General features: G+C 30.9%; 5 protein-coding genes and 1 long non-coding RNA gene across 6 annotated transcripts in view; 2 read left to right on the top strand and 4 right to left on the bottom strand.

Annotated features, from left to right (window-relative positions):
* Positions 1–78: 78 nt before the first annotated feature.
* Positions 79–3,612, bottom strand: LOC100817513 ((-)-isopiperitenol/(-)-carveol dehydrogenase, mitochondrial). Its single transcript, XM_003522994.5, has 2 exons — positions 3,363–3,612; positions 79–825 (listed from the first exon to the last, which is right to left on the bottom strand). The coding sequence occupies exons 1-2, from the start codon at positions 3,560–3,562 to the stop codon at positions 219–221; spliced, it is 807 nt and encodes a 268-aa protein (XP_003523042.1). The 5' UTR covers positions 3,563–3,612; the 3' UTR covers positions 79–218.
* A 9,028-nt stretch (positions 3,613–12,640) lies between these two features.
* LOC100805042 (LRR receptor-like serine/threonine-protein kinase FEI 1) lies at positions 12,641–17,589 on the bottom strand. Its single transcript, XM_041014904.1, has 13 exons — positions 17,205–17,589; positions 16,755–16,890; positions 16,506–16,577; positions 16,342–16,413; positions 16,167–16,238; positions 15,919–15,990; positions 15,759–15,830; positions 15,275–15,381; positions 14,783–14,971; positions 14,354–14,686; positions 13,780–14,028; positions 13,256–13,389; positions 12,641–13,157 (listed from the first exon to the last, which is right to left on the bottom strand). Exons 1-13 carry the CDS (start codon positions 17,284–17,286, stop codon positions 12,933–12,935), a joined length of 1,815 nt encoding a protein of 604 aa, XP_040870838.1. The 5' UTR covers positions 17,287–17,589; the 3' UTR covers positions 12,641–12,932.
* A 4,747-nt stretch (positions 17,590–22,336) lies between these two features.
* Positions 22,337–28,941, bottom strand: LOC100818043 (ATPase 11, plasma membrane-type). Its single transcript, XM_003522995.5, is given in 23 exon segments — positions 22,337–22,813; positions 23,088–23,266; positions 23,355–23,537; positions 23,620–23,704; positions 23,706–23,803; positions 24,049–24,209; positions 24,295–24,376; positions 24,488–24,520; positions 24,692–24,930; positions 25,066–25,230; positions 25,813–25,957; positions 26,062–26,166; positions 26,252–26,374; positions 26,522–26,641; positions 26,734–26,853; positions 26,934–27,140; positions 27,242–27,421; positions 27,545–27,679; positions 27,786–27,923; positions 28,010–28,108; positions 28,243–28,362; positions 28,449–28,544; positions 28,688–28,941. Coding segments are annotated over 22 exon segments (2,868 nt in total). The 5' UTR covers positions 28,503–28,544; positions 28,688–28,941; the 3' UTR covers positions 22,337–22,716.
* A 25,564-nt stretch (positions 28,942–54,505) lies between these two features.
* Positions 54,506–55,126, top strand: LOC106798596 (zinc finger BED domain-containing protein DAYSLEEPER-like). Its single transcript, XM_014775197.1, has one exon. It carries the CDS (start codon positions 54,506–54,508, stop codon positions 55,124–55,126), a length of 621 nt encoding a protein of 206 aa, XP_014630683.1.
* An 11,915-nt stretch (positions 55,127–67,041) lies between these two features.
* LOC121174785 (protein VAPYRIN-LIKE-like) lies at positions 67,042–67,632 on the bottom strand. The gene has a single exon (XM_041014905.1). It carries the CDS (start codon positions 67,481–67,483, stop codon positions 67,181–67,183), a length of 303 nt encoding a protein of 100 aa, XP_040870839.1. The 5' UTR covers positions 67,484–67,632; the 3' UTR covers positions 67,042–67,180.
* Positions 67,633–69,378: 1,746 nt separating this feature from the next.
* LOC102661705 (uncharacterized) overlaps positions 69,379–72,089 on the top strand; it is a 4,289-nt gene continuing 1,578 nt past the window's right edge. The window contains exons 1-4 of the long non-coding RNA XR_005891158.1: positions 69,379–69,675; positions 70,484–70,628; positions 71,114–71,290; positions 71,869–71,939. This is a non-coding gene — a long non-coding RNA (uncharacterized lncRNA). The remainder of the gene's footprint in view (positions 69,676–70,483; positions 70,629–71,113; positions 71,291–71,868; positions 71,940–72,089) is intronic.

Genomic DNA, 72,089 nt, shown 5'->3' on the forward strand with positions numbered 1-72,089 from the left:
AATTCCTTATTTCTTTTCACTTCCTTTCTCTCTTAAAAGGTATCTAAAAAACACTTTTCTTATCTGAAAGAAACAGCAGAAGAAAAAAAGATGGTAAACACTAATAAAAAAACTAAATACTTGTTTATTTTACCGTTTCAGATCGTTGGCACTAAATTATTAGTTCTCCTTATCCTTGAACGTACATTTGAAGCTTTTCAACTAAAACCAAACACACTCTAAACACCGTCAAAACAACCGTCCACCACAAGATCGTGTCCGGTTACAAACTCGGAGTCACCGCACGCAAGAAACAGCACCGCATCCGCGACATGCTTCGGCGTCAAAAAGACACCTTTCAACCTAGAGCTCTGCGCGTACTGCTTCTGCAACTCCTTCGTCTCCATCGCGGCATGCGCGGCACGTGTCAGCGGCGTGGTCAACCCACTCGGCGAGACGCAGTTCACCCTAACACCATGCGCTCCAAGCTGCGCGCTGGCCGCGCGCATGAGCCCCTTCACCGCGTGCTTCGACATCACGTAGTCGGTTCGCCGCAGGCCGCCGTGCGACGCTGACACGCTCGCCGTGCACACAATGCTGCCCCTCACGCGCCGCTCCACCATCGACCGCGCTGCGTGCTTCACGCACGCTGCCGTGCCCCGCGCGTTCACGGCGAGGAGACGGTCGTACGCGGAGAAGTCGAGGTCGAGGATTGTCTGGTCGGAGGGACTGAGGATGCCCGCGTTGCTGAACATGATGTCCAGCTGGCCGTGAGCGTTGACCGTGGAATCCACGAGGTTTTTGACTTGGTCTTCGTCTGTCACGTCACAACGGACATAGCTGCACCTGAAGTATACACAAATACAAATACTGAAATACTTATCTTTCTAAACTATATTTTCACTATTTTTATGGTAGTGACCAAGATTATTAAACTTGAGAGTTTAGGTAGATTTGTCAAAGTTTGATAGACTCGACTCATAGATTCAACTCATAAATTCATAAGAGTCTATTTTGTATAAAAATAATAATAAAATATATATAAATAATATATTAATTAAAAATTTCAACAATATAATAAAGCAAAACAATAAATTATAAAGTTTAGAATATTTAAATAAACAAGTCTAGTAATAATACATCACTACGAGGTTATAGTAGTGGTAGATCATTCTCATCGAGGGTTTGATGTTATTAGAAAACAAGGATTTGACATTATTAAAGGTGAAAATTTGTATTTGAGAATAACACACTAAATAAAAGTATGTTGAATGCTAAACAGATAGAAAACAATAAAAAATAACTTACATTTTGATCTAATTTGTTTAACTTGCTAACTCGTTGACTAGGTGGTAAACTCGAGAGTTTATTGAGTTTACTCAGAATTTATAGAGTTTACCCAGAGTCTACTAAAAAAAGAGTTTACTCAAGAGTCAACTCACAGACTACAAATGAGCTCGTAAACCTGTAAGAATTAACGAATTAACTCGAGAGTTTGATAACCATAATAGTGACTATTAAACTTAGGATAATCATATATTATCATTTATTTTTAATACTCTATTAATATATTTTTTTTATCATATTATAAATCTTATTATAATTATATTTTTCTTTTTTTTTTCTCTTTTTAGATAATTAGATAGATTATTGAAATTTTATCAAACATTATTCTTAACGGTCTACTTTTCACTATTCACCATTTGAAACAAAATAATCGTTGTCTTTCAAGTTATTTTACACATATTAAGAAAATAATAATAATAATAATAATAATAATAAATAAATAAAAAAGAATAATTATTTTACTAAATTAATTTTATATCATCATTAATTTATATATAAATTTTATTATTCATCATTAATATTATTAGAAATTTTTAAAAAGATAATTAAAGTTATATAAAAAAAAACTAAAATCATAATTATTTTGAAATAATTTTTTTCTCTTACGCACTAATTATTATAAGACAGACAGAGTATTATAATTTGTAAAAGTGTAGAAGATTAGTCAATATATTAGGGGTATTTAAACCTAAATCGATTTAAATAAAAATCAAAAATTACTAAAAAAATCCTAAAATCAAACCAAATTGATCTTTTTATTTGTTTAGATGTTTTTTTTATAATTTATCGGTTTAGTTCAGATTATAATTTGTGTTTTTAAAACTAAATCAAACCAAAAACACTTATATTAATACTTATATAATGTATACCATTTTATTTTTTCAAACAACTTTTTGAAGATATATTTAGTTTAAAATAAATAAAAATTTGATAAATTTTTATTATAAAAGAATTAAGATTCGTAGATTATTATTAGCAATTTTTTAATGTAACTTAATTTAAAAGATGAAAAGAAACTATATTAATTTTAATAAAATAGTATTTTAGTAAAAATCACAAAAATCAAACCAAATTAAATTGTAAAATATTGGTTTGGATTTTTTAAAAATGAAAATTGAACCGCATATGTTTTATAAATTTGGTTTGATTAACTTTTAAATGAAAAATCAAAGCAAAACAAGCTACCAACATTCCTTTAATATATAGCTCAAATTTAGAATTATTCAATTTGTAAATTACTACCCTCCGGCCTCATATATATGTAAAAAAATTGATTTTTATCTTGGACTAAAATATAATTAAATCTAACTAATTTTATCCCTATTTAATGATATTATTTTTAAATATTTTTTCATTTAATTACAATTCTATTTTTAAGAACTCTATTTTATTCCTATATGAAATTTTAATGAAGGACATTTTAAAATTACTTGACATTTTGTTTATACATAAGTAAAGTTGAATTTCTATCATTTTTTTTTGTTACACTCATCTAAATTGTAAACTAACATTTGACCAAACGTATATTTTATAATTTTCACTCAAATTATATATGATTTAGATAGTATTTCACCCAATGTTTCCTTTTCTTTTTCTACTCTTTTAAGTAAAAGTTAAATTAAGCATACATTAACAAATAACTTTAATAAAGAAAAATGAAGAAATATAACTTCAAAAAAGAAAATGACTAAAATAATTTTAAAAATAGTTAATGCAACAAAACTTTTAAAATGAAATATTGTCGAATAACTTGTATTTTACTTTTATAGTTTTTATTTTAAAATTTATCTTTATAACTATTTTTTTTAAAAGGTTGGGTCAATATAAAATTATGTCCAAGCATAATTTAATCATAACTTTATTAAACATACTATTATTATCAACCTAGCCAACAGTGAAGAGTTTGAGTAATTTTACATTAAAAGTTTTAGTCCAAACCATTATGTGAAATGTGTAAATTACAAAGCCAAACATGAACTTAGTAATAGTAGTAATTTTTTGTTTCCACAGTAAGATTATGCAAGAATATCTTGTACCTGTGAGAGCCAATGGATGCTGCTACTTGGATACCCAGGTCATCTTGGATGTCTGCAATCACAACCATTCGTGCACCATGGTGAGCAAACAGACGCGCCGTCTCTTCGCCGATGCCGCTGGCTCCGCCGGTGATTATGGCAACTTTGCCGGCTAACTTTTTCTGGCCACTGTTGTGGATTGAGTTTGCTGATTCAGCCATTCTATATTATCTTCTCAGTAATGTGAGGCTCTATGGATAGAGAGGACCAAGCCTAATTAATCTCATGTGCTCATATATATATACTCTAGTTATGTCAAGCTTTCTCACAAACAATCACATTAATTATTTCACCTACTACAACCACTGACGTCACAGTACACTCCCACACTCATATTGATTTTAGGAAATAAATAAGTTTTTTTTTAGTCAAAGATTATGTATTGGTGTCTTCTAATCCAGAGAGACTAATTTTACTCCATGATTGTTACTTGTCCCGAAAAATCTCCTACCAGATCTTATATCACTATATATGGATCCTATTAATTTGTAAATAAGTTTTCATAAAGATTAATAATACGTTCTTATCCATTATTGAAATTTATTAATGATTGCAAATGTTAGTGGATTTTACTTCCTTTTAAGGAATAAGTTAATTGACACCTAAACTTATTATAGCCTCATTATCTTAGCAAAGGAATAAAGAAAAAAGAAAAAAGTTTTATATTATTTAAAGGTCGAATATATGTTAAGTTTATCGTTATTTCTCGTTTTAATCTTATATTCCTTTCGAATACTACCACAGAATTATCGTACAAAAGAAACACTACTCAAAATGAAATTCGAAGTTTGATACAGAAAAGTTTTTTTTATCGGCCTATTTTTTTTCTATTATATTATTTATGCACAGAATTTAAGGGGAAAAAATTCTTGTTGGTACATAATACATTGTGTTTAATTTTCCTACATTATCGCTGTAAATATTTGTATACTTTAATTGATAAAAAAACCATTTAAAATATATTTTAAATAATTATTGTAAAGTCTACAAATTTAATACACACAATAATTTTTTTTAAGAATACACATAATAATTAATTATTAGATGATAGTATAAAAACATATTTATACCATGAATTATGTAACAAAAAAATTTATAGCATGAACGTTTTTTTAATTAAATTCATACTTCTATTAGAATTTAATATACACATCTTTAAATACACACACAAAACAACAATCTAATTTAAGGTCGTGATAAATTTTTTTTTTTGAGATAAAAGGTCGTGATAAATAAAGTTATAAAAAAAAGGTCATGATAAATAACAATAAATATGCATGTGCAAATACTGACATGCAGTGTACTAAATTAAATATGCTTTTTGGCACTGGTCTACATTGACATACTGCAAAATAAAAATATTTTAACGTATAAAAAAGTGAACACTCAAACAATGCAATATTTACTATTAATTTGTAGGGTATTAACCGTTGAGTTTAACTGGTGCATGAGTTAATACTTGATATTGAGTTTGAGTCTCGATTATATTAGGTCAATTATATTAGGGATGTTTGGTTTGATTGTTTTTTGTTTTCATTTTTTTAATTGAAAATATAAAATAGTGATGAAAATGTGTTTGGTTGAATTTCTGAAAATATTTTCAGTAAAATTAAAAATAGGAAATGATCAGAAAATAAAAATAATAAATTCTTATTTTTAATTAAGAACAGAAATCTCATTTCGGATAAAATGAAATTGCGGTGATAATAAATGTAATTTTAAGCAAATCTAAAAATACAAAAAGATAAGAAGTTAATATATCATAAATTTTCAGTATTTTTATTTCATAAAAATAAAAAATAAAAAGTCAAACCAAACATATTTTTAAAATTTTAATATTTTAAAAATAAAAACAGTTTTCAAAAAATGAAACAAAAAATAAAATTCAAACATACCCTTAAATATTCTGAGAGAAAGTACTATTAATTATTACTACCGTAGTATTTTTTATTTTTTTTTAGTGTTTATATGCCACTTTATTGCATGTAGATGACACATGAATCAAAGAGCAAAAGGGCAGACCTCTAGCTAAAACCTTACAATCCTCTACCACGAAACCCCAAAAGAAGTAACTATTACCAATTATTTTCGCCATCTACCAAGCAAGAAACAAAATGATAAGCAGATTTAACTCTATATGTTTCCAAATCAGAACATCTTCCATGTCATTCCTCTATGTTGGAATCTCAATGTGCGAAGGAAAAAGAGAATTAATCAAATTAATGTCCCAAAGATAAGTGCCCTTCTAGAAAAGGTCATGAACCAAAAGATGTTGCATATCCGAATCTGGAGCAGGAATGTGAATTTTATGTTCTGGCATAATTGACACCCATTTATCTCCCCATACCTTGTAATTTTACGATCATCCTCCATTAATTCTCCAAAAAGTTCCTTGGTCAATGTATATTAAATATTTGGCTTGCAGTGATAAGATGACTTGCTTGCTTGCAGTGACTCACATTGGGGATCGATAATATTTAGCTTAATTTAGTTCTATTTTTGAATCAACATCTGATGTATAAAAAGTTACGTTGTTCAGAGATTACAACTATTTTATTTATGAGCCAAAATTTTGTTCAAACTAAATATATATATTATTATTGTTACCATTGTGTGCAGCATGATTTTTTTTCAGAATACTTAACATAATAATAATAAATAAATAAACAAACATGTCCCACGAACCACTAGTACCATACTATTACCTTGTCCTCTTATAATTGTTATTTTAAATTATTTGAAAATGATCAAGAAAAATTAATAAATACATAATAATTTTACAAAGTTAATTTTATCATATTAGTATTTTTTTTCTCCTTTTTAGCCAATATCATTAATATTATAAGGCCCGGAAATAAGTGAAAAATAATTAATATGTATTATAATAAAAAATTAAAATAATAATTATTTTAAAATAATTTTTTTCTTCTTACAGTATAATTATTATAGGATGAACGGAGTACGATATAACTTCCCTGATTATATAACGGAAAAATCAGATACAGAATTGTGTTAGAGAATTGCATTTTGCATGTGGTATAAAATCTGGTCCAAGTGGCCAACTGAAATGAATGAAAAACACGTTTTGTCAGTTTTGCTTTTATTTGACAGCTCAATACAACTCAATATGTGTCCTTTTTCTTTTAGTTTTTAATATAAAAATTATATATAATGTTTTTCTTTTTATTCTTATACTGACTTTCTTAATTATTTTTTACGTATTTCAATAAAAAAATTACTATAAATTTTAAACAAAAAATAAAAAGACTTATATACAATCTCAAAAAATTTCAAGTTGCATGGTGTAATTCACTGCTTTTATTTTATTTTATTCCTTTAAAAAAATTATATTATTTCAATAATACTTTTCTTAAAATATTTTTATTTCTCTTTATTGCATTAATTATTTTATTTTACATTTTTATTTTCACCTTCTCTTTCTCCATTATTGAAAAAAATATAAAAAAATTGTTCCAATTGAATTTCTACAAGTTAAATGGTTAATGTAAAATATTTATTAATTTTATTAATAATTTTTTTTTGTTAAATAATATCACTTGGATCAATAATTTGTGAGTAACTAAACAAATGTATAATTTATTAATTTTTTTTCTGCTCATTTTTTTTATATCACCTTTTCCTTGACAAAGTGCATATTTCCCACACGATAACATTAAAAAGTCAATACCAAATAATTGATAATTTACTTTAAACTCTGATAGTTGGGAGTGACTTTTGTACTTTAGTTTGAATGTGAAAAACGTGTTCTTAAATGTTTCATGTCTAATTGTGATATGTTATAATAATTGGACAAAAACGTTAAATATAAATCTGTATTTTTATTTTTATTTTCAAAATCAAAGAGTAATTATTTGATAAATTAAAACCTTAGAGATTACTTTTCCCTGAGAAAGCTAATTCGAAGTAACGTATTGGTATTTGCGGACTGAACTAGTTTTAATTTGAAGGATATAATTATAAAGTTTAAATATTTTTTTAGTTTTTCTAATTTAATATTTTTTGGCTTTTTATACCGCATAAAAAATTATTTTAGTTCTTGTAATTTTTTTGTCCTTTAAACGGTTAAGAATTTTTTTTTACTATTTAAAGTGTTATCTAAATCACTTTAGGATGAAAAATAAAACAAATATTATTTGTAAGGATTAAAATAAATAAATAAAAAATTATAAGAAAAAAAATACTAAATTAGAAGGACTAATAAAAAGTATTTGAGCCATTCTATTAATTATTTTACTTTTATCATTCAACTTTTTTAAAATCAAGTTTAATATATTTAAAGCATACTTAAATTGAACAAGATCTTTTTTTTCTTTTCACTCGTTTGAGAATATTAAATTTACTTTTTAATAAAAGACTAAAAAGATATAGAATAAAAGAAAACAAGAGACACGAACAAAATTGATTCAGTAGCCAAACGAACAAACTTAAAATTAACTCAGAATTTAAATTATTCACAAATATATCAATATATAAGATGCAATTTAAGGAATAAGATTTTAGAAAATATTACTATGATAATACTAATATGTTAATTTTATCAATATATTTTATATATACAAATAGGTTTAGTTTGAATTGAATTAGATCATTGTTTAGAATAGGATCGAAAATCCAATCTAATATGTAATTTATTCTTCTATTAAAATAGGAAATCGTGTTATTGAGAAACAACACTTTCTTGATTAAGGCAAGGAGGCAAGGGTTCTGGTGATAGGCTGGGATGAAGTCCAAGTCTAAAGAACACAAAAAAACAACAAAGTGCTACAAATGCAACTAAAAAGGACATTTCAAGAAAGATTGCTCAAAGTTGAAGAAATCTGGTGAATGGACATCCCGCTTAGCAAATGTGTCAAAGATTAATGATTTAGATTACTACAGTGAGGGAGATGTCTACTATAGCGAAGGAGATGTTTTATCTGGTTCATGCAGTCAACTGACAGATGCATGAATTCTTGATTTTAGATGTTCTTACAATATGACTCCTAATAGGGAGTGATTCACCACATACAAGTCAGGTAATTTTGGCAATGTCTATATGGGTAACAACAAAGCATGTGTTGTTGTTGGAAGGGGACAGGTGCATATTGCTATGGATGATGGTGGATTAAGAACGTTATGTTATGTATGATATATCCTTGAGTTGAGGAATAATTTGATCTTACATGGTACCTTGCAGGCCAATGGTTTTAACTATAGAACTGATGGAGATCGAGATACCCTCAGAGTGTGTAATGGGGTGTTGACTATGATGAAAGCACAATGAATTTTAGGAAATATTTATAGGCTACTGAGGAGTACAATTATAGGCTGAATTGCATCTATTGAGTCTAATGATGATGCTACCATATTATGGCACCAGCGTTTGGGTCATCTCAATGAGTGTGAGATGCCAGAGCTTCATAAGAGAGGACTTTTGAAAGGAGTTAAGAGTTGAAAGTTAGACTTGTATGAGTATTGTGTGCTTGGGAAACAAAGACTAGAGAGCGGTTTAAAGCTGTGAAACACACCACCAAGTGGATTCTAGATAATGTGCATATTGATGTGTGACATCCTACTAAAGATTCGTCCTTGGGTGGTTCTCACTATTTTGTGACCTTCATTAATGATTTTTCCCGCAAGGTCTGGGTGTACTTCATGAAACAGAAATCTAAAGTCTTTGAGAAGTTCAAGTTGTGGAAGGCTGAGGTGGAGAACCAAACATGTAGAAAGATTAGGTACTTGAGATCCGATAATGACAAGGAATACACAAACTCACAGTTTTAGAAATTCTATAAGGAACATGGCATTCAGAGGCATTTCTCAGTGCGAAAAACACCACAATAGAATGATGTTGCAGAAAGAATGAATAGGTCCCTTAACAAAAGGGCCTGGTGTCTAAGGTTGCAAGTTGTCCTTTCTAAAGGTTTTTGGGCAGATACGGTGAATATAGCATGTTATTTGCTCCATTGATCACCATGAACATCATTGGATGGGAAAGTTGCACAGGATGTTTAGACTGGTAACCCTGTTGATTTTAATAACTTGAGATTATTTGGGTGTTCGGATTTTGTGTATATATCTAGTGATGAGAGATCTAAACTTGATCCAAAGTCCAAAAAATGTGTTTTCGTAGGTTATTCCAAATGTGTGAAAGGGTTCAAGTTTTGGGATCCAATTTCCAAGAAGATGGTGATCAACAAGGATGCAGTGTTTGATGAGCAATTCATATTACTAGAGATAGTCAAGACAAATATGCCAATGTTTGATGGAGCTTCCCCCAACTCCGTGGAGGTTCAAGTGGACTTTGAGCAACTGTTAGTGATTCCTGAGAGGGTAAAACCATGTAGACCAAGACCTGAGGCCACGACCCCACACCTAAGCCTAGATTGGTAAGACTAGGTGAACCACATTAAGAGTGCAATCTTGTCAAAGATAGAGATCGGCACACCATTAAACCCGTTACCCAATATGGGTTTGAAGAATTGGATAAGTTGGTTGCTTTTGCACTTCTCAATAGTCTTGGAGATCCTTATACTTTTCAAGACGCTATGAATAGCCTGGAGAAAAATAGATGAACGATGGGTGCTATGGTGGAGAAGATGGAGTCTTTGTAGAAGAATCATACATGTGAGCTAGTTGAGCTTCCTATGGGCAAGAGAATCATAGGATACAAATGGGTGTACAAGAGGAAACCTCTAGTATCAAAAAAAGAAGGGAAAAAGTTCAAGGCTCGCCTAGTAACAAAAGGATATGCACAACAAAAAAGGGTTGATTATGATGAGATTTTCTCCCCAGTCATAAGACGCACTTCTATCAAGGCAGTGCTAGCCTTGGTAGCTAGTCATGACATGCACTTAGAGCAAATGGATGTGAAGACAACCTTTCTTCACGGTGATCTAAATGAGAAAATTCACATGGAGCAGCCAGATGGGTCCAGTAAAGATGGACCAGGTCAGTTGGTTTGTAAGTGGAAGAAGTCTTTGTATAGATTGAAGGAGTCTTTAAGGCAATGGTACAAGTGGTTTGATTCCTATATGCTTCAGATTGGCTATAAATGATGTGAGTATGACTGTTGTGTTTTCATGAGGATCCTTGATGATGGCTCTTTTATTATTCTGCTACTATATGTTGATGATATGTTGATTGTTGGTTATCATTTGTGTGATGTGAATGAGTTTAAATCAATGTTGAGCAAGGAGTTTGACATGAAGGACTTGGGTTCTGCCAAAAAGATTCTTGGGATGGAGATTCACATGGACATGAAATCCAGACGACAATGGCTCTCACAACAAGGCTATGTTGAGAAGGTGCTAGACAAGTTCAACATGAGCAATGCAAAGCTTGTGTTACTCCATTGACAAAATACTTAAGCTTTTTGTAGACCAATGTCTGAAGAGAGATGCTGAGGTGGACTACATGTCAAAGGTTCTTTATGCCAGTGCAGTTGGTTGCTTGATGTATGCTATATATGCACTAGACCAAATGTGGTCCTATTTGTTGAAAGTCCATAATTCAGTCTCTTTTGGCAATGTCAATAACTAAAATAGAGTATATGGCAGTAGTAGAGGCTAGCAAAGAAGTTGTGTGGTTAGTGGGGTTAGTGAAGGAGTTGGACATTGAACAAGGTGGAGTTCAATTGTATTGTGATAGTCATAGTGCTATTGATTTGGCAAAGAATCAAAGATATCATGCTAGAACCAAACATATTAATGTGAGGTTCCGATGGATTAGGGAATTGATGACATTTGGTCTGGCTTTGCTTAGGAAGGTCCACACTTAAGAGAATGCAACTGATATGTTTACCAAGGCGATCACAACCGACAAGTTCAAGTGTTGTTTGAACTTGTTGAATGCTGCTTAGTGCTAGACATTACAGGACCCCCAACTTAGAACACTATGAAGTGTACTTGTTATTTGGAGTGGAGTGTAAAGGCCACATGTTGTTGGGTTACGAAGCAAGTTGGGGGTGCAGGGGCAAAGTCCCCGTAGAACATGTAATATTGTGCGCGGATTAAAATAAGATAATGTATGCAATTTTAAGATCATGTACATGTATATTATATAGTATATCATGATATAACCCCATTGTTCAATGAACAAGAAAGAAATCGCTATGCTGTCGAGGACGTAGGCACACTTGTCAAACCTCGTTAAATCTTTTGTGTTTGCGTGTGTGTGCGATTTCTATCATTCTCTTTAAAATTTTGGGTGCTATTGCTAATAATTGGTATCAGAGTCGATGGTTCAACTTGGTGATCGACTCGGATGAGTAAAATAGAGGCAGTGGATCCACGAATATTGGGATCCTGTGTATCAAAAGTCTACCTAGCAGGTGAGTCCATGCATGGAGGTCATACAACGGGTCACGCAGGTGTTGCAGCAGTACAAGGTACTAGAACATGTTGGTGGTAATGGCTAGGTAAGCCGGGACAACCACGATTAAGCTCTAAGAACCACCATTAGATACTCATGGGTTAAAAATGGCTTCCACTCAAGGGGAAGGCTACCATGTGAAAAGGACTCGTATTTGAGGAGGAAATTGTTAAAGTATAAATGTGAGGTGAAATCCCACATCGGGTAAAAATAGAAAAGTTAACTATCATATAAGTGAAGACAAAATCCTTAAAGTTGAGTCTTATGATTTTGGATTAAAATTTGGTGTCAAGTTCATTTATACCTTTAAATTCCAAACATGTTTCATCAATTTCGAGATTTGGGTACCAACCATTCCTTTACATTTTCTCTCACATTCAAGGTATGAAAAATCACAACCTTATGTATCTTAGTTCTATAAAATACAAGGTCATGTCAAGCATAAGGTGGTCCAAACCTAATGTGGTCCAAGCCTAGCCCTTCTCCCCCTGCCGTTGCAGTACAATTGATTTTTAAGGTAAAAAATTGATTCTTTAGACAAAAAAAAAATCAATTTTCTTTTACATAAAAGAAATGTTATTTTTCACTTATTTCTTTTAAACCAAACAATATAATATATCATTTTATTTCTATTTTATTTTATTTTTTAAATTATCTCTCTTGTATTTCTATCTATTTTATTTCTTTTCTCCTCTAAACCAAACATTACATAAAGTGTTATGTATTACTTTCATGTGAGCTAATTTCAACTGGAAAAAAATTGGCACTCTGAGAAAATGCTTTTGCAGTGACAAAAGAGAAACATGAAATTGAACTTAACCCTTGCTTGTTAAACATGAAATTCCAAGTAGCTAGAAGATATTACGTCGTTCCATAAATTCATTTCTGGTTCATTAAATAATCATGCAGAATGCTAAAAGAAATAAACAAAATAATTAACTGCTCCGTTTGTAATCAACAAATACAGGTTGGCTAACCAAAATGATCTCAATGGAGGTCATTCATTCCAAATACCAGACCATTGCAATGTTGAACTACTACTGAGGTTGTCACATTTGCCATTTGCTACAACAAAAAATTTACAGACCCGCAAGAATGGGGCAAAAGAACACTTGCCAAAAGTTGTTAGCATAGCCATCTTGGAATTGCTGGAGTCATTTAACAGTGATCTGAATGTGACTCATAAAAATCACTTGGGCATGGAGACATAACCTCTTGTTCCAGTATCTGTAACACTTGGTTCATCGATGGACGTTCATCCGCGTTTGCATCAGTGCAACTTGCTGCTAGTTCAAGGATTACTTCAACAGATTCCAAATCTGCATCAGTGCATCTTTTGTCTACTACGTCTTCCAGTCTATTTTCTCTCAGGAATGTGTTCATCTGCAAAATATTATCCTCAGTTTATTAGCTAGGAGTGAAAAAAGAGGAGAAAACAAAAGTTCATGTGACTCTTGTGCATTCAATGAGTTAAAGCTTACCCAACCAACAACATTTACACCTCTCCTTGCAAAGGAAGGATCTGTTGGTCTCTTTCCAGTTACAAGTTCTAGCAATAGCACTCCAAAACTATACACATCTGATTTCTCAGTGGCTCTCCCACTTTGTAGATACTCTGATGTTGACATATAAGAAAAAAATCATCAACTATAAGTTATTTCTCATGAGATTAGTTACTACAATTTAGAATAGTATAAAGTATATAACACTGCATAAAAACATGTTACATTTACAAAAGGAAAGTTAGTAGCTACATTCAAGATGTTTAACCAGATATGAATGGATATTATTTAGAATGCTACTTAATGAATAATTGGGTGAAGTATTTTACATGATTATTTATCTACAAATTTATACCTAGGTAATTTATCTCTCAAAGACACATCAAATATCTAAGTTCAAACAATGACACACTTATAGAAAATTTCAGTGTCCTAATGATTGTACACCCTGAAAAGAGAGATCAGAATCCAGATGCCAGTGGTGTGCAGAACTAAATACATACCTGGAGCTAGATAACCAAATGTGCCAGCAACCACTGTTGTAACATGGGCATCTTCATCTACCAAAAGTTTTGCAAGACCAAAATCAGAGACACGGGGCTCCATGTTCTCATCAAGAAGGATGTTGCTGGATTTTATGTCGCGATGCACAACTTTTGGGCAGCAGTCATGGTGCAAGTAAGCCAATCCCCTGGCAGAACCGAGAGCTATCTTTAGGCGAGTACTCCAATTCAGTGATTGCTCAGTATTTTCTAAAGCAGAAAGGATTCATGAAAAGGTTAGCAAATGAAGAACTGAAGAGTTTGTCATCATGAAACCCCCACACCCTTCTCCTAGACCTCATTCCAAACAAAATTCATAGATCACGAATAATGCTGTCCCACCAAGAAATTTTTTATAGGATTCAACTAGACTTTTGACAAGATTCAAAGGTGGTAGCTAGATAAGTCAAATAAGTAAGGACCACTCTGCCATGTAAGAGTCTAACAATGCCAACTCATTCCCACCAAATTTTGCATTCTTATGTAATGGCACAAAAAGATAGATGGTACATAATACATACATAATGAATCATACCATGCAAGAGATCATCTAAGCTTCCCATGGCTAAATAATCATATATTAGAAGCTTAGTAGAAGGTAGGCTGCAGTAACCACGCAGGTTAACTAGATTAATGTGCTTGATGCTACCCAATATTTCTAGTTCCCTTTCAAACCCCTGATCAGAACCTTCACGGCTTCTATCAATCCTCTTTACAGCAAATGTACCACAATCATTCATCACCATTCGGTAAACGGTACCAAATCCTCCAGACCCTACCACATCATCTTCATCAACAGACTCCAACTTTTCTATGATCTCCAACGATGTGTATGGCATATCACCATGGAAGGTGATGAGTTTTGTACCTGTTACAAGACCATTTTAGTATTTACAAAGAAGAAAAGGACAAAAATTTGTTATGTTCTTTTCTGTGCTGAATAGGAGTGTTAAATTTGAAATACCATCATCCTTCCTACTTGATTCTGGATTGACTTGATCCTTCACTTCTATATATCTCCTGGCAGCTCTTTCCTTCTTTGATAGCAAACAAATCCATAGTAATGAAAGTGTTATAACAAGTGCAAGGCCCATTAGTGTTATTGCACCAACTAGCACCCACTTCACATAATGTGAAGATCTTTTGTCAGGGACTGCATCATACAAATTCAAACAGTGATTACTCTATGTAAATTTGATTATAAGATCTACCAAGCCAAAGTGTACTTAAAAGTAGAATATTTCCAACTCTTAATACAACAATACAACATCTTCCTGCTTACTAAATGAAGAAAATATTGAATTGAATGTTTTTATATTTTCAAAGATATTAAATGCATTTGCTTTTTATATTTAACATGGCTGATTAAAAATTGGGAGAATCAATATTAATATGAAGATATTGTAGGAGGATATAGCATTATTGCTGAAAATACAAAGCACTGGATTCGACTTGCCTGCAGCTTCATCACTTTCAGCATGTGGTAGCACCACTGGGAAACCAAGTGATGTCCTACATGGTTTCTGAACTTGCCTCCCACAAAGATCTAAATTCCCAATAAACCTATTCATATGCAATGAATTTATAAATAGAAGCATATACACAGACAACAAAGCCAACCTTCCACCACTTAGTGCGAGGACCAAATAGGTTAGCAACATAACAAGAACTGATTTAAAAGAAAGTTAACCAAAAATGAATGTTATCTCTAAGAAATTAAAAGAGGAAAGTTATTATTAGAAAGTGTAGCATTTAATGTTATCAAAACATCCCTACTCCAATTGTAATAAAAGCTTTCTATTTATTCATTCATTAATCATTGCCCTAAGGGCAATGCATAACAAAGCCTTCATTACATTATGTAACAGTTTAAATATTACTTGGTCGAAAGGGTAAAACGTATCAGCCTAGACACAACATCATTGGGCAAGAGTGCTTACGCATTGCTCCCAAAGGTGCTCAGTACTCCAATGTCGGGGATTTCACCGGAAAAGAAATTGGTTGACAAGTTCCTAAGACAAGCAGAATAGCACATACTGAATCCCAAAGCTATGGTTATCAATATCATTATCCCAAAGCTATAGGTTGAAATAAACTTACAGAACTCGCAACTGTGTAAGACGGCCAATAGAAGAAGGAATAGCACCCTTCAATGAGTTGCTTGATAAATCCCTGTATTTGAACTTTCCGTTAAAATCTTTAAATTGAGAGTTAAAATGCAGTTGAAATATAAAACCATGTTAAGAGCCCAAACACAGACAGTTCCATAAGAAAGATAAACACCAATTAAAATCATTGCAAACAAATAGGACAAAATAATGGGGAAGAAATAAAAGATAGGGCCTTACAATACATGTAAAAAGGAAAGATTTCCAATATTTGATGGGATGCCTCCTTGTAAATAATTAGCTCTCAAGTACCTATCATTAGAATCAGATGAAGTATGTCCACAAATTACAACAAAAGGAAAATTCACATATAAACATAAATTTCTAACAAAGCACTGAAGTAATTTTCACTTACAGTGCTCTAAGCTCAGTACAATTGCTAATTTCATTAGGAATAACTCCATGTAAGCCATTTTGATGAAGTGCCCTGATTCATTGCAAACACAAATCAAAGATGTTACATTTTTCAACTTTGGGCAGTGAATGAATTGGAAAGGACAATGTTATACTACTACTTACAGTCTATGCAGTCTACTGAGTTTGCCAATGCTGGGAGATATAATCCCCCCCAGTTGCATATAAGGTAAATTTCTGAACCACACAAGAAAAAAACAAGTGTCACACACTCAAACTCAGGAGGAAAATGAGAAAATTAAGTGTCCTTTAGTTTGAGAAATCATTAATTAATGATGAAAAAAATCTTTTTTTTTTCTTCTCAAACCAAGTATAGATATCAGAGAATTTGTACAGTGTGTGCTGCTTACATACATTGATCGAACTCGTTGTTCCCCAAGATGACAAGTGATACCAGTCCATGTACAGTGAGACTCATCAGACTTTCTCCAGTTGCTGAGAAAATTCCTTGTGTCATTCAAAGTGCTTTTGACCTCCAACAATGCCAATCCTAATAGATGAATAAAAAAATCAGAAGTTTGAAAATTTAAATCTGCATTGTTAATTTTATCCCATCTTTGAATAACAAAAGAAGTTAGAGAAAGGTGACAACTGAAAACTACCCAAAATGCAATAATCATTCATCATAAACAATTAAAAAAAATGAAAAACAATACTATTATTAATGCCTTGTTTATTTAGTGACTCAATGGCAACCAAAGCCAGAATATGTATTAGGAAAGAAAAAAAAAAGTGAAGCACCAATAGAAAAGGGTTTAACTTCAACCCAGAAAGAGACAAAAGGGGTTCATATATAGTTCTTACCATCTAGCGTCAGAGCAAGAGAAGAAGGGCACAAAACAGTGGTGGAAATCACCACCATCAACATCAACACTACAAGACCCATTTCAAATCCAGCCTTCAAGATGGACTCTTTTGCTCACAACTTATTTGGGTGGTGGAATTGAAGTGGAATCACTCAGTGAGAAAGTGTCAACAGTGATGATGATTCCAGTTGGTGGAGTTGTGATGGCAAAATGGACCTCAAAGGGTCACCACCATGATTAAAACTTTAAACTAGCCAAAGCTAATAATTTGAACTTTTGAAGCATGGAGAGAGAGAGAAAGCACAGGGAATGCTTCTTTTTCACTCCAATAAATAATTGTTACTAAATTAATATTAATATTTACGTGAAAACTGAAAAAATTGAAACTAAAATGCAGTTTTTTGCGAAAGGTGGCATAAAAAGTGATGCAGTGTGAACTGTGAAGTAGCCGTTTCAACAGTGCAAAATTCAAACATGAAAGTTTTTTCTGGTTTGTATCGTAGTCTCGCGTAAGTGGTGAAGTACTGTACGCGCCAGTAATTCTCAATCTCTGTTACACGTGTCTAGTAAAAGGTGGAGAGTATATTGAAATTAAAAACATGAGCGCGTGGTCTCATGTGGTTGGAATTTTCATACTACTAACTAGCTCCGTATTATTGGGGCAACGGCGTACAATGTTCGAAATACGCCAAACATTTTACGGAGATGCTTATGCTGTTATAAAGTTACTGTATGCCAATGACAGCCTCAAACATGGAGCATCGTTTTGGTGATACCCACACCAAAGATGTGACTCGTCAATATGAATACAAGTTTTTAAAGATGTGAATATTAATGATTCAACGGTAAACAGGTGAGTGCCACATGATTAAAATTTGATTTGAAATTAATAGTGATAAATTACATGTCAATTTCTATTTTGTTTTTATTTTGTGGGTCACAAATTGCAGATTTAAGAACTCACATCTTTTTTTCTCCAATCTTAGAACCCATTTTAATTTCTTAATTTACTTTTTAGTAGATCCTACATACTCATTATTTTTAGTCAAAATTATTTTTAATGTAAATTGAAAATTTTATTTATATAAATTACTAATGAAACAACAAACTCGTAAAAATTATAAAAATAATATGATTTTTTTTTATTTATCACTAAAAGTTAAATTCATGAGGAATACATGTATAACAATGGAATTGAGATTAAAAAAAATCATTATTCTCATTCTAAAACTTTCTAGATATGTTCCGTCAAGTTTGACTTAAAATTATTGATAAATCTTTCCCAAATATAAGCTTCTGTTTATAGGTATGGAGCATAATCCTGATCACCATTTGATAATTCTTCGATTGAGATTTCGTTATTTATATAAGCATAATAAAAATTATTATTGTATGTATTTTGTTTATTTTCACATTACGTAATATAATATATGTTAATATTATATGTTTCATTATATTCATGTGTCAATTATGTGATGGACAACGCATAATTATAAATCATAGTTCAAGTACATCAAATATTCATTTCACATCATTGATCTTGAGTTGGTCTTAATAAATGTGACATATTTTGAATAAATATCATCTACAAAATAATATTATCGCATTATATGAAATTCTTTTAATGATAAATTATACATCAAAAGTTTATCCTTTTAAAATATCAATTAACACATTAGATTAATTTATCACATTGTTTAAATCCACAACTCCAAAAAAATATAAGTTAAATTCATAAGTCTTGATACGTAACTTTGTCAAGCATGATCCTGGGTTTAATATGACCATGTGGACAAAATTGGTTTTTTCACGTAACTAAATAATTTTTTTATTCTTAATGCATAATATCAATAGAATCCAAAATATTTGATAAATCATCTGTCTCCTCCAATTTGTATAGTAGACAATCAATGTCACTGTTAAGTCTTCTCTGTTATGTCTTCTCAAGTACTCAACCGAAAACATCTCTTTTGCACCCTTTATAAATAGTGTTTTTATTAATTCTAATGTGCTGATTTCATATACATTGTCAATGGGTAATCCTTATAGCAACAATGTAGTTTTGTAACGGTAAAAGACTCATTATACCAACTATACCCGCTTTCTTTAAAAAAAATATTCATCATGATTGTTAAGAGAATCTACTATTTAAAGGAATGCAGGCCTTCACATTTGATGCATTTTTATTTATCTTAAAAATATTTTAGATTAAATTATAAAAAAATATCAATTTAAACCAATTCTCTGCACCGATTTCACTAGTTTGACATATTCCCATTGATTCTAAAATGTCTTGATTTTTTATTGTCTAATGGGTCACTATACGAGTGCCTGATTGAACCGGTTCTGTTCCATACAAGATCAAAATTGGAGTGAGCACGGGTCACGTGAGTAAGTTTAATGATTTTATCAGGAATGTTAGATTACAATAAAATGAATGGTTAAGGTTCAGTATTACATTGAGATAATTTAATTCCTCATCTTCTAAATTTTAATAATTACTTAGAAAGTGAAACTTTTATTTTAATTACTTTTTTCCATTTTTTATATTCTCTTTGTTTCCCTTCGTTACATAATGATCTCCCAAAACTTATGGGAATAGAATTAGTTTTTTTTTTAAAAAGATTTTGCTATTTTAAAAAAAAATTCAGTTATTTCTAAATTAATTATTTTTATTATAATTATATTCCTATTTTTAAATTTAAAATAAATCTTATTTTATTTTATATTCTAACAATTTCTATTATCTTTTTCCTTCAAAAAAAGTTCTATTATCTTTGAAATATTTTTTATAATTATATTATTATCATCAAATTAAATTTTTTATATTAATTTGGTTTATCGAAAAAATATAATAAAATATTTTAATTTTATATATAATAAATTATTGTTTAAAAATTATGAACGCCACTGTCAAAATAGAATTTAGATCAAACAACACTTTCATGGTAAACTAAAGAGTGTGTCTGTAAATTATTATAAATTTTTTATATCTTATTTCAATTCCTACAGAGTTAATAAAAATTAAATAAAAAAAAGGAAAGAAAAGCTCTTCCATAGTCACTTTTCTGCACCAACAATTAATTCGGAAGGATGATTGTCTTAAAATTATCTATGTAGCTTTTAAGTTTTAACACGAAAAGGACGAGAGCTGACAATAGTGTCAAATTTGCATGCTAAATATCAAATGTCCCTGGAAATAAATGAAACCTGGATTGAACATTGACCACGCTTACCTTTAGTTTCACTCCTTTCAAATTTCTTGCCACGCAATGACATACGAACCAACCTTTGTTTTAAATACCTCCCTAATATATATATATTTTTTAGATCTTTCTTTCTTTTAAGTCACAAATTCTATTATATTTATATTTTTTTTCTTTTCTTTTTCAAGTGTTAAATAAGATACGACGTGTCTATCAATTATTTTCCTTTCTCCCCTGCTTGGTCTTTCATTGCAACAAATTGCAGTGGTTGCTTTCCCATATATTATGCATTTGGGTCAGCCATTGATTCTGACTGATTACCTATTTATTCTGGCATTTGCCAAAAAGGCTTAAAAGTCATGACCATTACCTAATCACGTACTTGCACATGATAAAAAGAAAAACTTATTAAATGAATATGTGCACGTTTAAGAATAATTAATACCTATGATCAACCCTCCCTAAGAGTAAGAAAAATAAAACTTTTTAACAAAAGTAATTAGAGTCTTTAGTTTAATGACAAGACTCTAAAATATCTTCATAAATTTCGATCTTTTCAACCCCTAAAAATTAGTACGAAGTTTCATACTAAAAATTATATACGTATAAAACTCTCATAACTCTGTTGCACTATAGAGATTATGTAATGTTCCTAGATTCTAATTTAGGTAACAGCCAAAAAATTAATTTTCATCTAATCTCTTTTGTCTCTTAACCTTCCATTTGTCCTTTTCAATTTTTGGGTAAATTTAGAATATTTCTCAGTCTAAATAGGAAACTTAGCATTAATGAGTCTCTGTAGTGCAAAAATTAGACTTATTCTTAGTATTAATAGTTTCAAAAGAATTATACATTTAGAAAACTATACGACGTTTGACATATTCAAATATTATAAGATGATTTGATTATTTTATAAGTAAATATATTGGTTATAGAAATATTAAAAATTAATGTGATTTTTGACTATTATATTTTTTAATTATTTCGCTTTGGTACATTAAATTTTAAAAGTTTTGTTTTGGTTATTTATATTTTTTAAATGAATCATTTTAAAATGATTCATTTAAAAAATATAAATAACCAAAACAAAACTTTTAAAATTTAATGTACTAAAGCGAAACATCCAACCGTAAAACATGATAATTTCATTTAGTTCATAACCAACTTACTTTAGTCGAATATGATTATCTCTTTAAAAAGTACGCGTTGTTTATACCAGCATGTAATTTCATTTGGTTATTGTTAAAAAAATTAAAATTAAGATTAATAAAATGTTACCTACAATTGATGAAAATGAATTGATAAATATATTATGATAGTCACAAAGTTTCACGTGGCTTAAAAGTTAAAGTTAAGGGTAATTTATATATGTCTTCCTCCCTTAACCCACACAGGTCCATTTTACAAAAAACAATCATGACGATAATACAAAGACCTTAACAATGTCACTAAATTTGAGGTCGGAATAGAATAAAATTTGATTATATAAAATAGAAAGAATGTGTCTACACTAGGTCTCCTATCCCTAAGAACAATCTAAGCAAGAACAGATATAATGAAATATTTACTATTTTTGTAAAATGACTGGAAATGAAATAAATTGTTCTTGCTAAAATGTGAAACAAAATAGGACGTTAAAAGTATATCGAATTCCCAATTTTATTTGTAAATCTTATTTATTTTCCGATTCCACTCTAGATTGATTCCTCTTGTATTTATTTAGAATTTTGTTTACGATCTACAAAAATAAGGCTTTCTTTAGATGAGTTTTTTTGACCGTCTTTCAAATACGTATCAAACTCTTGCATTACTCACGCACACGCAGGGACACAGTATACCCACATGCATAATAGTATAGGCAGACTACCTTTTAATCAAAACTGAATTCTCAACAAAGTACGCATCTCCTCCTAAACAAACACCATAAAATAACGTGATTTTCTTATATTCAGAACTTCAAAGTTTGAACTCTAAAGGGTTTGAGAGTAAAGTACAAGGGAAAATGGGTTTAGAAACATAGAAGATGAACGCCTCTCCCCGTTGCAGTATAAACAATGAAACTTTAGAAAAAAAAGTGACAGCTATAGTGACCACAGGAAACAAGAAGCATATGTAAATAGACCTTACAAAGCACTCCTTTTAAGTGCTCAAAACGGTGAGAGGACATTGAACTCAACTCGAGTGTAAACATCATTAGGTTCTATTCCTCTCAGAAGTCGTCAGCACCATTGGATTGTGCCCCCACCCTTTACAGTATCAGTATGCAAATATATATATAAAAAAAAAAAAAAAAAAAAAACATATTCAGACTGTGTATGCCTGCTGAATTGTGTCTACATCAATCCCCTTCAATTTCAAAACTGATTCTACGTGCCCCTTTAGTGTATGCAGTTCTCGCAGCCTGAAATCGATTAGGAAACAAATAAGAATTTAATTAGAATGCACTTACAAAATATTATTGACTTCTGTAATAATTACTTTAAAAAATCATATCTTAAATGATTTCTAATCGATTAAACTGAACAAATAAATACAGTTATTTGCGGCTTATATCCTACTGGTAAGGAATGAATTGAAAACTCAACCTTCCATGTATGCATTAAGGAAAATTGTGTGTGTTTATCTCTAACTTATTTCCTTATCACACAAATAATTAATTAAATAGCGATGTCTACCTTGCAATTTCGGCTCTCCTTTTAGCTTCTTCAGCCATTTGATTGAGTTCATTGAAATGTGTGCGCTCGGTGAACATCTTGGTGTCAGGTGGCTGAAGTCCATGCAATGTTCTTTGTGCATGGGCCCATTGAAGTTCCCTTTGTTCCTTTCCAAAGTCCTTTTGCCTTGTGAATGCAATCTACATGACAATGAAATCTATGAGCATGGAGCCAAAGGTACTGAATGCCCTCCTAGGATACAATTAACCACAACAAAGCTCTACTTACCCTTTGCTCGATGACAAGCTCCCAAGCCCTCCCGCTCAAAGCATATCGAATTAAAAACTTGATGGGGTCAAGTGGAATGTAGAATATTATGTTATATAACCATATTACACCAGCCCAACCCCAACCTATGCCTTCAATTGCAGCAAAGCTCCAATTGGCATATACTGCAATCAAAGTGGCAATCTGCAAAAAACAGATTGATCAACAAAGTGATCCTTGATGTAATTGGAAAAATTGTAACAGAACAAGTGCTTAATTATGTTACCAGCTGAGCAATCACAAAAGCTGTCACTAGCAAAATACCAGGACGTTCAACATAAGACCAACCCCGCGACCGAGTCACAATATTAGGGCTGACTAATAGTGCTCACTTGAAGATAGATTGCAGAGGCCAGTTTTCGGAAATCATCATGAGCAGTTTTCTCAAGAGTAGAAACTCCAAATACTCGCTGCACAAGTAGCAGGTAATGAATGAACCATCCAAAATAATCAATTGTAGCGGGCATAAATTGACATTGACTAACAATTAATTAGGAATCCTTAAATTGTAACAGTTGGCAAATCATAGGACTCATGGTATAAAGGATCAAGTTACTTCACATGCATGAATGTCGCACAATAAACTCTAATTATGACCAAATTTAATTAAACTAAAGAATATTTTGGGATTGAATGAAATCATCAAAAGATATACCGGGAAGAAATTGGTTTTGTATGCTGCCCAAAAGAATATGACTGTCATCATTGCCAAGTAACTTCCAAGCACAACACCAGTTGTAAATATCTCAGCTAGCTTCCAGCTATCCGGCAGAGGTGATGGTTTTACTCGATCTTTTGAAATAGTCATGATAGTACCTAAAATTCATAGATGTCATAATATTAGCTGCAAATAAAACTCAGGATCACAAAGGCAAGCTGAGGGAGAAAAGAAACAACTAACCGTCATTTAGAATGGCGATAATAAGCACCATAAAAGGTGGAAAATCAAACTTCCATATGAGAGCCAGTAACATGAAACCAAGCTGCAAGCATGTCAAAGATGTAAAATATAGTAAGAATAATATTAGACCTATTTCATCAATGATGATGACATCTAAGGTAGAAATATATTCCAGAGCTGCAAGTTCACTTACTACTATACGAATTGTAATCGAGACAGCATAAATCTGCATTAAAATAAACAAATGGGTCAAAAATTGGTTCTAAGGTACGAGTACAAGGCCAAGTGCATCAGGCCTAAACAAAACAAGTTTCCTCAAAATCAATAGAAAATATGATGAATTACTATAATGGCATAAGTAAAAAGTGATTAAAAACTGCAAAGTTTAATTGCTCACTGTATAATTTTTCATTCTCTGGAAGATAGCTCGGCTTGTCAACACTGCACTAATAATAACACTAAGACCAGGTTCTGTTAAAACAATATCAGATGCACTCCGAGCTGCATCAGTTGCATCAGCAACAGCTATACCAATGTCTGCCTTCTTGAGTGCAGGCGCATCATTCACTCCATCACCGGTCATTCCACAAATATGTTTCCTAGCTTGCAGGCGTTTCACAATCTCATACTTGTGTTCTGTCAAAATATAAACCAATATCCAAAAATAAGCATATACTGCTCAATTACCCCAACTGATGATTAATCTTTCTTCCAATATATGCTCAAAAGCTTTCAAAACAATCAATTGCAATTATCATCATAAAAACATACCAGGAAAAACACCAGCAAATCCATCAGCCTTTTCAATTAGTTCATCAATGGGTAAAGCAGATATGGATTCATCCTTATCCTGCCCAAGCAATGCAGATGAAGGATACATATTGGTACCCATTCCCAAGCGACGGCCGGTTTCCTTTCCTATAGCTAGCTGATCCCCTGAGAAGAAAAAGGAAGACATATAAATGACATCATGAGGAGGATATGGTGTTAACAAGATTAGAAAAATAAATTATGATGTGCCCTTGTTGGAAATCAGATCCATTGCTCTAAACGCAGAAGTTAGAATGAACCAGGAGAATAGATAAATGAAACTTGGAAAGGTGTACAGTATGTTGGAAATAATCCATTACTCTAAGCACAAGAAATGCCAGTTTCTCAGGGATCATTCTTCCACTACAGGATGTTCATGATAACATGGTTATGAAGTTATTTCCCCAAGTCACCCCATGCAAATCAAAATTGTTCATCTACTAGCATGTTGGCTTTGAATCAATCAAATCTAGTTCAATCATGACTCTTGACCTATATACATGATAACTTTACTTCCCCAACAACATGTTCCGACTTCTGAATCACAAAATAACAAGAATGGGACTCAGAAATCACAGGACTGGGATTGCTTGCTTAATACAACTACTTGCTCCAAAGCTTTTAAGAAATTAACTAGCTATAAAGAAAAGTGATTCCAGTGCCACAATACAAGAAACTCAAGGGCTTTCATCATTATATGTAATATACCTGTAATCATTTTGACATTCACTCCAAGGTTTAGTGCCCTGCGTATTGTTTCTGCACTGTCATGCCTAGGTGGGTCGAACAGAGGCAAAAGACCAATAAACTGCCATGGGCCACCTGTACTCTCTTTCCTTCCATCAGGAACATCCTGTGTATAAAATGCAAAAGACCAAGTAAATATCTTTAGCATAAAGTTTAGATATATAAATTCATCAAATGATTGTGCAAGAGAATATGAAACAAATCAATTACCTGGAATGCTACTGCAAGGGATCGTAAACCACGCTCTGCAAACTTATCTATAACTGCATGAACTCTACGTTCAATGTCCGATTTATTGTGTGCAAGATTAAGGATCTAGCAATCACAACATAATTGTACAAATCAGAATGAGAATATGAGAATTTAACAGAAATTTATGAGAACAACATCAACAAGTTACCTGTTCTGGAGCACCTTTGCTTACTCTATGCATTTTCCCATTACGATCAATATAAGTCAATGCTGTCCTCTTATCAGTGGGATTGAAAGGAAGAAAATGTACTTCTTGGATACCAAGACGAGCCTTTGTAGCAGTAAGTTAGACAAGAAAATTAAAACGCAAACTAAAATACAGTAACAATTATGATGATCTGCAGATTACAGTTAGAGGCTTGCAGCTAATAAATATGTCATCAAAAGAATCGCGGTGAATAATATATCAATGACTAACCTCTTTTGGATCAGCCAACATTCCAACTATGGCAGTGTCTATTGCATCTTGATTCTCAAGTCTTGAAGCTTGAGCTGCCATCAAAACCACAGTATCCGCATCCACTCCTTTTGTAAAAACCTTATTGGTTTAAACAAAAATAATTAGAAAATGTGCATATAAGTAAAAAGTTAAGGCCTTATCACTGCAAGTAAAACCATTAAGTATCCAACCTCAATAAGATTTTTGTCAACAGTAAGCTTATTTAGTGTTAGGGTCCCAGTCTTATCACTGCAAAGCACATCCATGCCTGCCATCTCTTCAATAGCTGTCATTCTCTTTGTGATAGCCCCCTACAAAAATCATTATTGATTAACCATTAATTCTTGTTAACATCCACCAAACCAAACATACGCAACTGAACCTAACTGACCTGCTGTGATAGCCTATGAGAACCAATGGCCATAGTCACTGAGAGGACAGTGGGCATGGCAATTGGAATTCCACCAATAAGAAGCACAAGAAGGTTATCAATTCCAGGGCGATATTCTCGATCTTGGATGGGATACATAACGATAATCTCAATAACCATCCCCACAGCAATTGAACAAATGCAGAAGTTCCCAATTGCAGTCAACACCTAAATAAAACAGCAGCAGAAAATAGAGCAAATGAAATCTAAAGCACAAAAACAACATTTAGGGTGCCAAAAAAAAAGGTTCCTGCTTACATGTTAGTTACCTTTTGAAAGTGCCCCACTTGATTAGTGGTATCAACAAGGTGAGCAGCTTTCCCAAAGAAGGTATGGACGCCGGTGGCAATGACCACAGCTTCAATCTCTCCTTGCTTGCAGGTAGAACCAGAATATACTCCATCGCCAGGGCCCTTTGTCACCGGAAGGGACTCACCAGTAAGAGCAGACTGAAAAGGTACATAGCAAAGCAGAAAGCTGAGTGTAATTAAACCATTTGGCATATAATGGACAAAACAACAAATTTATATGATTCAGAAGGAAAACAAAAAAGACATAAATATTAGACACACCTGATCAATTTTCAAAGGATCCCCTTCAAGAAGACGAGCATCAGCCGGTATAATATCACCAAGTTTAATGCTAACTATGTCACCAGGAACCAGGACCGAGGCATCTTGCTCATTCCATCTACCATCGCGGAGGACCTTTACAACAAAAGACACCAAAAGTTATATCTTTTTCAAAGAAAAGATTCTACAACATTTATCAAAAGGCACCAAGTATTAAATTGAAAGAAGTCAAAATTGACACCTTTGCTTTCGGAGCAAGCCGAGCCATGAGAGCCGCCGCAGCATTACCTGCATTGTTCTCCTCAATGAAACTGATAGTTGAATTGATGAGAAGCAAGGTGATGATACCAACAAAATCTTGCCAATCAGGGGGCTTCCCCTGCATAAAAAAAAAATTAAAAAAAAATCTATTGAGCAACAACCATAGTGATTAAAAACTCCCAAAACTGAATTTGCTCAACTCACCCCTCCATTGGCAAGTGCAATTGCCATTATAGCAGCAGCCTCCATAACCCAAGACAGAGGATTCCACATAAACCCCAAGAACTTCAAGAACTTGCTCTCCTGAAAAACACCCAGAAAGATAATTCACCTCAAAATTCAAACTTTTTAAGTGGGGCTCATTCAACAAGTGACAAAGAGAAGTTTCATGGACAGAAGAAGAAAAAGAGAGAAAAAAACAAAGTGAAACTTTGAACCTTTTTCTCTTCAAGCTTGTTGTGGCCAAAAATGACCAGCCTCTCCTCAGCAGCCTCACTGCTGAGACCCTCTTTGCTACATCTCAGATTCTCAAAAACCTCCTCAATGGGAATGTTCTCCTGCATTAAAAAAAAAAAAAAACCATCAATGAAACCAAAAAAGGCACAGCAAGGAAGAGGCTTATAGAGTGGTTCAGATCTGTTACCAAATCTACAGCTTCCTTCAACACAGCCTCCAATACTTGAGACTTGTCACCCATGCTGGACCACTTCCTCTACCTCTCTCTCCCAACTTTGTCTCACTAAAACAAATATAATAAAAACAGCTAAGAAATCAACACAAGGCGTGCACAGCACAAACAGTGAGAGCTGAGACCACAGGCGCAACAGCTAAGGAATATTATTATAGTATCCAAAGAAAGATAAAAGAATGAAGTTGGACAACCTTAATGGTTCTGACCCCAAAATTTTTGGGATCCTGGAATGAAGGGATGTTGAAACTGCAAGTGATTTTCACAACAACAAGAAAGAACTACTCTGCAGAAAGAACAGAAGCAAAGATGGCACGAGAAGAAACGAGACTATGCAAATGCATATGGAAATGGAAATGCAAGCAAGCATGTAGGAGGAGCAAGAGAGCAAGTCAGTAGCTGTAACCACTCACAACTCATTCACCCCTTTTTAACTTCGCTTTCTCTCAAAAAAAAATAATAATTTCTTTTTATGTTTATGCTATTGCTCTTATTATTTATATTTATTTGCGGCATCAGAAAAGACTCCTGAATCAGAAAGAATGTCACCTCTTTTTGTTAATTAAACCGGGTTACTGTTTAATCACGGTTAGTCGGTTACTATTTTTTGTTAGCGTTGCGTCTTCTTGCATCATATTTTTAAGGATTAATTGCCCGTTTGATTTTTTCTTTCAATTTTATGAATTTATTTTTCTAATAGCTTTGGTCTTTATTATTTTGATTCTATAAATTTAATCTATCTATTAATTTGATATCTAATATTTAATAAAAAAATTATTGATATGATTTTTTTTAAAATCAAAAGTTTAAATAAATTAGATTTGAGGAACTCATGATTGTAAAAACATATATGAAGACTTATTAAACGCTTACATAAATAGTTACATATTATTCATTAATAAAATTATTTATATGAGATTTTATTATATTGTGACATCAACACATCATATTGACAGTTTACTATACTGCTTCATCAACATTTTAATGTTTTTTTATTAAATATTAGATATACTTAATTATACATTTTATTACCCCAAATTTTACTTTTATATATTTTATTATCATTTTTTTAATTTTTGAACATTTTACATATTTATTAAATGTGTAACAAAATAATGACTTGTTCCTTAAAAATAATGTTATTTTGTTATCAATTTTTGTAAAAATCATAACATGATAGTAAAATGCATAAAAATTAAAAAATATATATATAATAGTAAAATTTACCAAAAAAACTTAGATTGTAAAATACACAAAAATTAAAAATGTCATAAACTGCGCAAAAGAAAAATATATTTATCTTAAATATGATATTAAAATATTTTATAAACTTCACTCGCTTTAAAATGTTTACTTTGCCACATTAGATAAAACTTGTATTTTCTTGTTTTAAATACTTTTCATTTAAAAATAAGAATTTAATTTATAGACCTTATTAGTGTAAAATATTATTTTACAAGTATTCAATAGAAGTTCACCTTATTATCATATCATATTAATAAATGGAATAATGGAGTAAAGTGATCAATTTTATAAGATTAATATTTTATACCAAAAAAAAAATCTTATTAGATATTTTATACCAAAACAAAATCTTATTACATATTTTTGCCAAAAAAAATATTGTATATTCACAATGTAGTACTATATAAATCAAATTCAAAAAGTAAGCTTAAATTTAATCATAATTAATCACTTTTACCACGTGGACAGTATTGATTGCTTGTTGCTAGGTAAACATGTAATTATGGATTAAAATTTTCTTCTCTATTAATGGAAGTTTTGTTCAGAAGAGATAGAAGTTCTGGTGAGATTGTCAAAGTCTAATTAAATTCTGTGGGCATCCATTCCTGGTCGCGAAAGAAAAATCAACTTGTACGGTATTATTATTATTGTTCACTTTATTGTTTGGATAAATTTAGAAGTTTTCAAAATTAATTGAGTTGAGTAAAAGTAATTTTAAGAAAAGTATTTTTTATTACAAATTAGTTTTAAATGCAAAACTTTATCAAGTATTTTAAAATACAGGTTGGTCTAGCTTAATCAAATATTTTAAATTTAAATTTATAGTGAAAGATACATGTCATTTAGAAAAAAAATGTAAAACTTATATAATATATTTATATTTTTAAAATTTATTTTATTCTATGGTTAAAAAATAATATTTTAAAATTAATTTATTTTTAATTTAAATTTTTAAAATTAATTACACTGTAATATAAAATAAATGTTCAGTTAATTTGGGTTTATGAAAATAATCCTTCAGAGCTTACAAAATGTAAGTGGGCGAAAGGCAAGTATTTGCGGTAAAAATCATGGAACTCACTGTAATAAGAGCTATAATTTTGAGTTTTTGACATCTAGGACCTATCTTAAAGGAAAAATAACATAAAATTTCAACGCAGTAGATAAAAAGGTAAAATATAATTTAATTCAAATAAAAATTGAGTTAATTAGTCTTAGTTCATAAAAAATTGCCTTCTGTAAAAGATATATGGAGTCCTCATACTAAAAAATAAGAGTTAATTAATTGTAATTATAAAGTTTCTCTTTCGTTTAAAATATTTTTTTTACCAAATTATAAGGCTAACAATTTTTAAAGAACATAAATTAGCTGTTTCGTAAATAAAATATTAAGTGAACGAGTCACCATATAAATAAATATTTTAAAATTAATATAAAAGAGACAAAATTGAAATGGTCCTTGCTTTAGGATAAAATCATAAAAACCTCAATAAAAAGAGTTCATTACAATTAAAATAACCCCCATAACCGATGGTAGTAAAGGAAATTGAAAATTTTAAAAGAAAATATTTTATAAAAAAAAAGTATCTTCATTTAATAGGAAAGAAAATGAGGTAAGAAAAAATTAAATTTTAAAATGTAAGTAAATAAAAACTAGAAGAAAAAATTGAAATGTTTATTATTTAATTTTCCTTCTATTTTTTATTTTGTACTTAATTAAATAAGAGAGTTTTAAAATTAAAAAAAAAAACTTTCTGTAATTTTTTTTATCAACGTTGGGGGAAAAAAGTTGACTTTTAACGCAATAGAGTGGTACTGTTTAACTGGTGTAGCTGAATCCTGGCCATGGGCAGTAAGTTGTGGATAAAATTATTGCCCTGCATTGAAAAACTTAATAAATCAATTCAATAAACAAAAATGAAAATGAACCAATAAAATTCATTAAAGTCAACTTAGTAAGAGATTTGAATAGATTAAATGGGATTCTAAATTTAAACATGGTTAGACCTGGACCATTCACCATAAGATGCAGCTGTAAATGTACTCTTATATTTAAACCGATAACTAATTTTCGCCACACAATGCACTTTTGTCATCATTTAAAGAACATGCACTAAGAATTAAAACTAGCATATTTACAATTTCCTTCTTATAACTTAATGGATTGAATTAATCAAAGAGAGACTACCAAATTATTTTTATAACATGATTCATATTTTAGTAAAACAATTTTTTATAGTTTTTAAAATAAATTATTAACAAATTAATTTATAATATTTAATACAATTTACATAAAAAATTAATAACTATTTACTATTTGTTATTAAAAGCATAAAGTAAATAAATAAACGTGTTAGTAATTTTCTATAAATAATCGTAGAAAAATGTTCTATTTAATTTCACAAGAGACTAATTTAAATAAATAAATTAATTTATTAGCATAAAACTTGTCAACTTGTCAAAATTAGCTCGTATACATGGTGTGTGAAAGTAAAATTATCTTGTGTTTGTTGATTCACATGTTTGGTAGTATATGTGTGTGTATTATATATTGTTGTCATGTAACAATACATTATAGATTAGTTTTCTATCAAAATTTAATGACTAAAATTTATTTTTGGTCCTCTTATTTTGATGAATGTGTGATTTTAGTCCTCCTAAAAAAATTGAGACATTTGATCTTCTTATTTAAAAAATTGAAGATTTTAGTCACTCCATCAAATTGCATGTGTTGATCGTTACTATGTAAATGTTGATCATGTAATTGCTTATGTGACACAATTTTTTTGTATTTATAAACTATTAATTGAGATTAATAAAGTCATTAATTTAATTTTAAATTAATTAAAATTATAATTATTGAAAAAAAAAATTGGTAAATCAACCCTTGGTTTAAAGGTTTGTTGGGAAGAGGAATGAATGCTTTAGAGATATGTTGTGGAAGAATGAACACATTGGCATGTGCATAGGTGGGTGGTTCAAAATATTCATGAACTTGTTAAGAATTGATGTTTGACTTTCTTTTTGGTTGCTTGTGATTGCAACCATGTTGTAGACAGACCGGCAGGTTGTGGAGCCTCTAACAAATCCACAATGAGTATATGGAAGGCATCTCTTGATTTGTGTTGCATGACCTTTATTTGGATTCCTTATGAGTTTAGTTGTTGTTTTCTTTCCATTATTATACCAAAAAAAGAGTTAATTGAACCCTAACCTAACATACAGGTTCATTTCCCCAACCTTATTCCCCTAACCTTCACTCACGAACCCTAACTACAGATCACAACTTCATTTTTTTGCTTCGCTACTGCCACTGCTCATGGCTTCTACAAAATTTTCTTATGCAACTTCGATCCTGATAGTGAAATCGACCTCATCCACATGTTTTTCCACTACAATGCCTTGTGTCAGCGGTGACTGTGAGCCACTGACCATTGCAAACCCCATAGACTTCTACGACATCATGAACAAAGAACAAAAGGAGAAACAAAAAACAAAGCAATCACATAATAAGACTAACAACAAAAACTCATATCTATTTATTTTTTGTATCATGCCTTTGTTTTTTTTGTTGTTGTGGTCAATTAAGGATCATTTCCTATGAGTGGGTTGTGGTGGTTGTTGATTTTTGTTCCCCCAACCCCTTTTACAAACCTTTATCAAACCTGTTTTTCATTTGTTCAATTTTTTTGTTATTAATGTTAATTATTTATTGAAAAACACTTAATCATCAATTCATTAGATGCCTTACAAAGAGGGCAATTAGCTAAAATTATATATCATGATTGGTTTTTCTAATTAGTATAAATAAAGGTGACTAGTACTTTAAATTATATTAATAGATGCAATGCACATCAATTAATTTCAATTATTGCTTCATTCTCTTTTACTTCTTTTAATATTTAAAAGTAATATATTTTCAACAAAATCAATTGGATGGTAAAGGAGATGTATCTGATGAGAAAATCATTTTTTTCATAAAAGTGAGAAAAATAAATTTGTGATGCACCATTATACATAAATGATAAAGTTTAAAAGTTTTTAAAGTAATATGATCACTTAAAAATCTCACATAACCTTTTTCAGAGCTCAATTGTCTTATATATTTTAATTTTAACCATTCACGATAAAATTTAATCGTCAATATCTATTCCTATCACTTTACTCAAGAAAGGCTTTCTAATTTGATATTTCTCCATATAGTAAAATAAAAAAAAATGATGAACTTATAATGAATGACTTTTTCTTCCTTAAAATCTATGAATAATCCTAACAAATAACAAGCATATGGTGTATTATGTAAATATTTTAAAATTGGCTTAATGTATTTTTACTCCCTTAAATATTGTGATTGTGTAACTTTGGTCTCTCAAATTTAAATTGTGACAATTGAGTCCTTTAAGTTTTCTTCCCTTTACAATTAAGTCATTACATTATTCATAAGGTGTTAGGGGTACAAGTAAAATTTTCCAAGTATACTACATAGAAAGTTTATTGGAAAAAAATGGAGTTAAAAAACATGATACTGAGGTTATGTTTGATTATTGATCGAAAAAAAGTATAAACTTACAAGAGTTCGAAGACAAGATCGAAATAACAAAACTGTGAAGGTAAAGACAAATCATGAAGACATGTTATTTGAAGTTGCAAGTTCCTTGAAAAGACAAGTAAACAATCATCAAAGGCCTATAGGTTTCAATCAAGTGCACAAAGACGGTTATCAACGGTTTTCCGTCAAAGAGTGCAAAGATATAGGTGTCGACGTCTTAGATAGTTAGTTAAAATAAATTGTATACTTGTGGAAATCTTGTAAATCGATCGTTGAGTCACATAAGACTATAAATAGGTGCAATAATAATCATTTTTCCTTGGTTACGAAGATCACACAAACACCTCTACACCAACATGTCACACCAGGAAATGGCTACCAGTTACCAAGAAAACGTGTATGTTCAAACTTGTACTTTAATGCAATTTACTATTTTTACACTTTTGTTTCATTGATCAATTTAGATTCATGCAAATCTCTTCTGCATTTCTTCTCTAAACTCTTCTCTTTCCAATTACCATTTATTCTCTGAACTCAAACTTATTTATGTATTGTTCTTTGCTTTTATGCACCTTTTATATTGTTTTGCATTTAATTTCAATTTACATTTTGAAAATGCTTTAACTTTCTATCATTTTTCTTTGTTTGCATTTCAATTTGATTTACTTTCAAAGCATTTTACTTTACAAATCTTTTGATCTCTTTACATTGTAACTTTACTTCTTAGTCAAATTTACATATTTTTACTTGTTCAAAAGACATCTTTATTATAAAAGAACTATAGAATTGTCTAAAAATCACTTTTATTACTATACTTGAAATCAATATCTCTTGATTACTAAAAACAACTTTGGTTACAAAGATTAATCATCTAAATATTTTCGAATGTAATACAAAAATACATGATTATGTTAAAATCTTATATATATTTGATGCATCTCATAATTCTTTTAATTGAAAATTATATTAACCGCTAGTTTGAACAAAAATAACTTACAATTATAATTCTGTCATACCAAATAAAATAAATTCTTTGTGAATGATTCTTATTGATAAGAATCAAGTGTAAAAACTATGATAAATTACATATCGATTAGATAGACAAATTTCCACCAAATATAAGGAATTCATTATTATCATAAAAATAATAATTTATTCAAACATTGTCAAAACAACAACTAAGTCAATAAAGGTAAAATACTTTTTTACTAGATATATTTTTTAGTTACTACATTGTATTTATTCATTTTTCATGTCATGTTGAATTTGCCACATCACTAGTTCTATAAGATGGATCTAATGGAGATAAATGGACCAAATTATGAATGAAAGAAAATTTAAGGGTTCTAACTTGCCCAATATAAACATTGAGGACCAAAATTTCACAATCTCAACACCTAAAAGATTAAAAAATATATATAATTAGGCCTTTTAAATTTAGGTATGGTAATTAAAAAATTATTTGAAATTATAAAAATGCATAATAAGTTCTAGTGGAAATAAAAAAAATAAACTAAAAAGATATATATATATATATATATATATATATATATATATATATATATATATATATATATATATATATATATAACTCAATAAATTTAAATGTAAGTTAATTAATTTCACACGTTGCCAAACAATAAAACAAGGATTATTTGGATGTTCATTATCTATACATGATTGATGAAAGGAATATTTTTTTTAGTAAATGAGTATATTTGTCCGTGTGTGTAAACAAGTGACTAGTTAGTCATTCAAACAACATAAATACTGTTTTAGTCTTTAAATATATAAAAATTATGAGAATCATGTTTTATTAAATTTTATAAAATTATTTTATCATCAAATTATAATATTTTAAAGACTAATTTAACATTAAATTATATTTTTTTAAAATAATTTAACATTAAGTTATATAATAAAATGTAATTGTCATATTTTTACACTAAATTAAAATTTTCATTTTAAAAATTAATTTGTCACCACTTAACATATTCAATTACTAAAATGATCATTTATCCAATTTTTTTCCTTCCTCTAACTGGTTGTTTGTTGTGAATAGAAGTTAAAACAAGTAAATAGTAAGTAGTTAATGTAAAATATACATATATATAATACATCTTTTAAATATACTGTAATTTAATATATAAATCATTAAATCAATAACTTAAAAAGATAAATAAATTTTCAAAATCTTGTCACTACCTCATAAAACTTATCTACGATTTTGTGTGCGTTTAGATCAACATTAACAAAATTGATTTTTCCATAATTAATTTTAAAGTAAAATTAGATATAAATATCTTTATATAATGTAGAAGTTAACTTAAAAATAATTTTAGATCCATAATTAATTTTAAACTATTTTTAATTTGAAATCGAATATGTAAAAAACTATCAAAAAATTAACTGGACTCCAAATCAATTATGTAACGTGAAAAAAAAAACTGCACTTCGGAGATACTGATTCAACTTCGGGTTTAAGGGGAAAAAAGTAATCACAATGATGATATAAACACATAAAAATAAAAACAGAAAAAGGTCATCAGAGAAAGTAAAACAGATTGTTTTTCACTTTCCCTTATCTCCGCGTGCTTTCTGAACGTTTCCCTTTGCCTTTCCAAGTCCTAACTTCAATAATTTTGGTAGCATCGATTTTTAGGAAAAGAGGTTTTTCGAAAATCATTGTACTATTTTAGGTTAAAATACACCACAGAGGCATAGACATATTAGTTTTTTTATGCATATATTTACACTAAAAGACTGATGTATAGTTAGTATAAAGATAACATGTAACAAAAATAAATGTCATCGGACTAATAAATATTGTTATTTGTTATACATTGATATCATATAATTTTCCATCTCAAAAAGTATATAACTAAAACATAACATTGCCCCCATCATATAATAATATGTGTTTCTATTAATAGACTTAACTTTTACATAATTATTAGCTTTTAAATATGATTAAAATGTACGTTGTATATATTCTTAATTACAAATGTTTTTTTTAGGGAATCTTAAATACAAATGTTGTTCCTAATGTAAAGGAACATATATATTCACCCTTTTGTTTTAGTCACCAGAGTCATCGTTCATCAATAGGAGCTGAAAATTACTCCTACACACAATAATTCACGTATCACGTAATCCGTTGCACAAACGCTGCATCGTCACATGAAAGTAACAGGCAGAGGACAAGTTGGTGTCTAAATCTAGAGGGTGTTAAGAACAGTTTTAATATTTTTTTGGGTTTTAATCAATTGCGATTTTTGAATTTGAAAAAAAACATTATATTTAATAATGTCATGATCTATTAATTATTAAATAATATTTAAGTTCGTTAATTTAATAATTAATTGGTAATTAATTTTAGATATATAATACTGATATACTAGTATATAGATAACATTATAACAACATAGATCATAATCTTTAGACCATGATGGGAGGTATGGGTTTTTTTTAAATAGATATTTTTCAGTCGAAATCAATGATTAATTTTTTGAGATATTAAGATTTAAGATATTGACATCTGATAATAGATATTTCTTTTCGTACCTCACCGAATGCTTAAAGAACAAAATTATTTATTAATTATTTCATATTATGGATGGTGGCCGGAGGTACGGGTTTATATATAATCATAGTTACATATTTTTTTCATATTACAATTACTCACTTTATTACTTGTCTCATTAATAACTGAACCTCAAGAGTGTAATCAAGCAAAGCAAAGAAAGAGATGGAGAAAGGCTCGAGTTTTCTATTTACATTTTCAAGTGATTCACTCTGTGATGGTGTCAATAATCATAGCTATAAGGAAAAATTATCTGCCTTAATTGTGCAGAATAGTAAACCATGGTGCTGCTTTGTTTTCGAAACTGCTCTCTTTTGTTGGTTGGTAGATATTAAAGCTGGTTAAGCTGGAGACTTTTGTGTAATGTATTTGTTAAGTTGGATACTGCATATTAAGTAGAAGTATAACACTTAATATTGTGTATCCAAGTGGTGTGGGGGATAGATTTTGTTATATTTTTTCCTGAATGATATAATGGGTTGGTATGTTTTTAACCATTTTTTGTGTGTCCTGGGTTAAGATGATGAGTGTCTCCTAATTTATTGAATCATAGACAAATTTGACTTGCATGTAAGATAAAAATTAAATACAGATTCTCCAATTATATTCCTATACCTTTTTTAATGAAACTTTCTGTTTTATCTGCCTTAATTTCATATAATGTCATAATTATTTTGTACTCGTTTTTCTTACACAAGGCACCCTGTTTTTCTTTGGGGCTTAACTCTAATTTTGGGCATTCTGCTTTAGACCTTTTACGATTTTAATTTTCTAAAATTCTTAAAGATAATTAAGCTCTTGTATTTTAAAATAAAGAAATAGATCTTCTGACTGGGTGAAGCAAATTCAAGGGGACCCTTATTTTCTCATATCTCTCTCAATATACAAACACCTGTTCATAGATAAAGATACAAAATTTAGAACATTTAAATGAGAAAAAAAAACTTACTTTCAAAAATTAATCTCTCAAGACACTAAAATTTATTTAGGGAACGAAATTTTTTTAATAAACTTTTTTTTCATATACATGAACCTAATAATTGAACCCCTGACCATTTCTTTAATTCATTTTTATTTAAAATTCTTAAATGTTATTATCTTAATGTTTTGAGATTCATAATATAGTATTGAAATATAAAATAATTTTCAAGTATACAAGTAAGAAAAAATAAAGGAAAACTTGATAAAATTTAATGAATTTTTTAAATGTGATATTAATGTTTGAAGAGGAAAAATTTTAAGTTTTAAGTAGATAAAATATAATGTAAGAAACCAATATTTTTAACTTTAAATTGGGGAAATTAATTGAATGAAAAATTAAAAATAATAATTGCATGGTGTCCAGGCCAAAACAATACAATTAATTTTTTCTTTGTTTTATATATTCAATTCTTCTGAAGCATTCTCTTGAATATTGTAGTGATTGCTATTGGTAGGCAGTACAATAAGACAACAGTAATTTTCTTAAATTTAAATTATATTGTATTAATTATTACTGTAATGGGAATATTCTTATCTTTAGATTTAAAGTAAGTTATACTTTATTTTAAGTATTAGCAAAATTTATTGTGTTTAAAATAATATTGTGTAATTATAATTTTATTTTTAAATTTATATCAAATGAAATATTGTTTTTATATTAATTTGATTCATTAAAAATATAACAAAGAGGTTTTAATTTATATAATCAAATAGTTATATATATAATTTACTTTAACAATAAAATATTAATATATTCAATTTTTCTGAACCACTCTGTTGACTATTCTAGTGACTGCTACTTGATAGGTACTAGTATTAAATTTTCTGTTTTTTTTTTCTCAAATCTTCCAAAGCACTTTGTTGACTGTATTGTAATGACTGCTAGTGGTAGTTAGTACTACGTTATGGCTTAATTATCACAAGGTTCAAGATGAGTATTCGTCCACGTTTTGTTGAATGGCCCGCAAGGTATGGTATATTATTTGCCTGGCATTAGGCAGCAAACTATTAATAAAGTATTATTTTAATAATTTATAAATATCTCATTTATACTAATTTATATTCACTATTAAATAATATTTTGAGTATTAATAAAATAAATTATGAAATTTTTAATCAATTAAGGATTAATTATGTTTTTAGCTGTTAAACTTTTTAAAATTTTCACTTGTATTATCTAAACAAAAATTGACGTGATGTTAATTTTATTATTATTATTTAATTATATTTTTTATGATTACTCAAAAATTTTAACCCATCAATTAAAGTATTGTTAGTGCAAGAGAAGAGTTCCATTTTAAATAAAAATGAATATGTTAAGTGACATCCAAGTTATAAGGACTCGTACATTAAATGCGTTAAGATTGTGGATCAAATTTAGTATTAGATTTTTTACGTGATTTTGGTCAAATTAATTTAAAAGTTGACAAAAAAGGTTATAAGTTGCTCAAAAATCTTATCAATCGCACATAGAAACTTAACTTGTATATTAATGTTGAAGAATGACAGCTTAAGTAAATTATATAAACATGGATAAATCTAATGTATTAAAAATAAATTATGGATATATTCAATTAGAATTTTAAAATACTTTTTAAAGTTTTGTGATATTCAAGACTTTTAGATTATATAAATAAATTATGTGGTATTCAATCAATATTATCAATATTTTTTAGAAATATATAATAAAAAATATAAATATCAGATTCATTAAACATTCTCATTTAAATCTTTAAAATTTTGTTAGACTTTTTTATTTTTCTTTTTTCTGTCTGTCATTAAATTTTTTCCTCTCATCATACATAATTTATTTTCTCTTCGTTAAAGCCTGTATAATTTCTTTTTTTCTTTTGTATTGTTGGTGCCATGCTGAATCTTTGAAGCAAGTCTGTTGTTGGTGCTGGACAAGGATCATGAGCGTGGAGGGCATCTTCAGGGATAGTTGGACAAGCAAGTCTGTTCTGTGTTCAAGATAAACATGCCTTTATTTCTTATCAATTCAATTGCATCATGAAAGACATTTTTCTTTACGATGGGCATCAAAATGTATCAGACTTTAGAAAGCAACTCAAATATGTTTTGGATCCAATTTTTTCCCAATGGGAACAAATACTTTTTTATTTGTTTGATCCTTACAAAACTATGGTACGAGGGGGATAGGCACTCTGGTGTGCCATGTTTTCTTGACTTTTTTTGGGCCTTTTATTGGATGTTATGATCTAATTTTTCGCTTGGTTGAGCATAGAGCAAGAACAAGAAGAAAACTACTAAAAAGTTTGAATTTTTTTATTGATTTTTCTTTTCTTTTTATAAATCTTATCATTTTGTTATTATCTTTTAGCTTAACTCTTATAATTTTGAATATTTTTTTAAAATTTATAGAATTCTATCAAATCTTATAAAATTGTAAACTTTTTTTTTAAATATTTTAAATTCTTATAATATAAATATGTTAAAATCATAAAACTCTTTTGAAAAAAAATCTCATAAATCATGATATTTTTATATTATTTTTTAAAATTTACCATACTTTTTTATGTCAAAATAGTTTTGTTCAATTCTCAATCCAATACAGTCCTTTAATATATTATTATCTTAAATATAAATAATTGCTATAAAATATTTATTTAATTATTAGTATAAAATGATAACATGTCATTGGTTATCTACACAATGTTTTTCACCATGAAAACTTTCATATATATATATATATATATATATATATATATATATATATATATATATATATATATATATATATATATATATATATATATAATAGTGACATTTAAATCACCCGCTATACAAGAGTGACATTCAAATATATGGACCTTTTCTACTAATCAACAATCAAGAGCATGCATCATAGGGCAAAACATTTTCAGCCATAAAAATCTGCATCAGCGGTTACTTAATGTGTGTTTCTTTTAACGTTTGAGGAGTCGTTCTCACAAAAGTAAACAATTATTACTTCTCACAAGATGACACTTCAAAATTTGTGCCAATTAAATGTAATGGAACCTAAGCTTTAATCTTTTTGCTTAAGTATGTTTTTTAGCAACAAAAAAGTTAAGTGAAGTGTTGAAGTATGTAGAGTGTGAGCTATCAAGACTTAACTTCTCAAGGGTGTTATAAGTGATATCAAAATATGGTTTTGGTGGACATGTAACATCTCATGTGCTTATGAGACTAGAGAGAATGGTTTGTGCAAAATAGAGACACAAATAAAGAGTGACTCTTGACAGACTTTTAGTGGAAGGAACACATTAATATGAATTAAATACACATCGAAATTAGAAGAATTTAGAGACTATGTAAGTATAAAATTGTATAGTCAAGGATCAAATAAAAAATTAATTAGTATTACATATATCAATAAGATGCATTTACTTTCAAAGAGATCACTAATTCCATAAATATTACAAGTGAATCACACTTATCTATGGAGTCATTTGTAACACCCCCTTGAGAGTTGATGTCTTGACAATCACTTAAGATACTTCACTCAACTTTCTTGTTAGTTAGAATCCCATAGGTAGCTCTTTTCTATACATAAAAAACAAACTCTAATCTCACTTGATGTATGACTGCTTTCAAGATCAATAATTATCTCTACAAATCAGTACGAGATTTTTTAACATACTTTGGCTTTATTCACACACTTCTTGGAAAACTTCTCAAGAGATAACACATTTCATATTTACTCCATGTGAAACACACTTAACTATAAAATTCTTAAATAATAGACTACCAAAAAGTAAATATATCTTGTTAGTATAATAATACTAATTAATTCCTTTAAATTTTCATTAAATGTATAATCTTATACTTATAAAACCTCTAAATTTCTCTCATTTAGATGTTTATTTGATTCATTTGGGTGTCCCTTCCATTAGAAGTTTGCCAAGAGTTGCTCTTTGTTTGTAACTTTCTTTTGCACTGATGATTATTGCTTGCCCTTGTCAGCATCCGGGAGGTTAAAAAATACCTTTTTTTAGTTAGACATTTTTTTTAATCAGCTTGTTTTTAATCATTTTATAATTATTTTTAATATTAAAATAAAATTTGTTTTATTAATTTATAAAAAGAGTATATTGAAATATTTCGTTTAACTATAATTATTGTATATCATGGTTAATATTTTAAAAGTTTAAAGTTCGACATTATCTTGTTTTTAATTAAGCGCCTTTAATTGAAAGGTTTACATGTGAAGTTGAACTTTGAACTTGTATTTATTAAGCTAGAAGCGTTGGACTTGTGTGTATTAACTACATTTGTCCAAGTAGTTTGGTTTGATTTCGGTTCAAATCTTCTAATTTGCTCCTCTATGCACATGGTAATAAATAAGCTCGCACTTGATTAATTTAACGTATTTGTGGTTCAGATAAGGTTTAGAATGGTCAGATAGTTTTGGTTCAAATTTTTCTCATTTGCCCATTCACATGACGAATAGGCCCCCAAACTTCTTTACTTTTAGAAACACATGATGCAATTGTCTGACTTATCTAATCATTTTTTTCTTAACCCGTTTGTTTATCAAATAAAAGAGATCTCGACTAATTTTCAGTTTAATATGAGATAAGGAAAGTTTGGTTAAAAATTGTTTCTGCTAAGAATCAAATTTGAGTAATATCCGAAAGATTTAATCTTAATTTCAACATATTAATCATTTATGTTCAATCACTTGGATCAAAATAGGCTTTAGAATATATTTTTTCCCAGATCTAACATCGAATAATTTTATTTTCCTGAACCAAATACCACACATGTCTTTCAACTTAATAGTTCAGAGATTAGTCTTACTCATGATGTGTAGTTATTATTGTCCAAGAAAATTTTGCACATGAAAGAATAAATTATCCCACTAAAACATTATTTTTTTACAGAAGAAAAATATTATAAAATTTTACAAAATACATAATTTTATGATAATTCAAATTACTTATATAAGCTTTTACAAACTACAATTGAGTGAAGGTGTCTGTTTGTATTACTAACTTTATATATGTTTAGTATTATAGAAGCAAAACGATAAAAATTAAAAAGATAAAATAATAAAATTAGTATTAATTTATTTTCTCTTTTATCTCTTAATTATAACTTTTTACATTCATCTAAAAAAACTGTCTATGATAGCAATACCTGTTTTTTGTGGGAGCAATTTTTTTATCAAGTATAAGTAAAAAAAAAAATGACTTAGTTCCTAAAATTGCGATTCGTAGTCTTTAAACTTTCCAAAATTAAAATGATAATAATAATAATTCATCGCTCACTTTAGTCTAAAGTTACAATTTTTTTTTACTACTAGTCTAAAGTTACATATAATATTTAACATTAGTGATCCTATTAACGAAAACAAAAATGATAGTAAATAATAAATCATAAATGTATGAAATTATATGAAACAAATTACCATTTAAGGACTTTTTAATTTATTTAGTTAAATCTAAAGACTAAAATAACAACAAATCACAATTTTAGAAACTAAATTAATTAATTACTCAATAAATAATTTGACATGTTTACTTATGTGTGAGGCAACATTACTCCATACCCACCCAAAAGATGAGATACTGGTACCTCCTGGAGTGTAATAACATGATAAATATTTTCCTTATTTTTCTTAAAAAAATTCTTGATAACTAATAAAAAAGTAATTAATTTATGCAGTATAATTTTTTTATATTATTATTTAATTATAAACTAATATATATATATGATAATAGGATTCATCATGACATTTTATAGACTCAGAATGAAAAGAAACATATAAAATAAGATGATAATTTTTTTTGTTATCATGTTATTGATATGAAGTATTCAGTGACTTTATCGATGATTAATCTTACTTTTTGAAAACCTGACTACTTTTAGTAGAGTTCTTCCTCTTAATCATATTTTTTCTATCTACAAGACTTGAACTCAAGATCTTATTTAAAGGGATTATATACAATACCACTTGAACCAACGCTTTGTTAGTAAATAAGATGATAATTTTAATCTATTTATAAAAATAACATAAAACAGTATAAAAACAAATATTGCATAGCTAAATAAACTTGTTTTTTTTTTATAAAAAAATTTAAGCCTCCCTTTTACTACCTTCGGTTTTGGGTCATCACTCCTCTAAACTAGACCAAAGACTAATCTTGCATGATAAATTAATTTACTTTTACAATATCACATTAAGATCCATACCTTTTATAATAAGTAGGTTGATCTATTCACTTTGGTTGTTTTTATTTATAAGAGTTAATTATCTTATTCGTCAAGATTAAAAAAAATGATTAATTTAGTTTATACTAATAAATTTATAATTTTTATCAAAATTATTTTTGTCATTAATACACTTTTGGCTTCTACTCTATTAATTTTTTGTCAATACATTCTCTCTCTTCTTTTAATAAGAGATATTTTCGATCTAAAAATAATTAATACAAAAAAACATTATAAATCAAATCTTAAAAAAAGAACAAACATACTTGGATCGTATAGAGAGAAACAGTAACATTCTAAAACACTTTTAATATATTAAGTCTATTTAAAGAATATTTTATCTACTTTTAGAGTTAATTGAAATATTTTAATTCTAAGTAAGAAAACATAAAATTAGTTAAAATATTTAAATATATTTATAATTTTGTTTCAGTTTTTTTTCTTGAGACATAGGTTAGTTGTGGTGAAAAATTAGCTATAAGTTGAAAAATTAACATATTAAATTATAATTATTCGGTAAAAATAATTATTAAAATAAAATAATAAAATCATAATTTATTTTAAAAGAGTAACTGGAAAATTAAATAAATATATTGAAAATAAAAATAAAAAATATTAAAACTTAGAAATTAAAATCTAACCTTTTAAAAAACATTATTTCAAATAGTATTTTAAAAAATATTAAAAACTATTAGAAAAACTTATTTATCAAACAATTAATAAGAATTTATTAAAAAAATTTGTTTACCAACTGATCAAACAAATTTTTTAATAAATAAAAAAATTAAAAACTAATTAAAATATTTTATCCATCATAACCATAGTTTTACTTCATTTTTGTATTTTCTATTTTTTAGATAAAAAAAATGTTTGGAAAACTGGTGTTTCAAGATTGCATTTTGCATGGGAAGTTGGAAGGCAAGGACATGTGAATGAAGACAGGAAGAGTGAGACAAAGAAGGGTCCCACTGCTCCATGGAGACATGTGTGGTAATAATCCCTATTGCCTATTGGGCAATCAAACGTGTTTGGTACTAACTAATGGCAAGTGTCGAACCAAACGTTCATCACATCACATGATTTTTGTCCGGTCCTCACCTCCAAAACAACGTACAACCCGTACTGTTCCATGATACCCGCTTCAAACATTTTAGCTGCGTCCGGTTTATAACCCATATTTGATTAAATTAAGTTTATGAGTTTATTAGAGTGTGTTTCATTTTATATTAGAAAATTAATTTTAAGTTTAAAATTCATTTTAGATATATTTTTTATATATTTGATTTCACATGAAAAAATAATGTAAAATTGATTTTAGGTTCAACTAATTTTATAATAAAAATATTTAAACCAAAATTAATTACATTAAAAATCAATTTTTCTAACCCCATTTGAACACACTAAAAAATTAGTTAATTTAGGTATTAACATTAAATTTGTCTTTAAATGTAATATTTTTTAAAGTATTTTGGTAAAAAATAATCAATGCACAAAAAGAGATGAAATAAAATATTATAATAAGAAATAAATTTTTTTACTAACAATGTCGAGGGAAGTAGTTTTGATCCTTTTAATCTAGAAGTTTATCTTTTTTAATCTTTCAAGTTATTTTTTTTAATTTTTTAAATATATAAAATATATTTTAGTCGTCCCTCCTACCTTGAAAAATCATTACAAATGTGCATTCAAAGTACTAAAAAAAATTCACAAAGAACTAAAAATATTTTATAAATTTGAGAGACTAAAATATATAAATTTTAATTTAGAAGACTTGTAAAAAAATAACAGGTCGAAGAGTTGATCGATAAGTCAACTCATCTTATCTACTTCTAATGTAATTTGATGAAAGAATTTCCATCTTTCACGAATTTGTTTTTGGTGAAATGCTTTCATTGTTTGATTAATGATGATGACAATATTAGTTACCTAATTAATTATTTTGGAAAAATACCTAAATTTTCCGTCCAAATTAATTTCTTATCACCAAAAAAGTTCACTCTGTGATTTTCTAAATGAGTCTTAAGATTAGTAATATGTTGTAGGTAATTTTAAAACCGGAAAGGACCTTACCAGACAGTAGCTTCTTAAATGCCTTTTAACTTCTATATAAAAAACACCTTTTAAATTTTAATTATTTCCGTACTTAATGATTAGATGAATCTTCGATTGTTTACTGCTCTTTTGAGCCACTTGTGGAGATTTCCTTGTCACCCAATGCAACATTATTTGCTTCTTGTCGTGGGAGCCACTTTTAAAATTCTGAAAGATATTCTTTTGAATAATTTTGTAGATTTGGTAATGAAGCTTTCAAATAATTAAAGGAATCAAGTGTTACTTGAGCATCTCTAACGGATTCCTTTGAAGATTTCTTAAATGAAGAAATTATATTTTACAGTTTTTTTTAATTGAAGTAAATCTAAGTGATATTTTCATTGAAGTAAATCTAAGTAACAGAATTTTTTTTTAAAGATAAGATCCGCATGTTTAAGAAGAGACTGTTTCTTACAACTAAAAACAATATTTTTGTTAGAAACAATAACACGGAAGGCAACAAAGAAGAGGACAAAAAAAGGTCATCAACAATGTGGTGAAGAATAGACATGGTAATGGGGTGGGATGGGTATTATTTTTCCAATTCTTGACCCCGATTCTTCAACATGTCTCTATACCCGTACCCGGTACCTGACGGGTTTAAAATTTTTATCCCATTCATTTCCGTACCTGTCGCGTATCGGGTATCTCCGACCCCGACTCGTACCCGATTCCAATTTAAAAAAATTAATTGATTTTAGAAAAAATAAATTGATTGTTAAACATTTATTTTCAACTACATATATATCATTAAATTTATTACAACGTATGTGCCTACAAAATTTGTTAAGAAATGAATATTCAATTATGTAAAAATTCTAAAATAAAATTAACTAGTAATAAATAAAATAAAGACTAACACATTTGTCTAGCATGATTCCATAATTTTTTAAGGTAAATAAAATACGTCAAATATGAAACAACATAATTCAAATGTTCATTAGTTCCCAAATTAGAAATAACTAGAAAATGAAAACAATGTTCATCATCAAAATAACCACCAACTTCACCAAAGATGTCATCAACATTTCTTCTTCAACGCTTAACCTGGTATTTATAAAATCAAACATCATATTTTAGATGTTTTAAATCTTAAAATCATACATAGACATGGTAAGAAAATCCGTACCCGTGGATACCCGCCCGAACCCGTCCCGACTTTGATGGGTAATACCTGAGTTAACCGGGTATGGGTTCGGATTCAGGTTTTTCTCGATGACCAAAAGTCGGGTACGGGTACAGGTATGGGATTCCTGTATCCTCCCCGACCCCGACCCCGACCCCGACCCCGACCCCGCCCCGCCACTAAAAATAACATAAATAAAAATAACATAAATAGGATCCACACGTGAAAGAATAGGGTTCGTACCCACCCGCCTTGAACAATGAATAATTAAAATTTACGCATTACACTAATTTATTATGGAATATAAGTAAAATATGTATTTGAGGAAAAACACATTTTTATTTAGATATAGTTTATTATATACGGTTACATTAAAAAAGCTAAAGCCGCATTCAGAGAGAAAAGCTAAAGCCGCATTATATCACCAAACAGCATCCTACGGTCCTACCCCCAACCCTAACCCTAACTTCAGACCTTGAATCTTTCTCTTCTTCTTCCTTCAGGTAATCAAGTATGGCTTCCTTCCTCTTCTTCTTTTAATGGTTTTCTTTACATTTCGCGCGAACAAGCCAGAAGGAAATCGGTGATCTTGCGCTGTTATGCTCTCTGTCTGATCAGTACACTGGTTTTATTTTATGTTCCCTGCTTTGGATTGAATGTGGATTTTCATTAGTGGTCTCTTGGATATAGGAGGATATAGCAAATCTCTTAATAAAAACACAAACCCTAAGAGCCGAACAGGACGTTGTGCTTTGTGTAGTTGCCTAATCGCGTCACCACAGGTTTTCCATCTAAAGCTTTTTCTTCTTAAAATGTTTGCTTTTATGCTTTCTGTGGTATGGTATATATCAATCTTGTTGTATGCTTTTTCAGTCTGTTTTTGTTTTATATGAAAGGTGATGTTTATGAAAAATTTGCATAAGTAAAAGACTAATTATTTAAATTAACACAAAGTAATTAGCCATTGAATCTCTAAATACATTATGATATTGTTCATTACAAGTTCTGTAATTGAAAGAGATGGCCGGATGACGTAGTTACAATTAAAACGCTCTGTGCTCTGCCTATTGCTAAACTAGTAATTGCCGCATTTATACGCCTCAAACCAAAACAGGTAATTTCCTAGAAATTTAACTAATTGTGTTGTTTATCAAAGATACAAGAATTCTCTTATATTATATATATGGGACAGATCCGTTGACACCAAATCTCATCCATTAAATTTAATCAATCTAATGGTTCCAAATATTTCAGCTAATAAATAAAATTAAAACAAAACATAATTAGTTAGAGCTATATTTAAAATTACATTATCATATTCTTTCTGCAAGCGTGTGGATTAAAGATAAGCACACCAATATAGTTAGAGCTATATTTAAAATTACATTATAATATTCTATAAGTAATCATTTATAGCAAAGAATTAAACATATTTTTGAGACACTTAGTGCTAAATGGAATAGTAGTCTTCATACTCTTAATTAACATAAGTGGCAGTGGTTGGCTGAGGTGGAAAATAAAAGGTCAATGCTGCTACTTGTGATGGCAAAAGTTGTGCTTCCATACTAGTTCACTCCCTCCTCTACTTTGGCTTCCTTTGTCTTTTCTTGTTTGCCATTAAGGTCCACTTTTACATCGGCTAGCTTTCTTTATGTTTGCTAATTCGATCACTTTTTCCTTTTTCTTATAATCATCCATTTGCTATCTTCATGTTCTTATTATTACTAGGATTGTCTTGGAAGATCTTGTGGGGAAAAAAATAAATATGGCTTGAGTCAAGTCTTTGTATTTTCTTTCGTTTGTTGTTTATTTTTCATGTGCTTGTACTCACTTTAACATGCAGAATATATTGAGATATGTATCTTTTTGCTGGGAGGTTGAGATTAATTAAATTAAACCTTTCTATACCAATTAAACTAACCTGTATCTTTTTCCGCAGTGCATAATTCAATTCATTTTCTTCTTTAATCATTGGCAAAGTGCACATCACATTTAAGCTCATTGCTTGGTCATTATTCATAACTTCCATAAATCTATGTACCTGAGATTTATTTTATAATTAGTTGCAAGTCCTACTAATTCTGCAAGCTCTGTTTTCATGCACCAGATCCCATAGCTTCTATATCTCTCTTAAAAATGACAACTTCCCAAATTCATTATGTTGGATCAAGTGGCCTCGGAATAATTAAGAAGGGGGAGGGTTGAATTAATTATTAATGTGTCTTGACTAATTAAAAATTTACCCTTCTTAATGTTACTAGATTCAATTAGGCTTTACTACTAAGTTGTGAGGATGTAAAGAACAAAGACAATAACTTAGACAAAAGTAAAGCGGAAATAAAAGAACACAGCAGAAATTAAAGAGTGTAGGGAAGAAGAAGACAAACATAAGATTTATACTGATTCGGCCACAAACCGTGCCTACATCCAGTCCCCAAGCAACCTACGGTTCTTGAGATTTCTTTCAACCTTGTAAAATCCTTTACAAGCCAAAGATCCACAAGAGATGTACCCTCCCTTGTTCTCTTTGAAAAACCAAGTGGATGTACCCTCCACTTGAACTGATCCACAAGAGATGTACCCTCTCTTGTTCTCAGTATAACAATCCCCAAGTAGATGTACCCTCTACTTGTACCACAAAGGATGTACCCTCCAATGTGTTGGGACAAAGAATTCTCAGGCGGTTAGTCCTTTGAATCTTTGTAAGGGGAAACAAAAGATATCTCAGACGGTTAGTCCTTTGAAATCTTTTGCTTAAGGGGAAGGGAAGAATCAAAAGAATTCTCAGGCGGTTAGTCCTTTGAATCTTTTGTAAGGGAGAAGAGAGACACAAAAGAATTTAGGCGGTTAGTTCTTGTTGGATCGAGTGACCTCAGAATAATTAAGAAGGGGGGGTTGAATTAATTATTCCTAAACCTTTACTAATTAAAAAACTAATCTTTTAAGGCTTTTACTAAATTGTTAAGAGAATGAGGAGTAGAAGAGAAACTTAACAGAAAGTAAAAGCGGAAATTAAATGCACAGCGGAAAGTAAAAGAGTAGGGAAGAAGGAAACAAACACACAAGAGTTTTTATACTGGTTCGGCAACAACCCGTGCCTACCTCCAGTCCCCAAGCGACCTGCGGTCCTTGGGATTTCTTTCAACCTTGTAAAAATCCTTTTACAAGCAAAGATCCATAAGGGATGTACCCTCCCTTGTTCTTTTTGAAACCCTAGTGGATGTACCCTCCACTAGAACTGATCCACAAGAGATGTACACTCTCTTGTTCTCAGTCAAACCCAAGTAGATGTACCCTCTACTTGTACCACAAAGGATGTACCCTCCAATGTGTTAAGACAAAGATCTCAGGCTGTTACACCTTTGATACTTTGTGAATGGGGATACAAAAGAATTCTCAGGCGGTTAAACCTTTGAACGCTTTTGTATTAGGGAATGGGAAGAATCAAAAGAATTCTCAGACTGTGTCGTTTTGAATTCTTTGACAAGGGAGAAGGGAGACACAAAAGAATTCAGGCGGTTAGTCCCTTATTCTTTTGGAAAAGAGAGAAGAGAGACACAAAAAGAATTCAGGCGGTTAGTCCTTGGCGAATTCTTTTTGGCAAAGAGAGAAGAGAATGAAAAGGATGAATAACACAAGATTTCAAGGTTTAGAAAACCAGAAAACTTCAGAAAGCTTTTGGTACAAAGAAGAAGAAGAAGAACTTGAAAGAGATTTCAAGGCTTGTAAAGGATTGATGGGAAAAGCAAAAGTATTCAAGATTGTTGTTTGAAAGATTGATTGAACATGCAAAACAAAGCCTTGCTTTTATAGACTCTTCATGTCTGGTCAAGAAGGCCATTCAGAAGAGTTATAACTTTTAGAAAAACTTAAAACCCATTTGAAAAAGTCAAAACCTTTTTGAAGAGTTACATCTTTAGATTTTTCAGAAACAAACACTGGTAATCGATTACCACATAAGTGTAATCGATTGCACAAAGCTTTTGAGTGAAACAATGTGACTCTTCACTTTTAAATTTGAATTTCAACGTTCAAGGACACTGGTAATCGATTACCAAAACATTGTAATCGATTACAGCCTTTTGAAAATATTTGGAACGTTGTAAATTCGGTTTGAAAACTTTTTCAAACTCATTTTGCTACTGGTAATCGATTACAACAATATGGTAATCGATTACCAGAGAGTAAAAACTCTTTGGTAAAGGTTTTGTCAAAAACTCATGTGCTATTCAAAGTTTTGAAAAAACTTTTTAATACTTATCTTGATTGAGTCTTTTCTTCATTCTTGAATCTTGATCTTGATTCTTGAGATCTTGAATCTTGAATCTTGATTCTTTATTGTAGACTTTCTTCTTGAGTCTTGAATTCTTCTTGATTCTTGAACTCTTGACTTGTTCTTGATTCACTTGAGATGTTCTTTGATTCACTTGAGTTGTTCTTTGATTCACTTGAGTTGTTCTTTGATCTTTTGAGCTTTTTGTTCATTACCTTTGTCATCATCTTTTGTTGTCATCATTGTTATCATCAAAACACCTTTGAATCATTGTTGATTCATTATGAAGCTTTGCTTCCACAGTTCTTCGTTCTTTTGGCAAAGGGAGAAGAGAGACAAAAAAAATTCAGGCGGTTAGTCCGTCGTTCTTTTGGCAAAGGGAGAAGAGAATGAAAAAGATGAATAACACAAGTTTTTGAACAAAGAACTTTTCTTGGAAAAGAAAGTGTTGATAAAAAACTTTTAGAAAGATGAAGAGAAATGAATCAGAAAATTCTGTAGAAAGATATTGAAAGATTGATTGAAAGATGTTTGAGAGATGATGTTGAAAAAAGATTGAAAGATAGATGATTCAAAGATGATTGATAATTGATGATTGTTAATTCAAAAAAGATTGATAACAATTCAATGAAACTCATGCCATTGTCACATATTTATAATCTCCTGATGACTCAAGTCAAAGCTTGTTACTCTTGGCAATTTCTTTAAAACCAGTCACTTAAAAAAGGTTGTGACTTTTGAAAAAATCTTTAAACAAGTCACTTGAAGAATTGTGACTTTTGGAAATGTATTTTTTGAAATCAGTCACTGGTAATCGATTACCATTAAGGTGTAATCGATTACACATCAACAGATGTGACTCTTCATTTTAAATTTTAAAAATCAAAACGTTTAGAAGCTCTGGTAATCGATTACAAGTGTTGTGTAATCGATTACACATCAACAGATGTGACTCTTCATTTTAAATTTTAAAAATCAAAACGTTTAGAAGCTCTGGTAATCGATTACAAGTGTTGTGTAATCGATTACACTAGTTTAAAATGATTTAAAAATGTTAAACACAAGTTGTAACTTTTGAAATTTGAAATCTTAACGTTTTAAAACACTGGTAATCGATTACTACCTTCTGGTAATCGATTACCAGAGAGTAAAACTCTTTGGTAATGATTTTGTGAAAAACTTTTTGTGCTACTCAATGTTTTGAAAAACTTTTTTAGTACTTATCTTGATTGAGTCTTCCCTTGATTCTTGAATCTTGATTATTCTTGAATCTTGATTCTTGAAACTTGATTCTTGAATCTTTGGAATTTGCTTAACTCTTGATTCTTTGGCATCATCAAAATAACCTTGGAAGGTATTGCTTCCACACATTAGACTTATCTAAGCAACAACTAGGTCCTAGATTTTGATGCCTATCAAAGTTCAAACAAACCCATTGTTTAAGTGTTATAGAAAGCAGTTTTAAGGCAATTTATCTAGTGTCCCAAATAACCAAAATGACCATAAAACATATTAATGTAAAGCAACCTGATTACAGAAAAAGAAAATTAAGATCAAGATTTCAATCACTAAACATAAGTTGAAACCAGATTTATTTCTTATCACATTTTTATGGCTATACAGGGTTTTGAAGTACTATTTTCTGCACTAGTTGCCATGGATTACTATTTGATTCATGTTTGTTAATCTGTATTAATTGCTTTGGTTTTTAAAACAATAGCTTGTTGTTGAAGTCCATGGCAGAAAATATGCAAACTGAAGAACCTAGTTCACACCAACCAACTCTACAGTCTTCAGACCATCCTACTTCGCTGTCTTCACACACCAACCAACTCCACAGTCTTCAGACCATCCTACTCCGTTGTCTTCACACCAATCAACTCCAATAGAAAGTTCTACCGGTACAACTGAAGGTCCTAATAATGAACCTATGCAACAACCACCTAGCATGGAGGTGGATGACCATGGTGTATCATCAACAAAAATTGGAGGAGGGAGGCTCAAAAGCATTGTGTGGAACCATTTTGATAAGATTAAAACTATTGATAGGAAAGACAAGGCCCAATGTAAATACTGCAAAAAACTTCTCGGGGGAGCATCAAAGAATGGAACAAAGCATTTGCATGCCCATATGAAGAAATGCATTCAGAAAAGGTTACATGACAAAGGGAAGGGACAAACATTTCTTATTCCTAAGGTTACACAAGGTAGACAAGAATTGACTGCTGGAGGTTATAATGAAGAAAATGCAAGGAAGGATCTTGCATGTGCTATTATCATGCGTGAATATCCACTTTCAATAGTGAATCATGTTAGGTTTAGAAGATTTTTAGCTACACTCCAACCACAATTTCAATGTCCTTCACGAAACACTATAAAGAAAGAGATATTTAATGTTTATGACTTTGAAAAATCAATTGTTATGAAGCTGTTGGATACAAATGAAGGAAGGGTGGCAATTACATCAGATATGTGGACTGCAAGCAACCAAAAGAAAGGGTATATGGCTGTCACAACTCGTTACATTGATAGCTCATGGACTTTTCAAAGTCGCATTTTGAGGTACTAGCAACATCCTTAATTTTATAGCTTCCCAATATATTGTGTAGGATATTTTTTATAATTTTTTGTGTTAGATATTTTAGTGTTCATATATTGTGTTAGATCTTTTTCTGTGATAGTGTGATTAAGCTATTTTTGTGCTGATATACTAAGTTCATTTATGTTCCTTCACCTCACACAAGTGAAAGACTTTGCAATGCACTAGTTGGGTGTTTGCTGGATTGGAACATTGATACAAAATTGTCCACTATCACTTTGGATAATTGTAGTACAAATGATTGCATGATTGAAAAAATTAAGAATAAGTTGCAATTAGGCACTTTAATTAAGGAAGGAGCATTTCTTCACATGCGTTGTTGTGCACATATCTTAAATTTGATAGTGAAAGATGGTTTAGGAGTTGTGAAGGATGGAGTGGAAAAAATTCGAGATAGTGTAGCATATTGGATTGCAACACCTAAAAGGATGGAAAAATTTCAAGAAACTGCTAAACAATTGCGAATCCCTTGCACCAAAAATTTGAGTTTAGATTGTCCAACTAGATGGAATTCAAATTACAAGATGCTTGATGTTGCAATATCATATAAGGATGTGTTTTCCCGATTAAAGCAGCGTGAAACTCAATACTCTTGTTTTCCAAGTGATTCACAATGGGAATTTGCAAAGGAAGTGTGTAAGAGGTTGGCCATATTTAATGATACTACAGAAATGATTTCTGGTACAAAATATCCAATTGCCAACATTGATTTTCCTCAAATTTGTGAGATCAAGATGACTTTATCTGAATGGGTCAATTCCCCTAATGAAGTGATTCAAAAAATGGCAGAAAAAATGTTACAAAAATTTGATTCTTATTGGAGTGTTATTCATGTGATCATGGGAGTTGCTACTATTTTAGATCCAAGATACAAAATGGAGTTGCTTGAGTTTTACTTTTAATCAATTTGCCCCATTGATTTTTTTTCACAAGTTAATAGGATCCGAAACTTGTGTTATGATTTGGTTTCGGAATATCAAGCCAAAAAGCATCAAGATTCTACTAGTTCTTTTGAATCACAAGATGTAGTTAGTGATGGAAAGAGTAAATTGTGTGATTATGATAGATATATTGAAAGAAAGAAAAAGGCAAGAACCTCAACTATGAAAATGGAGTTAGATCATTACTTAAAGGAGGAAGTTTTACCAAGAAGTTCAGATTTTGATATCTTAATGTGGTGGAAATTGAATGAGTTAAAGTATCCAACAGTACAAGCAATTGCAAGGGATGTGTTAGCTATTCTGATCTCCACTGTAGCTTATGAATTGGCATTTAGTATTGGAGGTCAGATATTAACTCCTCATCATAGCCGACTTCATTATACTACTTTAGAAGCTTTGATGTGTTCTAAAAGTTGGTTATGGAATTCAGAGAATGCAGGTAAAATTCTGAATGCTTATGTGATACTTTATGAATTGCTTATATTTTTAAAACTTATAACTTGTTATTTATTATTTTATAATTATTATTCATAGGTTCTAGATCAATTGAAGAATCAACTTTTACTAATGAGATTGAATCCGATGATGAAGGTATATTCACTTTTAGTTGTTCCAATTTTTTTAATATCATTATACATATCTAATTTTTCAAAATTTTTAAAATATAGGTGGATCTTTGGTCAATAGCATTACTCAATGTTTGCAAGATTAGTGAAAAAGATGTTGACTAGTTTAATTTGTTTCCTAATGTTCATCTATCTAATTTGCTTGCCTTTTGAGTTGCCTAAGGTTGTAGCTAGAAGTTGGCAACTTTTTCAAGGCTACAATGTAGTCAACAAGCTTGCTGGGTATGCTCAAAGCCTGGAAAGTTGGAGCAGGAGAATCAAAACCCACTTTAAGGAGGATATAGAAAAGTGTAGAAGAGACTTGGAATCCCTCTGATATACCCAAGATGAAAACTCTATTAACCTGTACAATGCAACCAAAAATAGACTAACTGCTCTTTTGCTGCAAGAGAAGAACTACTGGAAACAGAGTTCTAAAGTCCACTAGCTAAAAAAAAGAGACCTCAATACCAAATACTTCCATGTTGCAATGACAAATAGAAAGAAAAATAATAAAATACATAAGCTTACTAATGATCTAAAAGTTGAGGTAGAAGGGCAACAAGGTCTGAATGCTACTGCTTATGGTTACTTCTCAAATATGTTTAAGTGTACCCAAAGCAACTATGATCCATTGGTTAGTATAGTGCAGCCCTATCTCATTGAGAAGGACAAAATAAAACTTGTGGAACCTTTCACTAAAGCAGGGTTTGAGAAAACATTATTCCAGATGCATCCAGGGAAGTCTCCAGGGCTTGATGGTCTCAATGTTGTGTTTTATCAAAGACTTTGGGCTCTTCGTGGATCAGAGATAGCAATCGCCTGCTCCAAATGGTAAGAAGATGGAGCTTTTCCCTAATCGGTGAACAATACCAACAAAGTTTTGGTTCCTAAGTTTGAAAACCCCACTCCTATGAGGGATTTGAGACCAATGACTTTATGCAACATTTTGTATAAAATTCTAGCTAAGGCTTTAGCTAACAGATTGTGAGAAGTGATCCACAAATGTGCATCGAAGGAGCAATCAACATTCATTGGTGGGAGCTCTATCATCAATAACGCACTGATTGCTACTAAAATCATTCATCACCTTAATTGTAGATCTAGAGGAGTAAGAGTCAAGGTTGCTTTAAAAATTAACATCAACAAAGCCTATCATCGAGTGGATTGGGGCTATTTAGTGCCCATGATGTCTAAACTTGGTTTCCATTAAAAGTCGATGAGTTGGATTATGTTATGTGTGAGAACTGTGAGCTATTCTATTCTTGTTAATAATGATTTTGTTGGTCCTATTTCACTTAGGAGGGGGCTTCGTCAAGGCAATCCCTTTTCCCCCTATTTATTTATTTTTTTGTGTAGAAGGTCTTTCAACCCTCATTAAAAAAGTAGAGATCAAAGGAGAAATTTGTGGAATCAAGATTTGCAACAAAGCTCCCAATGTCTCACATTTGTTGTTTGTAGATGATTGCTTTCTCTTCTTCAAATCATCCCTCCAAGAATATGTAGCAATAAGGAATAACTTGGAAGTCTATGGGAAAGCCTCGGGTCAATGCCTGAACTTGCAATAATAAGAAGTTTTCTTTAGTAGGAATGTGATTGATACTGGTAAAAGGGATGTGTTGAATTCCCTTCAAGTCAAAGAAGGCCTTGAGTTTGGGAGATATCTTGGAGTTCCTTCTAGGGTGGGTAGAAGAAAGAAGGCTACCTTTAATTACATAAAGGAGTGAATTTGGAAACAACTAAATTTCTGGCTGGCTAAGAACCTTTCAATGGTGGAAAAATAGGTTCTTCTTAAATTAGTAGCTCAGGCAATCCCTACGTACATTATGAGTACATATATGTTCCATTTTTCCCTTTATGAGGAAATCAAAAGAATGATGAACTCGTCCTAGTGGGTTTGAAGGGCCTTGGGGATAAAGGAATTAAATGGATGTCATAGGAAAAACTTGGTATGAGGAAGAGTGTAGGTGGGAAGAGATTCAGAAACATCTATGCCTTTAATATAGCTATGCTTAGGAAGCAAGGTTGGAATTTCATGACTATCCTAGAGGCTCTTGTTTTGCACATCTTTAAGGCCATATACTATCCTAAGGGGGACTTCTTGGAATCCAAGCTAGGTCACAAACCATGTTACAGTTGGAGCAACATCTAGAGTTCTTGTGTGTTGCTGAGTGAAAGTTTTGGATGGATTCTGGGTGATAAATCAAAAGTAAAAGTCTGATATCAACTTTGGATCTGAAATTCTGCTAATCCAAAACCCTTTTACTATCCTTCAACTGAGATGCAACATTTGACAATGCAGTATCTCTTTGTTCCTGGTGAGAAAAGGTGGGATAATGATATTGTAAATTCTATTTTTAACCTTGTTGATGTTGTTGCTATATTGAATTACCCTCTTTACCTCTCTATCAAGGAGGATATGCATATGGGCTCTTGAAAGGAATGTTTTTTGTTCTGTAAAATCTGCACACAAGTATATTATGGAAAATATATGTAAGAGTGATCACTTGTTAGAAATTGGAGATTGGAATACTACTAGAAAATAAGCTTTTAACGTCAGTTATTAAGGACTTTCAACATCGATTATTAACCGATGTTGAAACTATCAAAAATCAATGTTGTTTTCTTCTCACCAACATCAATTTTTAGAAAAACTAATGTTGTTTTTTGGATTTTTATAACATCCTATCTATTTTTTTAATTACCAACTATAATTATTCATATCACAGGCTATCATTCCAAGTTGTAAAAAACTCTAAAAATAAACCGAAGTTATAAACAAAATATACCCCCAAAAGTTATAAACAAAATATACCACCAAAAGTTATCACCAAATATACCACTAAGAGTTATAAATAAATATACCACCAAGAGTACTTATAAACAAAAAATTTCCCACAAATGTTTTCATGATGTTCCAAGCATCATTTCGCACAAAATATACCACCAAGAGTTATAAACAAAAAATTACAGATATTAGTATAAGACAATGTACTTTAATTACAAACAAATCCAAAAAAATAATAATTTGAGTTCCAACTTTCAAATTTTGTAATTATTCAAAAGTCATCCATTCATAGTCAATTTTTGTAGACTTCCTCCAATGATTATAAATAATCCCGCACTCCATAATTCCTTCCAAATTTAGATGGGTGAATCTTGCAGCTTTCGTAAGTGAGTACATGGTACTTGTCACATCCAAAAATTAACATTAAGTTCATATTATATATGCATATGATTTTAAATTTTGATAGATAAATGAGTGCTTGATTACTCACCAAACTACTGCAAGTCACTATCATTCAATAGGACTTTAAAAGTGACTAAGTTAGGAACTTGGTGGTACAACGAGTGCCATTTAGGATAAGCTTTTGGTTTAAAGCTGCTTTTGAAGATGGTCAGGAAGAAAACAATCTGTTCAAAATGGGTCATGGTCACTTGATGATATCCTATGAATCCATAGAAATCAGAGTTCTGTCTATCCAGCCAGTATAGTTAGGTTCATCAGATCTTGGTTGTATGTAACAGAGTGCATGTTGCCATTACTATCTAGCATGTGCCAAGTATGCTCTAGTTCATCCTTCCATCTTACACCAAAAGACCTACTCACTTCACCATAAGGCTACATTTAAAGTAAATTAATATAAGCAATATTGATGTGTTATATCATGTCTTGTTTATTTGAGAATAGTCTTGAAATTCCTAATCTGATCCATAATATGCATTATGTTGAACATTTCCTCTTGTTTTTTTTTTTGTCAATCTTCATCATTGTGTCAGCCATTTCCTTCCAATTTTGTTGATCTTCATTTATCGTTTCTAAACTTCATTTACAATATAAAAGTTACTATTAAAAATAAACATGCATGCCTACCTACTAGTAGTAAACCAAGACATATGAGATTGGTTTAGTACATGCCACGAAGTTGAAATACATAGTGCATATACCCATTTTTGAAAACCAAGAATGATATTCCTATTTTGTAAAAAATTGGGGGCCTAAGGTTGTGGCAGAATTTTCACACCAGTACAAAGTTCCATTATAAGAAAACAAATAGAATGGCATGCATCAACAGTACCACATAACACACAACAACCTTCCAGCCAATGACACTCACAGTCACAATCACATATCACCTTTTGTACGATTCTGTTATTCCCATACCAGAATTTGTCATTTTGTAATCAGCCAATGATTGGCTTATGTGTTCATATGCAATATCTCTATAAATACCACAAAATGGAATAAAGTGGGAAGAAGAAATTATCACTCATCTTTTACCTTTTTCTAGAATAGTTTAGTTTCCTAAAAAGGTTCTTGTATGACAACCATGAGCAAGCTATCAACTATGTTCCTATATTCACTCAGTTCCCATGTATATAGGCCACTACCAGAACCCGCCAGCATCACAAATTTCTTTTACGTTAAAGAACATTCAAAAAGTACCTAATGCGACTTCAACACAACACGAAACCACCATTTACCCAATCATCCAAAGCCAAAACAAGCCTTTAACTCAAAACAAGAGAGTGTACCTTTAACTCAACACTTCGAATGATAATGAGAGCCTCAATGTGCAATGACAATTGTAGTGCAATGTAGTAGACAAGCTGGTGTCGACATGGTGGTGGATAGTGGGTGGTGCGGTGGCGTAAATAGACGACGAGGTTTCTGGAGGTGCAACGAAGGAACATAGAAATGGAGGATTTCGAGAGAGATGAGGGTTTCAAGTGGCTCGTGAGATTGATAAATGGGGGTCGTATTTAAAAACATCAACATCGATTTTATATCCCCCTCTTAACAATGGTTTTTTAAAAACCGATGTTAGTGATGACATCTTATTTATAAAAATGCCATCGTGTATTTTTTAACATCGATTTTTGACATAACTGATATTAACAGAGTGATGTCAAAAGTCAATTTTCTAGTAATGGAACTTAGTCTGGAATTTGGAAGCCCTTCTACTGATTAAGTTGTTTTTGTGGAGGGTCTTAAGAGATTGTTTGCCTACAAGGTTGAGGTTGAATGTAAAGGGTATTGATTGGTCCTATCAACTATGTTTTTTGTGATGCAGGTGTGGAATCTAGTGGGCATATTTTCTTATTTTATCCATTTAGTAAATCTTGTTGGGAACATGTGGAGATATGGGAGAGGATTAATCCCTTGGTGGCCTAAGCTTCATCTTTCAAGCAATGTTTTCTTTTTTATTCTTCAAAGCTTCATTGAGAGCAATAAGGCCTTGTTTGCTATAGTGTAGTAGGGTATTTGGAAGAACATAAACGAGAAGTTTTGGGAGGATTCTATATCCCAATTGGGCTAGGTTTGCAAACTTACTAAGCAATTTATTTTGGACTGGTATAGAGCAAGGAATGCGTCTTACTGTAACTCCAACCAAATCCAAGAGGTAGCCTCGACTAAAATTAGCTGGGATCCTTCTAATTTGAGGATTCTCAAAGTTAATGTAGATGATGAAATTTTTGCCAATTTAAACCTAGTTTAATTGGGAGCTTGTGTTTGAGATGACAACATGTGTTTTATGCGGGCAACCTCAGGATGGCAATCTTTGTGCTCATCTATTTTAGAGGGTGAGGTTTTGGGTCTCCTCAATGCCTTTCAGTGGGCTGCCTCGTGAAATATGTCTCATGTTGTTTTTCAAGTTGATTGCAAAGGATTAATAGATAGAATATAAGGGCCCTTATTATTTCTGTTTGTAAGAACTTTTTATTATCTTTTCCAAACTTCATTGTAAAGTTTGTTAAGAGATAGACGGATATAGCTGCTCACTCTCTTGGGAGAGATTCCATCTCTTATGCCAGTCTTCACACACATCACAATATACCTACATGTATCTCTTCTTATATGATGAATGAAATAAGTTAACCTTGTTTCTCTAAAAAAAGTGTTACCTAGGTAGTTGATTTTATAGATGTATTTAAAACATACACACATACAGAATCCTATGTTTTATGTATATTTTAGTTGTAAACAAAATAGGATTAATAGACATGAAGTTAAAGCATTTGTTAACATAACATAACAACATCCTTTTACAACAACTCACACATCCTTTTTTAACAAACTGAGTTAGAACCCCCTTGATAAATCCTTTTTTTAAAACAAAGTTACAAGTTATTCAAAGTTACAAGTTATTATTAAAACAAAAATAAGTTTTTGTTTTCGTTTCTTATAATCATTTTAAAAATAAATCATGGTTTACTCTCCCCATCCCAAAATAAGTGTCATCCTATGTCGTTTTATACAGACCAAGAAAAACTAACAAATAGATAAAAAAAAGTAATAGTTGTACAAAACTAACCATATTAAAGAAAATAATTTATTAGAGGTATTGGTGAAAAAGAATAATTAATGTTACATTGGAAAGCCAAATATGACACTTATTTTGGGACAATTGTTTTTTTAAATGCGACACTTATTTTGGGATGGAGGGAGTAATATTTACTGAAACGTTTTTTAGAAGATTAATATTTTATTTTTCTCAATTTATCCTCATCCAAAGCTTTCAATATTTAGGATTCAAATGAAAAAATTTCAAACGTGATTTCTTAATATGAAAATTGTTCAAACCAACTTTTAAACACAGAAGAAGTTGATCTAATAAGTATACAAAATAATTAATAGGATTTTTTTAGTTAATTACGTAATTTTATCACTAACTTTTGTCTTAAGGCCATCCCAAGAAACTTTGAGTTAGTGTCGGGTTTGAGAGTGGATTTTTTCAAGAAGGGTATTTGTGTAGATGATGGGGATTTGGAAAGGTTAGCCACAATATTGAATTGTAAAGTTGTAGGGATGCCCTTTCTCTACTTGGCTATTCTTATCAGGAGAAATCTGAGAAGGTTTTCTACATTGGATCCGGTGTTGGAAAAGTTTAAATCCAAGTTGGCAACATGGAAGCAAAATACCTTATTTATTAGGGGGAGAGTCACCCTTATTAACTCGGTATTGTCCTCCCTACCCCTTTTTTCTCTCTTCTTCTTTAAAGCCTCTTTTTGTGTTACTAACAAAATTATTAGTATTCGAAGGAATTTTTTATGAGGTGGGAGTGTGGAGGCAAGGAAGGTTAGTTGGGTCAAGTGGGACGATGCGTACTTACCAAAGGCGCAAGGAAGGTTGGGAATAAAAAATGTAGAATCATTCAATAAGGTGCTTCTTGGGAAATGGAGATGGAGGTTGTCACAAGGTCCATCTTCCTTATGATAATGCGTGTTGAAATCTAATTATGGTGGGGAGACTGTGGTTGTTAAAAGGAAATCCGAAAAGGATTCATGTTGGTGAAAGGACCTTGTTGAGGTGTGTAGAGTAGGAATTGGTTCATGGTTTGATAAGAATATTGTGTAAAAGTCTGGCAACAAGAAGAAATTAAATTTGTGGCATTTCATCAAGGAGGAGGGATGGGTACCTTTTGCAAATAAATATCAGAGGATTTATTTGAATTATGAGCAAAAGGATATTTGTATGGGTTCTTGGGTGGATGGGCAGTGTTTGTGGGGGTTGTTATGGTGAAGGTCGTGGTTCCCGAGGGAATTGCCCATACTGGAGTCATTTATGCAAGATTTGTTGGGAATTTCTTTCCAACAATTTGAGGGGGATTACTTGTTGTGGAAAAATGCATCAATAGTGATTTATTATGTTAAAGATGCTTATAATGCTTTAACTTTATCCAATGCTTTTTTCCAAAGTTTGAAAACTCGGACCAACCCGATCGGTCTGTGAGCTGGTGGCTGGACCGGGTTGAGTCTGTTGCTCGATCGGACATGCTTTTGACCTAGAGTGGCCCGACCAGATCTATGGTCAAACCGGTGACCCATTGATCTGGACCGGGTCATTTATATTTTTTTTCCTTTTTGAAGTGCAAAACAAAGTCGTTTTGATTTCTAGGTTTTTGATTTTAGAAAGTTTCTCTCTTCGTCGCAACTCGCAGGCTCGTCGCTTTTATCGCAGCTGTAGCTTCTAGGTTCCTTCCTCTCACAACTTCTCTCGCAGCGGCATCGTCGTCTATCTTTTGGTGTCCATCATCTTCTTGTTCTTGCTTTATCACAGCTTCTCTCACAGCTTCTAGGTTCCTTCCTCTCGCAACTTCTCTTGCGGCGCCGTCGTCCACAGTTTGCCGTCCAGTGTGAGGCATCCCAAAGGTATAATTCTTTTCTAAACTACAATTGCTTCTTCTTTCTCATCAAAGCAAAGACTTCTGCCACATGTTTTAAGGCAAATTCGGATTTTGGTTTTTTCCATTTTGTTCCTTCATATTTTTCCAATGTTTGTGATTGTGTTTAAGTGTGTACCTGCCCATGTGGTTTGGTTGGTTTGCCTGTGAGAACTTAAGTGTGGGTCGCGTGCATCACAAAAAGATGGATATTGTGGTCAGTATGGTGGCTGCCAGCCGTAACCCCTTAAAATTGCAAAATTTTTATTCTAACTCACAAATTTATGAAGTATATCATGCAATGATGCAAAGGTCTCGGTGATTAGTTGTTCAATACGATTGTATAGGTCAATTTTCTTGTTGGGGAAATTTTTTTGCCACTTTACTGTACCTGAGGAACTCAAGCTTGCATTTTAATCAAAAATAAATTCTTATGCAGACTTCTTTTTAGTATTTATATTGCATAACATGGCAGTTATGTTGTCACTACAATTTGAGACCTTTAATTTGGTATTTCTACTGCAAAACTTTTTATTGAATCAGGCCAATCACAATGTCTTTTGCCGTACATTATCCAATTCATTCCAGCACTAGTACATTCATTCAAATATGATTTATGCGGTCTTATAAAAAAATGATTTATTTGGTTTATAAGGACGTTTTGAAGTTATCAATTCAAGCCTATTAAAATGGGAAATTTTACTTCCTTTTGATTTATTTGTTCTTTAAGGACATTTTGAAGCACTAAGCCACTAACTAATTTTTTAACTTTGAAATTAGTATTACTCTTTTAACAGTCCGTGTTATTTTCATGAGGTCCCTAATGTCCAGTGTGCATTTGAGCTGATTAAATTTAGATCTTGAATGTGGGTGTCTAATAAAATGAAAAAAATTCTCTTTATCTTCTTATGAATGGTCAATGAATCCCATATAATGTTTGAAGGGATTATATAGGTTGTCAATATAATGTTGTAGGATATGCTATAGAAGGATTGAAGGAACTACTATAGTTATTTTGGTATGGCCGCAGGCTAGTGGATAGTTTTTTTTTTTTTTTTTTTTTTTTTTTTTTTTTTTTTTGTATATGGGTTTGGTACCCGTATCTAATGTACTTTATTTTGGTTGACCAAGAAAGGAGATATTCAACAATTAATATACCATGTGGGTTGTGCGCATGTGAATATATCCTAGTGAGTTATGTGCTACAAATTAGAATCAGAAAATTCTGTACATTCATAAATGCATTGTCTTCTCTGTCTCTCTTAACTTTTATTTTTATGTTTAATTATTTGCTGATGTATGATTCTCATTAGTGGCTGGAATTAATTTGATTGTCTATCTAACTGTTCTACTATGACCTCTCTGTCGCTTTCACTTTCATCTTATGTTATACTAAAGACAAGCCTTTAAAGGACTACATAACTTTTGTGGCTCACCTAAGATAAACAATAATAAGGATAAAATGTCTTTTTTTTTTTAAAGTGTATTGCATTGTTATGCTAATTTTTAAAATAAAATTATTAAAAAAACTATGAAAATGGAATTTGTTTGTGAAAGTGTATTGCATTGTTATGCTCATTTTTAAAATTAAAAATATTAAAAAAAAACTACGAAAGTGGAATTCATGGATCATTATAGTCTAAATTACAAAAAAGTGTATAACTTTTTTTATACAAAAAATCATATAGTGGTAATTACTTAAGTGAAATATTAACATATCAAAATAATAATAAATAATTAAATTTAATTACTTAAATTAAACAACTAAAAAATCCATATCATATCTTATTCAGTACTTACAAAAGTTACATTATTAGAAATGTAGCCTTTTACGACGTACATTCTAAGACAGTTATCTGAGACCGTCTTAGAATGTGACGCGGTGATAAACTTGTAATTATGATACCTGAAAATTACTTTTTACAACGCACATCCTAAGACGGTTGTTAATAACTGTCTTAGATTGTACTTGGATGACAATTTTGTAATTATTGGCAAAACAACAACAACGGTTTTAAGAGAAAACCACCTTTGTTTTAATTCCCAGTAATTACCATGTGTGCACACACAGGGCCAGGACCTTTGCTATACTTTCTTCTTCCTCGAATTTTAAGAGAAAACCCACCCTTTATTTACTCTATGCCATGTTGAACACCAAAATATGAATGGGACGTGGGAGTACGCGATTTGAGTTTGAGTTGATTTATGGTCTTAGATAAGTGAAGATTGGGAAAGGACTTGAGATTGGGTTCAAGCAAAACCTTGACGCTCTTGAACGCTGCCCAATGCAACGGGGAGTACGCGATTAGGGTTTCATCCCATCGAGACGCAGAACTTGATAACCTTCACGTGCCCCTCCCTCGCCGCCATGTGGATCGCTGTCCTCCCCTCGGAGTCCACCGCATCCACGTCCAACTCCTTGCCATCATTGCCGTAGCGCTCCAACACAAACTTCATCGTGTCGATTCGATCCATCGTCGCGACCTCATGAAGAACCGATTTGTCGATATTGCAGCTAAAGGCTTCCAGAAGCTTAACCGCTTGGATGCTCCCAACCCTAATTGCGAGCGACATGAGGGATTCCACCGTCGTGGTCGCGTCCGTGTCGGCGCGCATCAAATCCACAACAACATTGGCGCTGCCGCATTCCACGACTGGTTTGAGCAGCCTCGTGAGCTGCGGTTTCGTGCATGCGGATATGGTTTGGTGAATAGGTTGCGTGATTGGGGAATTTGAGAGACGAGGAACTCGGCGACGTGGGGCCGACGAGGGAGATGTTTAAGACGGCATCGCAGAAGACGTGGGGGCCGGGTTTGGAGAAGAGTTGGTGGAGGTGTTCGATGGTGGCCTTTCCGGTGGGGAGCATGGTGGCTCGGACAGTTATGGCATCGGGAGGGTCAGAGAGAGGGGGTTGATCAGAGGGATGGGAGAGTTGTAGCGTGTAAGAAGCATAAGAGAGTGGGGGAATTATGGAGAAGGGTTTGTTGATGGTGAAAAGAAAAGGGTTTGTGGTGGTTAAAGACACTACCACTGACATGGTGTGCATGAGGCTAGTGAGCTTGAATGCAAGTAAGCGCCTAGGCACTCTAGGACTAAGCATGTAACATATTCACTTCTTCAAACATTTTTTGTGTGTTAGTGTGGTTGGGGGGTGGGGGCTTACTACCTACTACAGTTGGGGTGGAATTACACTCGCAGAGATGTGAAATTTACTGATTTGCTGATTTTGGGGCATGTTGTTCCCATCTGCCAGATTGTGGAAAATGAAATTGTATACACAATTTCATTGAAGGGTCAGAAGATAGGTTCTATGTAGATCAGCGTGAGAATCGCCAGTTTATATCAAGAATTTCAGATGGTCAAAAGGTTCTTGATATTTGCTGCTTTAGTGGCGGTTTTGCTCTAAATGTTGTGCGTGGAGGTGCTCTAAATGTCACCGGTACATTATATGTTGTTAATTTTGCCTTTTTTATTATTAATTATCGTTTTTTATGATTGACATTATAATACTGTAGATAATTTGGTTGTTCAACTGTCTCGACCTTGTCATTTAGAAAGGAATGATCCATGCAACTTACCATCATTGAGGTAGTAGTGATGTTAAGTATAATTGACTCTAATCCAAATTTGGAACTAAACTTATAACATGTTTTAGGAAATTTTAAGACAGTTAAACCTATTAATCATTAATCAAGCAAAAGTTTACAACTATTGTGCACTTGCTAACTACAGACCATTGATAAAAAAGGCTTTTAGCATCCAATGACTTGCGGACCATATGTATGTCACTTGTGACTGTGATCCTGTTTGTTAGAGAAAATTAAGAATGGGAATGAAAATTAAGTATAGGAATTACTGACTTAGTATTGTTTGTCTTGTCTATATTCATGCTATGAGTATGAAATAAGACTAATACAAGAAAGATAGGCCCAACCCAATAAGTTATAATAACCTAAGAACTATTCTCTACGACTGTTGATTGAATTATTTTAAAGTAGGTGAATTTCTTTTATTCATTTGTAGCAATAGAGAATTTTTTGAGTTTTCATTTATACTTAATGCTACTTTATAAGTTCTATATTTTTTTATGTCCCAATTTATTATTTCTTTTGAGGTTATTAACAGTGGATATTCTGTTTCTCAGCATGAACTCACTCTAAGAAGTTCAAATTTCACTAAATCAACTGTTGAGTCTGCACAAAAAAGAATAACAAAGATTTTTTGTTCTTTAATGTTTTGCCTGGATGAGCTTGGCGTTTGGTTGGCTTTGAAGGTTCTTTTCTTGCCTTTATTCTGTAGAGACTTTCTGATTCTCATGTCTGTTCAAGGTTTCATAAATCATAAATGACAATTTCTTTTTTGTTTTCTTGATAGGTTGCAGAGTCTTTATCTTCCAATGAAATAAAGTCATTTTCATGGGGACACTCTAGGGATAGAGTTGTCAAAGACTTTATTTTGGATGGTGTACATGCACTTAAAAGTTACTTGTAATGTGGTAATGATTCTCCTACCATTGAGAGAACAGTGAAATTTTAAATATAAATCTTTTGCTTGCATTCGCAGCATTAATTACTTTTTACACAATGTTTTCTTATTAGTGTTCTGTGAATGTGTGACTTGCATTGTAGGTCTTGGAAGCAATAACTACTAAAAGATGCAATGGGGCCTTTCATTATGAGTCTCTAGAGACTCTTGAGATTCTTTTTTAAAATATGCTGCCAGTCAACAACTTTTTAAAACATATAAAATTCACCATGAAGGTCTCCTTAGTGTGAAGAGGGAAAAGATCATTTCTAATGCTACCCTTTGTAAGTTAGGGTGCAGTTTTGGACTTCCGATACTCTCTCTGTCATTTAATGCTCCATTTTTTATTTACACTATTCTAGTTTAGAATTATTATTCAAACTTATGGCTGATATAATAACAAGTAATGAGTGCTTCAATGCTTTGGCTAGTTGATTTTTTTAAAATGTTTGATAAAAGATTATAATTTTGAATCAATTGAGTGGTTGCAATTGATAAGAGTCTTGATCAAGCATTGTTTGGTATGAGAAAATGACACTTTTTGTTTTTTTTTTTTTCCAAAAATATCTAACTTTGGTTTGGCCAAATTATATGATGATATCAGTCTTGGAGTGAGCTCTGGCATTGCTCACTCCGTTGTTGTTTCCTTCTCAGACTCACTCGCACTTTTCTATTCGGACTACAGTGCTCTAATATTGACCCTTCATCTCACTGCAATATATATCTTAGGGAGACTAAAAAATTAATCAATTTAGAAGACTATCATTATTAATTTGATAATTTAATTTGAAGACTACTGTCAGATTACCAAAATGATTGATGTGTAATATATAGAGAACTTAAATTAATTGATGTGCATTAGAGATCAATATATATATATATATATATATATATATATATATATATATATATATATATATATATATATATATATATATATATCGAGAATAAGCGACCAAAATAATAATTATTTGCCAAAGTAAAGAACAAATTTGACCTATCCTTAACATCAAAGTTCGAAATGATAAGTAGTTGTTAAGGATTATTTTTTTTGGTTTTATAATTTAATTACTATACACATATGCTATGCAGATTTGGCACTCATAATAGTGCATTATTATGGTTTCCTTAGCGAAGAGCATAATAAAGAGAAGTTCACTCCTCTCAATGTCCTAGCCACCAAACCATCGGCCTTCAAAAGTACAAGCAAGCACTCATTTATAAGCAAATCACAACTGTAAGTAAGATACACTCTATCAATATTTTATGAAATTATACCAATCCTTATCATTGTATTTAAATTAATCATCAGGTATAACCATTTTTAATAAATAAATTATTTTTGTACACTAAGTTAGAACAAAAAAATTGTAACCAGAAAAAATATGAAGAGAAAAGAGACAAGTATATAAAATTATATGAATTAGAGAAGTATAATTTTTTGAAATGTGCACATTCACAAATCCTATATGTGAATGACTTCTCATGGCAGTCCCGTTTTTCTTTTTCTTTATTAATACTTTACTATACTTACTGAAACTTATTTTATTATGTCTTCATAGATGATAGCTAGATACAAAAGTAATTATTTGTTGTTTTGTTTTGTTTTTGGAGACTAGTTTATCAAAACTCAAAATCTACTACTACGTACGTACTTCTCACACTTGTTAAATGATTAACACAATTCTTCTGGCCGGTTTCATTGCGCACTTGCTTTTTAAGACATAAACGAAGTAAAGAAGACAAAAGAGAGGCATCAATGGGGTTATCAACTCTTTAAGGAGCGAATGATGAAAACGCCACCTGTTCAAGATTATATTGGAAATGGGGATTTACCGCCTGATAAGGAATTTGACCCAGGCATATTTAATACGTATAGCGAATACACACCAAAACAAGGTACTTACTCTTACTCTCTGTTCTATTATAATTATTATGTTAAAAGAAAAAATGTTTCAAAATAATTATTATTTTAATTTTTTAATATAACATTAATTAACCTAGGTTTTATGACATAATTAAGAAAATCAACAAGTATTCCTAAGCTAATTAATTTGTGTAATATTCCAAAGTAATGTGATATTGGATATTGTATATGATTTTTAATTTTTTTATACTTTTTTATATGTACCAATGACAATTACACTATTGGAAATATTTTTCTTGTTCCTTTTTAATATTAAGTAACATTTTATTTGCCTTGATTTCGTGTTGTGTAGTGAATTTTGAGTTATGATTATTATTATAAACCTGTGTTGTTGATAACAAATCACATAAATTTGGACATGAACTTTGATTTGATCATGTGGCAGTGTGTGATAATATCTGATTTTTGGGATTAAGTTCTTTGTATTAGTTTGTAAATTATTCTTTCTCTTCAGATTTAGTTCACATTTTTGTTTGTACAATACCTCAAATAATTGAAGAAGGTTGAACATTAAATATATCTTCATCAAGTATTTTTAACTTTATTTCAGATACTATTTACAGGTCACTCTTCTTCCAATTTTAGTGTTGGTTTAAGAGGTGGTTCAAAGAGTCTACAAAGGTATGAACGCATTATTGCCTTTTCCATTTATGCATGACATTTTAAGACGGTTATGCAAATAACCGTATTAGAATGTATGACATTCTAAGACAATAATTCACAGAACAGTCTTAGAATCCTATACATACTAAGACGGTTGTACTAGAAAAC

The sequence above is a fragment of the Glycine max genome, chromosome 4, assembly GCF_000004515.6.
Source record: "Glycine max cultivar Williams 82 chromosome 4, Glycine_max_v4.0, whole genome shotgun sequence".
Taxonomy (NCBI): domain Eukaryota; kingdom Viridiplantae; phylum Streptophyta; class Magnoliopsida; order Fabales; family Fabaceae; genus Glycine; species Glycine max.

What these genes read in the sequence shown, in the direction of transcription:
- LOC121174785 (XM_041014905.1), bottom strand. Translation starts at nt 67,483, where the DNA reads ATGCGCGCCGACACGGACGCGACCACGACGGTGGAATCCCTCATGTCG.
- LOC100805042 (XM_041014904.1), bottom strand. Translation starts at nt 17,286, where the DNA reads ATGGGTCTTGTAGTGTTGATGTTGATGGTGGTGATTTCCACCACTGTT. An exon ending in GAACAACGAGTTCGATCAAT is followed by an intron (nt 16,578 to 16,754) that starts GTATGTAAGCAG and finishes TGTGTGGTTCAG; the next exon opens with AAATTTACCTTATATGCAAC. An exon ending in CTTAGATGATCTCTTGCATG is followed by an intron (nt 14,029 to 14,353) that starts GTATGATTCATT and finishes TTTCTGCTTTAG; the next exon opens with AAAATACTGAGCAATCACTG.
- LOC100817513 (XM_003522994.5), bottom strand. Translation starts at nt 3,562, where the DNA reads ATGGCTGAATCAGCAAACTCAATCCACAACAGTGGCCAGAAAAAGTTA. An exon ending in GCATCCATTGGCTCTCACAG is followed by an intron (nt 826 to 3,362) that starts GTACAAGATATT and finishes TGTATACTTCAG; the next exon opens with GTGCAGCTATGTCCGTTGTG.
- LOC106798596 (XM_014775197.1), top strand. Translation starts at nt 54,506, where the DNA reads ATGGAGGTGGATGACCATGGTGTATCATCAACAAAAATTGGAGGAGGG.